The 72,089-nt window shown below is 48.2% G+C and overlaps 1 protein-coding gene across 2 annotated transcripts; it reads right to left on the bottom strand.

The window, feature by feature from the left end:
• Window positions 1-50,935: 50,935 nt before the first annotated feature.
• On the bottom strand, window positions 50,936-57,899 carry LOC141155236 (carbohydrate sulfotransferase 4-like). Of its 2 annotated transcripts, none has more exons than XM_073642033.1 (2): window positions 57,787-57,899; window positions 50,936-57,613 (listed from the first exon to the last, which is right to left on the bottom strand). In XM_073642033.1, exon 2 carries the CDS (start codon window positions 57,530-57,532, stop codon window positions 56,375-56,377), a length of 1,158 nt encoding a protein of 385 aa, XP_073498134.1. In that variant the 5' UTR covers window positions 57,533-57,613; window positions 57,787-57,899; the 3' UTR covers window positions 50,936-56,374. The 2 variants fall into 2 exon arrangements, with proteins under 2 accessions (XP_073498134.1, XP_073498135.1); XM_073642034.1 differs by having other exon boundaries at window positions 50,936-57,411; window positions 57,787-57,856.
• Window positions 57,900-72,089: the final 14,190 nt, after the last annotated feature.

Genomic DNA, 72,089 nt, shown 5'->3' with positions numbered 1-72,089 from the left:
TGCCCCCTCATTACTTCTTCTCTCCTCTCACCTTCGGCCACACTCAGGGCCCTCACTAGGCTTCAACTCGTGCTGTAGGCCTTGGCTCACCTAAGCACTGCAGCCTGCGTGCTGCCTCTTCACTGGTCTAAGTGCCAGCACACTCTCAACTCACAGACTAAACTGAGCTGCCTGGCTCCACCCTCCATCTATATATGTCCCAAACGGGGCTCCCTCTGGTGGTCTGAGGTGGTAGGGTGGAGGTGTGTGAATGTGTGAGGGCCTCTTGTGGAGAAGTCCATCCATGCACCCTACTGGGTTCTGTGGCACCTGTGCACAGCAGGGCGCCACAGAATGATATACACGCATGACACTCATCCAACTTTTCTCAGATGTGAGCAAACCCTTAAAGTGGGTCATGAAACTCTACCGGTAATAACTTTTGGGAGAAATGTATTAAGATTGTCTTGTACTCATAACCAGTTAGTGTAAGGTGCATAAATTTATTAAGAGGCACTCCTCCTCTTCCTTTCAAATGAAATTTGAAATAAAAAAATTAAGCTCCAGAAAAATGAATTTTGTTGAGCTGCAATTGGTCAAATCCTTTTCTGCAATGTCACCAGATTTTGGCACAAATATCAGTTGCACCAATTTTGTAACTTTTTGATAACAGAATACTGGCATAGATGCAATGACGCATTCCTGCGGTCATATTCTGGTGCACAAACAGCCCAAAAGATGTGCCAATATTACCGAGCACCGGACTGCAGCTGGCTAAGGGTAGAGGATTGGCGTATGAAATGACAGTCTTGATAAATTACCTCCATAATGTTCGAGACATACCAAGTAATACTGTTGTGCATGTGACGCGCCCCTTGGGCCGTGGGGTACTCGGTAGCCGGGCCGGTCGGTGCTGGGGGTGTCACAGTGGCAGTGACCCGGTCCGTGACCCAGGGAAGTCAATAAAATGGGATGTTGAGAAAAGGGGAATTAAAGTTTTTGTATATATATAATTCATGATGCCACCTGTGGTATGCGGCTATATGGGGCCGCCGCTGCGGTGCAGATCCTCTGGAGCTGATGATGATGCAGCAGAGTTGGTTCAGCTATCCACAGGTATAGCTTAGCTCCAGGGCAGGAAGTGGTGATGTTATAGATGTTGCTGTGCAGTGTAGTGCAGGGGATGGCGCAGATAATGACCAGTTCACAACTTAATGGTGGTTTCCTCTTATCTTTACTTGCGGTGGTTAGGCAGACCGGGGCACGGCTACTAGCTGGTAGGAGAGGTCCGGGCGGCCTGGAAGCAAGTTGGGAATCCACCTTGCCAGGTGAAGTTGTAGGCCTTCCCTTTGCGCTAATCTTTTTGGCCCTGCTGCTTATAGCTGTGCTGTGGCCCTCATCCCTGAGTAAAACGTCTTTGTGCTCACCCGTATGGCAGACAGCTCGGGCCTTCCTGGAGTGTTGCTCCCACGTGGCGGTGCTGGGCCCTATGTGCTACTGAGCCTCCGGGTGTCTGATGGGGCCAGGAGACCTGCAGTCTCCTATCCTCCAGATTCTGCTGCTGGGCCTTCAGTGCCCCACAACCTCGGACGCTGGGGTCTGGTTCTTCTGCGCTCCTCTCTGGGGTGAACTGCCATGCAGCTCCACTCCCCAGGTCTTTCCTCGTCGCTGTCCTGTCTTCAACTCCTCTCACTAACTCTAACTAACCCCGCCTCCAGATTCCAGTTGCTAAGGGGAGGAGCTCCCCTTGCTGGTCTGGAGCCAGGAAAGTGTTGCATGCTAGTATATCTGATTAGGGGACCCCTGCTTGCTTCCAGGCATGGCACCACCCCTTGTGAGGAAGGCAATGCCACTGTGGCAACCGGACCCCTGGGGTGCCACATTCCCCCCTAGTTAAATTCAGTACTCCCGGACTCAGGATACCTTTTTGAATTAACAATTAACAATAACATTTCACATTACAAATAGTTTACAAAGTCAAAAATTACAAAAACCCAACAAAAATTTATAGCAGTCTGTGCGGCGCTTAGGCTGCGTGTCCACGATGCTTTTTTCATGCGTTTCCGCTGCGGAATTTCCGCAGCGGAAACGCATCAAAAACGCTTGGTAATCCGCACCCCATGGTCCCCAATGGCATTCCGCAATGTCAATGCACATGCTGCGGATTTTTCCGCAGCGTTTCTGCAGCGCTCATAAATCCGCAGCATGTTCATTAATTTTGCGGAAGCGCAGCGGAATTGCCGCCATTGACTTGCATTGAGACGCATATAATCCGTGTCTGTACATTTGTACATGCGGATTATATGCGTTTCAATGTGCAGATGGTACCCAGTTCTGGAGGAGAGAAGACTCTCATCCAGACCTGGGTACCATTGTACCTGTAAAAAAAAGAATAAAATAATAAATAAAGTTATATTCACCTGTCCGGCGGCTACTCTCTGCTTGCCGGCAGCGCTTATCTTCCAGGACCTGAGATGACGTCATGTGACCGCAGGCTGTCTCGTGAGAGCCCGGCAACCAGGAAGAAGCCAGGACGAGCGTGACAGCACACGCGGCGTGGCATCGGAGGTAAGTATAGCGTTATTTTTTTATTTCACACTATATAAATCCATGCCGCTTGCATGGATTTATACAGTGTGACCTAGTTGTCAAGCACTTTCCAAGTGATGCTATCGCCTGGAAAGTGCTTGTCAGTCCACGTGCGGAAACACATGCGTTAACGCATGTGAATCCGCATGTGAATCCGCAAGTATTCTGCAGGAGAAACGCATGCACAATCTGCATGCGTTTTTTCTGGCAAGGGAGATGCAGAAACGCTGCAGAAATTTTCTGCTTCATTTCTGCATCGTGGGCACATAGCCTTAGTCTTTACGCCACAATCCGGGGACTGTCTTTTTCCGGATAACTGAAATTTGGCTGGTGGGAACCGCGTCAACCCACTTTGTGTATCGTCCCTGGGTGTAGCTTCAGGGCACTCAATTGGTGGGCCTGGTTTTCGGCCACGCCTTCGGTTTATTTTCTAGGCCAATTATTAACTATATTCAACATTGTCCTGACCACACCTAGTCCTGTGGTCCAATTGTACATAAGTTTAACAACTATATACTTTACATTTTTATTCTCTTACACTTTAGTTCCTCCAGCGGGCAGGGAGCTGACCTTTAGTACTACGGGTTGATCTATGTAGTACATTTGTTGTCACTGACCTACCCTGGTCCCTAGTGTCTACCGCTGGTGTGGTGGGCTCAGTGTGGACTACACTACGGTTAGTCTGAGGTAATACCGGTAAGCTTGGTAGTCTTCTACGAACTCTTTGACTCACCATGGGTATGACAGGTTCACCGCTAGCAGAGGGTAGATTCTCCTGATCTGCTGCTGATAAAGCATCTATTTCTTGGTCTTCCAAATGTTCTGGAGCCTCTGCAGCTTTCGGTGAGGCCGCTTGGAGAAAGGTCAGGACAGGTACCATAATTGCTTTGTTCACCTGCGTCCAAGACCGGGGAAATGCTCCAAGGACTGTTTGGACCGTTTCTTCCACCTTTTCTGTAGGCTGAGGGCTGTCTTGGTCTTCTTGGTGTTTCAACTGTTCAGGGCATATGTTCAAGTCGTCTCTTGAGACTGCCGCTGAAGTTTCCCCTCCATCTTTACTGATGAGACACACTTTGGTGTTATTGTAATTCGAGGGTAGGATGGTGTATGGCTCAACCTCCCACTGGTCATCTAATTTATGGACTCGTCTCTTCCTCTTAAGTACCTGTTCTCCAGGTGATAAGGGAACTGCAGGTACGTGCTGATTGTAAGTTTTCTCCTGCCTCTGTCTCGCCTGGGACAAACTTTTCTCAACACATTCTTGCACCTTGCGGTATTGTTGCTGCCGCTCTGTATCCCAATTCTCATCTGGTGATGTTGTCTCCGGTGTTAGAACTCCCATGTCTAAGTCGATGGGTAGCTTACCAGGTCTTGCGGGTCTTATCTGGTAAGCGGATGTACAGTTGGTGGAGTTCACCGGGATGTGGTTATATAGGTCCACCAAATCTGGTAACTTCTCTGGCCACAGGCTACGTTCTTCAAGGGGCAACGTCTTCAACAGGTCTATTACCACCTGGTTCATCTTGTCGCACAACCCGTTCTTCTGGGGATGATACAGCCTCGTCCTGATTTTCTTGCAGCCGTACAAGTTACAGAATTCCTGGAACACTTCTTTTTCGAAGGCTGGACCTTGGTCGGTAAGCATTCGTTCAGGGTAACCGTGCGGGAGACAAAAGAGCTGTTGAAACACTTTGGCTGCCGTCTGAGCGGTCTGATCTTTCACTGGCACTACTGCCAAGAACCGGGAGTAGTGGTCTACTATGGTGAGAGCGTAGACATAGCCTGACCAGCTTGGGGCTAGATTCACGTGGTCCAAGGCTACCAGTTCAAGTGGTTGTTTGGTGATTATGGGCTGCAGGGGAGCCCTCTGGCTATTGCGGTCTTTCCGTCTCGGGTTGCGTGGACCACATTCTCGACACCATTTCTCAATTGCTTTCCTCATGCCAACCCAGTAGAATCGCTCACGTAGCAGGACTTCCAACTTCTTCCATCCGAAGTGTCCTGCTCCATTGTGGTACGCTTCTAAGACCATTGGCGCATCCCGCCTCGGGACTACCACCTGCCAGACCAGTTAGTGTGTCCGGGAGTTGATGCTTCTTCGACACAGCTTTCCCTCGTAGATGAACAGCTTGCCCTTCTCCTTCCACAACTGTTGGGTCTCCTGTGGAGCATCTGGATCAGGGTGCGAGTCAGCTTGTGTCAGTAACTCCTTTACCAGGCGGACAGCCGGGTCACTATCTTGCGTCTCTGTCCATCCATGGTGGGGCAATGGGTTGATCGTGGCCTCTCTGTTGGCGGGGCGCTTGTCCCTCATACAGTGGGAGCACTGGGTCACCCCGTGATGATAGAAAGTGGGTGGCTCTATCTCCTCCAGCTCTTCCGGGTCTTCTCCCCCATCTGGCAAGTTGGACATCTTGGACAGCGCATCAGCATTTGTGTTTTTATGCCCTGCCCGATACTTAATGGTAAACTCATCCATCGTTGCTCTAGGGCACCAAGCTTCGCAGTCTCCAGGTGCGTCAGCGGGTTGTTGTCCATGAAGACTGTAAATCTGGAGGAGGCGAGGTAGTGTTTGAAGCGCTCTGTTACAGCCAGACTATGGCTAAAAACTCCAACTTAAAGGAACTATAGTTGCCGGGGTTCCTTTCCGTGGGCCGGAGCTTCCTGCTGGCGTAGGCAATCACTCTCTCCCTGCCCTGCTGTACCTGGGACAGCACCGCTCCCAATCCCACGTTGCTGGCATCTGTATGAGGTATAAAGGGTTGCCTATAGTCGGGGTAGGCCAGGACTTCGTCTCCAGTAACAGCCATTTTCCGTCGAGTGAAAGATTTGTCTTCTGGTTTACCCCATTTGAAAGGAGGTTTCGGGTTCTTGGCCTTCTTGGACTGGCCCACTAAGAGGTCCTGCATGGGTGCCGCTATCTTGGTGAAACCCTTGATAAATCTCCTGTAGTATGCTACCAGCCCGAGGAACTGCCGCAGTTCCTTGATAGTGGAGGGTCTTGGCCAGTCCTTGATCACGGTGACCTTTTCAGGGTCTGGTGCTACACCTTCGGCGCTTACCACATGACCTAGGTACTGCACCTTGGGCTTCAACAGGTGGCACTTGGACGGTTTTACTTTCAGTCCATAACCACATAGGGCTTCGAACACCTCTTTAATAGGCGGATGATCTCCTGTGGGGATATGATGCTGGACCCCTTTTACCTGCCCAAATTCTAGTGGGTGTTTGCTAAAGACTCGCCCATATTCTTGGACCACCAGGTACACTCCATGCTTTTGGTGCAAAGGAGTGGAGTCAGTGCCCACTTGTAGCTTCTGACACCAATCCTCCATCTGCCCCTTGGAGCCATTATCCTCCGCCGGTTTGGATGGAGGCAAGGGTTCCACTGCCTTTATTGCATTGTTACTGACAGTGAACAGATTAGCAAGGGTGGCAGACCGGGGTAAATTGACCTCTTTCTCCCCACAATTCAGGATGCGTATCAGTACTCTCCCCTTGCGGACATCGACTAACCCCCTGGCTGTCAAGATGGTGGGCCTACTATCAGAGTACACGGGTTCTACCAGGGCCTGATAATCTTGACCCCTGAGACCGATTGCTGCCCGACACCATATTAACATTTCACTCCTAGGGGGCATTGCAATGGGGAATGGATCACTCATCCTGACACTGCCGACTTCTCCACCAAACAGCTCTACCTGTTGTCTTTTCATCAGGGCTCTGATTTCCTACTGCAGAACTCGCTGCTGACTGGAACTGGCAGTCTCTGTGACCTGTTGCAACAAAAGAATAATTTCCCCAAGACAATTCTCTATCACATTGGTGCCTATAGTTATCATAGGATGACTTTCTCCACGATCAATATCATCAATAATCATCCTGTTCGTGACGCCAAGTTGACGCACTACCTGGGCCGTGGGGTACTTGGTAGCCGGGCCGGTCGGTGCTGGGGGTATCACAGTGGCGGTGACCCGGTCCGTGACCCAGGGCAGTCAAAAGGGGATGTTGAGAATAGGGGAATTAAAGTTTTTATATATATATCATTCGTGACCCTACCTGTGGTATGCGGCTATATGGGGCCGCCGCTGCGGTGAAGATCCTCTGGAGCTGATGATGACGCAGCAGAGTTGGTTCAGTTATCCACAGGTAGAGCTTAGCTCCAGGGCAGGAAGTGGTGATGTTATAGATGTTGCTGTGCAGTGTAGTGCAGGGGATGGCGCAGATAATGACCAGTCCACAACTTAATGGCGGTTTCCTCTTATCTTTACTTGCGGTGGTTAGGCAGACCGGGGCATGTGTACTAGCTGGTAGTAGAGGTCCGGGCGGCCTGGAAGCAAGTTGGGAATCCACCTTGCCAGGTGAAGTTGTAGGCCTTCCCTTTGCGCTAATCTCTTTGGCCCTGCTGCTTATAGCTTGTGCTGCGGCCCTCGTCCCTGAGTAAAACGTCTTTGTGCTCACCCGTATGGCAGGCAGCTCGGGCCTTCCTGGAGTGTCGCTCCCACGTAGCGGTGCTGGGCCCTATATGCTGCTGAGCCTCCGGGCGTCTGATGGGGCCAGGAGACCTGCAGTCTCCTGCCCTCCGGTTTCTGCTGCTGGGACTTCAGTGCCCAACAACCTCGGACTCCGGGGTCCGGTTCTTCTGCGCTCCTCTCTGGGGTGAACTGCCGTACAGCTCCACTCCCCAGGTCTTTCCTCGTCGCTGTCCGGTCTTCAACTCCTCTCACTAACTCTAACTAACCCTGCCTCCAGATTCCAGTTGCTTAGGGGAGAAGCTCCCCTTTCTGGTCTGGAGCCAGGAAAGTGTTGCATGCTAGTATACCTGACTAGGGGACCCCTGCTTGCTTCCAGGCATGGCATCACCCCTTGTTAGGGAGGCAATGCCACTGTGGCAACCGAACCCCTGGGGTGCCACACATGCGCATAGCAAAAAAAGACAGATACAAATGTTTAGACATGCACAATGCTGTGACAAGGGACATTTGGGAAATTTGACTGTAAGACCCAGCATTTGAAGGCATTATGGGATGATTGTGATACTACGCAGACGTTCAAATTGTCTCTTCAGAGAGGAAGAGAACTAGAACTCTAGTGCCACCTATTGGAAGTATGTGACATGCAGAAGTAGTGCTGTTGCTTTAAAATCATTCAGCTACTATTAGAAGTAACACAAGCACAGGAGACCGGAAGTGTTGTGCTCCAGAAGCATCTGTGGCACCCCAGGGGTCTGGTTTCCACAGTAATGTAATGTTATGTCTGAGAGCAGGTGGGAGGTCCTTTGGTCAGGGATCCTGTGCATGCCACACCTCCTGCCCAATCTTGGGAGGGGAAGAACTTCCCCTATATAAACCCGGGGCTGAAGCAGGGTTAGCAGTCAAGGAGAGTAGAGACAAGAAACAGCAGAAGCAATACTACTACGAGTCAGGGGCTGGCAGCTGCAGAGCTCGCCCTGACTGAGAAGCTTTCTTACCGGACCCGGCGTCCGAGGCTGTGGGGACTAACTCTTACCCAGCAGCAGAAGCCGACCGGCAGGGGATTTCAGGTCCTCAGGCCCAGAAACCCAAAGGCACGGTCACACGCGTGGGACCAGCACCGCCATCGTGGAGCGGAAGCCATTAGAAGGCCCCGAGTCACTGGCCATACGGGTGAGCACCACACGCTACACTCAGGGACATGGGCTACTTATATCCGCTTCTAGCAAGGTAGCCAGAAGAGTACAGTCAGTTTGGGAGGCCTACAACTCCGCCTGGCCAGGGGAGATCCCATCTGCTCAAGGACTGACCAGGCCCCGTTCACTAGCAAGTACTCCGGGAGGGTCTATCGTTGTTACCAGTAAAGACCCTGAATTACACCGCACCGTCTCTGAGTGGTTCCTGCTACCCCCATCATCCACATCTGCTGCCCTGAGGCCATACCCCTCCCGTTGGGGGTTATACCATCTACGCTGCACCATCCATCCACCGGCCTCAGCGGACTGTCCTGCAGCGGCAGCTCCATAGCTGCATTCAACGGGTGGCGTAGTCGTCCTGCATCTACCGCTGTTACATCGCCGCTCAGTTTGACTCCCTGGGCACGGACCGGGTCACCGCCACGGGACTACAACCCTCAAGAGATCCAGCTCCGGGTAAGCTCCCGCGTGCGCAACGCAGCGCGACGCAGGCCCAGGGGCGCGTCAACTTTGGCGTAGTCGGCAGGATTTCGTGCCCGCAACCACCGGGTACTGCGTGCCTGAAAAAGAGACTTTTCAAACTTACCTGTGGTGAAGATTCCCGCCATCCGGCGCCATCTTCAGCCTTCTACCCGCCATCGGTGAAGTTCCCCGCCATCCGGCGCCATCTTCTGCCTTCTTCCCGCCATCCGTGGAGTTTTCCCGCCATTGGACGCCATCTTGAGGACGCCGCGCGGGAAGAAGAGGGGCGTGGACTCCGAAAGCGCGCGAGAACTGAAGCCCCGCCTCACGTCTGGACGTTGCGTAAGGTCCTGGAAGGAGCCCAGCAGACGCCGACGTCACAGGAGCGCGACGGAAGGTCCTCAACCCTGACGATCCACTGCGGAGCCGCGGCCTACGGAAGAGGATCTTCGCAAGGTAGGCCACGGTCCACTAGGGGGGAGGAAGATGTCGGATACGGAGGAGAGCTTCACTGCCTCAACCCCCGCCAGCGCTACCGCTGCTGCAGTTATGCCCTTCACCATGCCCTATATCCCGGGAGCAGCTTGGCTACCCCAGTACTCAGGGGAGTCACATACCCTGCATGACTTTAGAGAAAAGCTGGATAGCCTCTTCCAGGTGTACCCCCTCACAGAAGAGCAAAAAGTGAGCATCCTGGTGGCCCAACTAACCGGGGCAGCCAAAAGGGAAGTAAAATCCTGGCCACCTGGGAGGAAGACTGTCGCAGGGATACTAACCCGGCTGAAGGACACCTTTGATACCCGCACCTCAGCCGAGATTAAGCTTAGATTCTACGGGTGCAAGCAGCGAGCGAATGAGAGTATAAGGGACTATGCACTAAACCTACAAGAGGCCCTGAGGGCCATTAAGCAGACCGACCCTGATGGAGTGGGAAACGAGGACAGGCTGTTGACCGAACAGTTTATAGAGGGACTGTATTGTAATACCCACCGAACCCAGTTGCGGGCAATGGCCTTACAGGATCCCCATCTGGGCTTTGCACAGTTCAAGGACAGAGCCATCCGGGTGCTCCGAGAACCGGCACCGGGTGGCGTTGTGACCCACAAGCGCCCTGCTATCACTTACCACCAGGAGGCGGCGCCCTTGTCGGCAGGGCCTGTGGGAGCTGATGCGCAGGCTTTGGACAATGACCCGGCTCCAGACCTACACCATCAGGTCCAAGAGCTAGCTAAGAGCGTTGCTGCGCTAACCCGAACTGTGCAGTCTTTACAGGCTTCCACCCCAGGGAAGATCCAGCTGGCATCCGGACCGGAGGACATCCCGTGGCGTCGACCAAGGAGGACCCCACCGGCCAGAGGAAGACCCAGTGACCGATACAGCGAGGACGGACGACCCATCTGCCGCCGCTGCAATCAACCTGGACATATGGCAAGGTACTGTTCTTTAAACGGGCACAACCTGGGGTAGAGGGCCAACCCCCAGGAAAAAGATCACCAGGCCCATCGAACTGGCGCGACAGATATGTGGGAGGACGTCCAGTCTTGCCTGTGGTACTGGATGGCATTCCCATGAGTGCCCTACTGGACACCGGGTCACAGGTCACCACCATCCCGTACGTGCTCTTTAAGCAGTACTGGAATGACTCGGATATTACCCGCTACCCTGACGACGACTTGAGTATCATCGCCAGCAATGGCCAGCCCGTGCCACAGATCGGATTTAAAGAGGTGACCATCAAAATCGGTAGAGTCGAACTGGCAGCACAGGGACTGATCATTGTAGATATTGACAAACATGAGAGTCACCCAAAAATAACTCTAGGAACTAATGTAATTGAAAATTGTCTTGCAGAGGTGATTTTCCTTTTACAGCAGGTTGCCAAGAACGCCAGCTCCGGCGAGCAGCGGGTGCTCCAGAAAGAGATCCGGGCACTGATGCGACGGCAACAGGTGGAACTCTCCGGCGGTGAGATTGGTAGCGTAAGAATGTGTGACCCTTTTCCTATTGCCATGCCCCCAAAAAGTGAAATGATGATTTGGTGCCGGGCAGCTATTGGTCTGAGAGGTAGAGATTACCAGGCAATGGTAGAACCAGTTTACTCGGACAGTAGGCCCACCATTTTGACAGCACGGGGGGTGGTTGATGTACGCCATGGGAGGGTGCCCGTTCGCATAATAAATATCGGGGAGAGGGAAGTGTACCTGCCCCGGTATGCCACGCTAGCCAAATTATATACCATTAACCAAAATTCTATACAATCTGTGGAACCCTTGCCTCCATCTCACCCGAAGGAAGGTAACGGCTCTAAGAAAAACATGGAGGACTGGTGTCAGCAACTACATCTGGGTACTGACTCCACTCCCGCACACCAGAAACAAAGAGTCTATCGGGTGGTTCAGGAGTACGAGAGAGTGTTCAGTAAACACCCGTTAGACTTCGGGCGAGTCAAGGGGGTAGAACACCACATCCCCACGGGAGACCATCCTCCTATAAAAGAGAGGTATCGACCCGTACCCCCTGCCCACTACCAACACGCCAAGGGGATGCTTAGAGACATGAAGGAGGCTGGGGTGATCAGGGATAGCTGTAGCCCCTGGGCAGCTCCACTAGTCTTAGTCCGAAAGAAAGACAACACCATGAGGATGTGTGTAGATTACCGGAAAATCAATCGTATCACACACAAGGATGCGTACCCCTTACCAAGGATGGAGGAGTCATTGGCTGCTTTAAGATCTGCTAACTTCTTCTCTACCTTGGATCTCACTAGCGGGTACTGGCAGGTTCCTGTAGCAGAGGCGGACCGGGAGAAGACCGCATTCACCACCCCGATGGGACTTAGCGAGTTCACCTGCATGCCGTTCGGACTCTGCAACGCACCGGGAACCTTCCAACGACTAATGGAGTGTTGTCTGGGCCACAGAAACTTCGAGACGGTCCTGTTGTACCTGGACGATGTCATCGTATATTCCAAGACGTATGAGGACCACCTGAAACACCTGGCGGAAGTGTTCGAAGCTCTGGCAAGTTACGGCCTAAAGGTGAAACCCTCCAAGTGTCACCTCCTGAAACCAAAGGTGCAGTACCTGGGACACGTGGTGAGCGCTGACGGAGTGGCTCCCGACCCTGATAAGATCACCGCAATTAAGGAATGGCCAAGCCCCTCCAGCGTAAAAGAAGTGCGGCAGTTCCTCGGGTTGGTAGGCTACTACCGAAGGTTTATTCCCGGTTTCACCAAAAAGGCAGCACCTATGCAGGACCTCCTGATAGGCCAGTCCCGGAAGGCCAAGAACCAGAAGCCGCCCTTCAAATGGGAGGAGCTGGAAGAAGAGTCCTTCCGCCAGCTGAAGATGGCCCTCACGGGGGACGAAATCCTGGCGTACCCGGATTATAGCCAGCCCTTTATCCTCTACACCGACGCCAGTAACATCGGGCTAGGAGCCGTACTGTCCCAGATCCAGCAGGGGAAGGAACGAGTAATCGCCTACGCCAGCCGAAAACTGCGACCCACCGAAAGGAACCCCGAGAATTACAGCTCATTTAAGCTAGAGTTCCTGGCCGTAGTATGGGCAGTCACCGAGCGCTTTAAGCATTACCTCGCTTCTTCCCGGTTCACCGTGTACACGGATAACAACCCGTTGACACACCTGGACACGGCAAGACTCGGTGCCCTGGAGCAGAGGTGGATGGCCCGTCTGTCCAACTACGAGTTCACAATCAAATACCGGGCAGGACGCTCCAATACCAACGCGGACGCCCTGTCCAGGATGCCCAACCTGCCGGACGGAGGAGAAGATCCGGAGGGACTGGAAGAAGTTGAACTCCCTGCGTTCCACCGTCATGGGACTATCCAGTATTCCCACCGGGTAAGGAGTAAGCAGGCTGCTACGTTGAACCCCTTACCCCACTACAACTGGGCGGAAACGCAAGACAGCGACCCTGCCGTCCGACTGGTGAAGGAGATGCTGACTCGGCCGGAGGCTCGCCTTGAACCAGACGCTCCGGAGGAAGCCAAACAACTATGGGCAGAGAAGAGTCGACTGTTCCTTTACAAAGGGAAGTTGTGCCGCAGAATGGTTAACTCCCGGACGCATGAATTACTCTGGCAAGTAGTGGTGCCACGAAGAGACGCAGCCATGGTGATGGAGGCATACCACGACGGAGCTGAACACTTCGGGTGGAAGAAGCTGGAGTTCCTGCTGCGCGAGCGGTTCCACTGGGTAGGCATGAGGGGAACCATCGAGAAGTGGTGCAGAGACTGTGGCCCGTGCAACCTGATAAGGAAGGACCGTGCCAGCCAGAAGACTCCCCTGCAGTCCATCGTCACCCGGCAACCGTTGGAACTGGTAGCCTTGGATCATGTAAAACTGACCCCAAGCAGAAGTGGCTACGTCTACGCGTTAACCATCGTGGATCATTACTCCCGGTTTCTGGTTGTCGTCCCCGTCAAGGACTTAACGGCTCAAACAGCAGCTAGAGCCTTCCAGCAGCACTTTTGCCGTCCACACGGGTACCCGGACCAAGTGCTGACGGACCAGGGACCTGCCTTTGAAGCGGAGGTCTTCCAGGAATTCTGCAATCTGTATGGCTGCCGGAAGATAAGGACGACACCCTACCATCCGCAAACTAATGGACTTTGTGAGAAAATGAACCAGGTGGTAATGGATCTTCTAAAAACGTTGCCCCTGGAAGAACGCAGTCTGTGGCCTGAGAAGTTGCCCGATCTGGTGGACCTATACAACCACATCCCGGTAGGTTCCACCAACTGTACCCCGGCTTACCTAATGAGGGCAAGACCTGGTAAGTTACCTGTTGACCTGGAAATGGGAGTCCTGACACCCGAGGACACTTCACCAGAAACCGACTGGGACACAGAGAGGCAGCAGCAGTACCGGAGAGTACAGGAGAGCGTGGAGCGAAGTCTCTGTCAGGCTAGGGAAAGACAAGAGAAAACTTACAACCAGTATGCTCCCGCTGTTCCCCTGGTACCCGGAGAGCAGGTCTTGAAGAGGAAGAGACAGCTCCACAAGTTGGACGACCAGTGGGAGAAGGACCCGTACACCGTACTGCCCTCAAGCCACGAGAACCCGAAGGTTTGTACCATCAGTAAAGACGGAGGGGAAACCACAGCCATTGTATCCCGGGACCACCTGAAGAAGTGTCCCGAACAACTGAGGAACCCTGAAGAGGAACAAGAAGACCATCGACCCGTAGAGGAAAGGGAAGATATGGTTAGTACTGTGCTCGGGGACTTCCCTCGGTCTTGGACTCAAGTCAATGGTGCAGTTGTGGTACCCGTACTCACCTTCCTCCAACCAGCATCCCAAGCACCTACGGAGCAACAGGTAGAGCTGGAAGAACAGCCGGTCCAGGAGGCAGAAGACTCCACACAAGCAGAACAGGAGGATCAACCCTCTGCTTATAGTGAGCCTGCCGTACCCCTAGTGAGACAAAGAGCCGGTAGACAGCTGCCCAGTTTACCCTTGACAGCTCCTACACCCTGTAGTTCAGGGCCATACAGTCAGCTCCGTAGGTCCACTAGGGCCACTAGAGGCCAGTTACCCGCACGCTGGAGGATTTGAAGTGTATAAATTGTTTTATTTATGTTTATCTGTGTATTGTTGCTTGTGTATAATTTTGTGTTTCCAGTTATTTTTAGGAATCCTTGGTGGATTTACCGGGAATCCTTGTACATAGTTGGAGCGTAACCCAGGATGGACTAGAGACTGTTAAGGACTCGGGGTAGGACAGACCCCTACCTGGTTACGTCTCCCTGTTTTGGTGAAATGGACACCTTGCTTTCTTCAAAGACTGCACCCGGTTACGGACATGCCGTGACCACCTTTATGTGTTTCTTATTGTATTGTTATTGTTATATCTTGTTATGTTTTTCTAAAATGTGTTTAGTCCCGGAGTACTAAATTTTACTAGGGGGGAATGTGGCACCCCAGGGGTCTGGTTTCCACAGTAATGTAATGTTATGTCTGAGAGCAGGTGGGAGGTCCTTTGGTCAGGGATCCTGTGCATGCCACACCTCCTGCCCAGTCTTGGGAGGGGAAGAACTTCCCCTATATAAACCCGGGGCTGAAGCAGGGTTAGCAGTCAAGGAGAGTAGAGACAAGAAACAGCAGAAGCAATACTACTACGAGTCAGGGGCTGGCAGCTGCAGAGCTCGCCCTGACTGAGAAGCTTTCTTACCGGACCCGGCGTCCGAGGCTGTGGGGACTAACTCTTACCCAGCAGCAGAAGCCGACCGGCAGGGGATTTCAGGTCCTCAGGCCCAGAAACCCGAAGGCACGGTCACACGCGTGGGACCAGCACTGCCTTCGTGGAGCGGAAGCCATTAGAAGGCCCCGAGTCACCGGCCATACGGGTGAGCACCACACGGTACACTCAGGGACGTGGGCTACTTATATCTGCTTCTAGCAAGGTAGCCAGAAGAGTACAGTCAGTTTGGGAGGCCTACAACTCCGCCTGGCCAGGGGAGATCCCATCTGCTCAAGGACTGACCAGGCCCCGTTCACTAGCAAGTACTCCGGGAGGGTCTATCGTTGTTACCAGTAAAGACCCTGAATTACACCGCACCGTCTCTGAGTGGTTCCTGCTACCCCCATCATCCACATCTGCTGCCCTGAGGCCATACCCCTCCCGTTGGGGGTTATACCATCTACGCTGCACCATCCATCCACCGGCCTCAGCGGACTGTCCTGCAGCGGCAGCTCCATAGCTGCATTCAACGGGTGGCGTAGTCGTCCTGCATCTACCGCTGTTACATCGCCGCTCAGTTTGACTTCCTGGGCATGGACCGGGTCACCGCCACGGGACTACAACCCTCAAGAGATCCGGCTCCAGGTAAGCTCCCGCGTGCGCAACGCAGCGCGACGCAGGCCCAGGGGCGCGTCACATCCAGCAACTAGAGAGGTTAACACAGTCACAGGAGGAGAAGAGTGTTTTAGTAGAGCCCCAGGGGGATTGTGGGGAAGTTGTTTACTGTCTGGCCGAAGAGAAAGGTGGTGTGTGATCTGTATCTCACAGAAGGCAAGGGAACAAAATTCAGGTTAGGAGGGAAGCTAAACAAAGGTCAGTTAGACTCCCTGAGCTAACAGTGTGGAGTACTATTGGCCAGAAAGATAAGGACTGGAAGGAAGCCAGTCATAGAGATCATCTCCCTCATCACACCCTTTCCCCCCTCGATCTCCATGCAGGATAAAGAATGCTGTGTATTGCTGAGTCCTTGTGAAGAAAAAGCCTGTGGTTGTGTATGCAATAAAACTGTGCTGTACTGTGCTACCGGATAATAGACTGTGTACTGCTGTGATGCAAAGGAGACTGTACTGTTATTACTGGAGCCTGTTGCTCAAAGAGACATTTGCATTGCACTGGCTGTGCCTCATTAAATGTTACTGCTCTACCTTTTATGAAGACTCTTGTCAGATGTGTCTGGTCAGCAACTGAATTTATCGTGTGCCCGAGAGAAGCTGCAGCCTATGGTCGCCCTGAGTAACGGTTTCCCCAGGATTCCAACGAATTCATGTAACCGGTCTCGCCCCTATCTGAACCTAGGTGGCGTGCGTGTAACAAGTAGCAATCCTAAAAGTCAATATTGACCCTTTAACGAGCCTTGTCACATGACTTAGGATAAAAGCCAAGAACAGAAACTTGATTTTCAGACACTGTGTTTCAGGGTACTGCCCCTTGTCAGTGCAAAGTGTGAGTTCTGGTTTGGCTGGGTGAGAGGCGTCAGACCGGTATCTAAGAAGTAATGTTTCTCCGGTCCCAGAGAATTGAAGCTGGACTCCCATCATCCACAGCTTTCAGGTATCTAAGAAGTAACGTTTCTCCTTGCGGAGAGCGACATGCTAAGCACATCAAAGTGAGGAGACTTTTCGAGCCGAAATGCTCCTCCATGAAATATGCAAATTGTCTCTTCAAAGAGGAAGAGAACCAGAACTGTAGTGCCACCTATTGGAAAGAGCAATCCTAAAAGTCAATATTGACCCTTAAATGAGCCTTGTCACATGACTTAGGATAAAAGCCAAGACCAGAAACTCAATTTGTCTCTCTGAAGAGACAATTTGCATATTTCCCAGAGGAGCATTGCGGCTTGAAAAGTCTCCTCACCTTGATGTGCTTAGCATGTCGCTCTCCACAAGGAGAAACGTTACTTCTTAGATACCTGAAAGCTGTGGATGATGGGAGTCCAGCTTCAATTCTCTGGGACCGGTGATAGCAGGGTCAAAAATGAATTCAGGATTGACATTGCTGATGATAAGAAGTTGCATTTTTCTCTGGGATATTTGGTCAACATGGTGTTTTATGACATCCTGAAGATTCGGAAGTCTGAGATAATATGCCTGTAGGAGTTCAGGAGGGAAGGCAGGTATGTGTTGGTGCTATCTTCTATGGCAGCTTGTCAGAATTTGTTTACTGCCCTGACAAATGGAGTTGCAAATCCTTTGCTGGAAAGTCTTACCTTTAGGCTATGTGCCCACGATGCGGATTTAATGCGTTTCCACGGCGGCATTTCTGCCGCAGAAACGCATTAAAAATGCTTGTTAAGTTGTCTGCCATGTTTCCCAATGATAATCCGCATGTAGGCGGTCGCGTGACATTTCATATGACTAATTGACGTCAGCGCAGGTCCTTTCAGAACACCGCGGGACGCCGAGGACAGAGGACGCCACAGGAGAGGAGACCGGGGGCCGCCGGAGAGGTAACTATAATGTATTTTTTTATTTTTAACATTTTAATTCTTTTTTTTACTATAGATGTTGCATTTACAGCATCATAACTTGGTCACCCAATATAAATCCATGCCAGTTGCATGGATTTATATTGTGTGACCAACTTGTCAAGCACTTTTTCAAGTGATGTTCAAAATCGCTTGGAAAAGCGCTTGAAAAAAACGTGTGCGGAAATGCATGCAAAAACACTTGAAAATCGCTTCACACTGGTAGGAAAAACGCATGCAAAATCTGCATGTACAATCCGCATGTACAATCCGCATGTACAATCCACATGTACAATCCGCATGCGTTTTTTCTGCCAGGGAGATACAGAAACGCTCAGGAAAAAATCTGCATCAATTCTGCATTGTGGGCACATAGCCTTACTGTGCTTTATTCTAAGGTGGATTGTAGTTTTTATGCACAACCCTTTTGTTTGCCTGGATGACATTACTTTATTTTTAAAGAGACACTGTATTTATGTTCAGTACTCCCACAGGGTCCTGAATGGAGAAGAGCTCTGGAACGGGAAGTACAAATTTTTTGTGAGATTTGGGATAGATCCCCAAAGCCCGGGAGGCATCCATTACCCCCCTCTTAATTTTTCAATTGGGAAGAATAGTGTTTTTTTCTTTTTCCCGGATGCCCCGATGTACTGCAGGAGGTGTAAAAATTTCAGGCATACCCAGGATAGTTGCAAGGAGATGACAACTTTCAGGAATTGCAATAGTCATGGTCATATGGCAAAAGACTGCACAAATCCTGTTATGTGCAATGCTTGTGGTCAGGAGGGCCATAAGTATCGGGACTGTAAGGCCAGGACCAGTCCTGGGTCTTATGCTGAAGTCTCAGGTGGGGCAGCTGCGCCCCCTGCTGCTGTTGTTGACATTCCACAGGTTACAGGCCCGGAACTTAATGAGGAACCTGAAATCATGGATGCACATGAAGAGGCCCTGCCCCAAACGGAGTCTCCCAGCCCAGAGGCGGCGAGATTGGAACTTGCTGAAGTTGAGTGTGAGCTCCCTCATCAGTCTGATGTCTGCGGGGAGGTAGAGTTGGACGGTTCTCTTGGTAAGTCCCCCAGTGTATCTTGGATAGCTACTGAGGAGGAGTTAGCCAGTTGTGGAGGTCAAGGTGACTTCACTTTTGCGAGGTCCTCTGTGGACGAGGAGCCTGGAACTTCCGGTAAGAAGCCCAGAACGGATTGGGCAGACGCCGGTGAAGATGTTTTAAGTCCGGTGAGCGAACGTAGCTACCCTCAGAATGTCTTCACACTCCTGACACCAGTGCTTTTTTTGCTTTTTCCCGCAGACGTAAACAGATTAGAGGAGTTGCAGTTCCAGATGGAAGACAAAAACGGTTGAAGAGGAAGTGGCCTGTTTGTTGTCATGTATATAATACCATCATACCAGAATGTCAGGCAAATTAGATCCAATCCAGGAGGGCAATCGTCCTTGATTATATCAAACAGATGAATGCTGATATCTTCTGTCTTCAGGAATGCGGGATTGTGGACTCTCCAAGTGATAAGGACTGGCCTTACAGACAGCATGTATGGTCCGGCTCATGTGTTAATAGGAATGATGGTGTAGGGATATTAATGGGTAACAGGGAGATTAGTTTAGATAGCTACACGGTTGTAGAGGTGGGTAGATGTATAATTGCACATGTTAGCTATAGGGGGTGGCGGGCTAGAATTATTAATGTGTACTGTCCATCAAGAATGGATAAAAGAAAGAGCGGCTGGCTCTTTTGGAAAAATTTGTTTCTTCCGGGCAAAATGCCTACAGTTTTAGTTGGGGACTTTAATTGCAACACAGAAGGGAATTGTGACATAACTGGTAAAAAGTTATCCAATCTTATTTCTGATTTTTCCTTCTAGATGCTGCTGCTCTGAAATTTGGCATCCCATCACCGCCAACACACCATGCTGATAGGGGTGCTATTGTATCCAGAATAGATAAAATGTTATTTTCCAAAAATATGTTGTGTATGGATTTTGAACAAAATGTTGTACCTTTTTCTGATCATGAGTGTTTAAGAGGTGTGTTTAGTGCGATTGATGACCATGTGTACTGGGGTGGGGTATGGAAGTTGAATGTAAGATTGTTAGAAGATGAGGATGTGATGAATGAATTAAAAATAAAGTATAAAGAGTGGGGAGTATGTAAGAGGAATTTTGTGTGTGTACTTGAATGGTGGGACTGGGTTAAGGTATGTTGCAAAAAAGTCTTCAAAAAATGGGGCTGTAAAAAAGCTGCTGTTTAAAAGAGCATATTTAATGATTTAAACAGGTGTTTTGAATGGTTAAGAAAGTGTGGAGAAAGTGGGAAGGATGTGTCTGGTCTGTTTGAGATGAAGAGTGAATTAAAGCGTGCTATGGATGAAAAAGGGAAAGAAATCATTTATCGCACCAAAATAGAACATCTTGAGAAAGATGAAAAGTGCACGAGGTTCTTTTTTAAGAAAATGAATGAGAGAAAGGTTGATATGAATAAAGTCCTGGATTGGAACAGTTTGTGTGTCAGGTGAGAATGTGATAAAGGAGTTGAATAGGTTCTATAGCTAGTTATTTGATAAAAAATGGATTGATTCTGGTCTTGTTTCAGAAGTGGTCAATGGGTTAGAGAATAAGTTGGATAGTGATGAATGTGATATTTTGAATGAGGATGTGATTATGGATGAAGTGAAAAACGTGATGAAGAGTTCTAAAAAGAATAAGGGACTGGGTAAAGATGGATTGCCACTAGTAGAATTTTATGTGAAAGCATGGGATTTTCTGGGTGCTGATTTGATTGAGATATGTAAGTATATGTGGTAGAATGGTAAGTTGTGTGAATCTATGAAAGAGCGTTTGATAGGGTCTCGCATGTGTTGTTGTTTAAAGTTCTGGAGAGAATGGGATTTCCTAAAAAAATTGTGAATGGGATAATGTCTTTGTATGATAGTGTGTCAAGTGAGTTTCTTGTTCATGGGTGGTTGAGTGAGAAAGTGAATATTATGTCTGGTGTAAGGCAGGGGTTTCCCATGTCCCCTGTCTTGTTTGTATGTGTGATTGAACCTTTGTTGTGCTTGGTGAGATGTGATAAAATGGTACGAGGATTATTGGTACCTGGGAGTGGTGGGAAGCATGTGAAAGTTCTTGGATATATGGATGACGTTGTGGCTGTGAGTGAAAGTGTTGCGTTTATGAGTAGGGTTAAGTTGCTTTTGGATTTCTTCAGTGGTGCGTCTGGCTTTAGAGTGAATTGAAATAAATGTAGTTTTAAATGTTTTAGGGATGACAGGGTTAAAATGGAGGGAGTGAAGTGTGAGGAGGGCGCTATCAAAGTGCTGGGAGTATTATTTAATAAGGATTTGGAAGGTAAGGAGAGCTGGGAGGAGTGTGAATTGCACATAGAACGTAAGTTCCATTTTTGGTGACTGGGAGACTTCACCTTGAGTGGTAAGATTTTGATCAGAAAAGCGGTAATTCTTCCGATTTTGATTTTTATTCCAAAAGTTTTTCCACCGTCTTATGGAAAAATCAAAAGAGTGGAGAAGTTAGTTTTTACTTTTTTTTGGAGCACTAAAACAGAAACTTAAGAGAGAAAGTCTCTTCAAGGCTTGTCATCATGGTGGCATGGCCTTTCCAAACATTGAGATTTTTCTGGGGCTTCAGTATATCAAAACAGTAGTTATTTTGTTGACTAAAGAGAATAAGGGAGCGTATATGGCAAGTTATTCAGCTGGTTGGATGTTGTATGGCTTATGTTGGAGAAAGAGGGATGCTTGAGTGTCAAGTGTCCGGTTTGGTATGAGGTGATTGAAAAGTTTGTGAGGAAGCATGATTTACTGAGTGTGCTGATGAATGATTTTAGAATGGCTAAGAATGTGATGAAAATAATATATAAGAATGAGGTGGAGAGGAATATTGTGGGGCTGAGAGGGAATGAAGTTTCAGTTGCATGGAAGAGTTTGCAAACGCATGGGATGTCTAAAAGACAAAGGGATATTGACCTTGAACAATATTTTGCCTGTGCGACAGGTTCAGAAGAGAAGAGGTCTGACCAGAGCGGATGTGTGTCCGAGAGAAGGATGTGGTGGATGTGAGACTGTGTGGCATACTATGTGGGACTGTGATTATGTGTATAGTGTGTGGAAGAGTGTAGGTGGTTTGTGTAAAGAGTTAGCAGGTGTGAGTTTTATTGATTGGCGTGTTGCGATGTTTGGAATTGGTGCGTGTAGTCGTGTGAAAAATACAGTATCATGATTAATTATGGCTTGTGTGATGCAGAGTTTGTGGGATGTGAGGAATTTAGGACTTTTGAAAGAGAAGCATCTATCTGTGAATAAGTGTGTCAGGCTGATCCTTTCTAGGTTATTCTTGATTTATAAATTAGACAGCAAAGGAGGTGGTGGTTATGATGCAGAGGGCGTCTGGAAGTTTAAAAAATGCAGCACCTGATCAAACATCAGTGAGTTTTATTGATGTTTAGCTGAAGGGTCTTTTTTTCCCTAGACAATTTAGGATGTCTTTTCTGTTTATACCTTTGGTTTGTTATACTAGAATAAATATGAGCCATGATGATGAGAGAAGTTGCAAGAATGATGTTTAAGCTGATGAGCTTGAGTTGTTTATAACTAACCTGAATGGTTTTTTTAAAAAAAGAAAGAAACAGTGTCTGCAAATTGAGTTTCTGGTTCTGGCTTTTATCCTAAGTTATATGACAAGGCTCATTAAAGGGTCAATATTGACTTTTAGGATTGCTACTTCCTATAGGTGGCACTAGAGTTCTAGTTCTCTTCCTCTCTGAAGAGACAGCTTGCATATTTCATGGAGGAGTATAGTGGCTCGAAAAGTCTCCTCACCTTGACGTGCTTAACATGTCACTCTCCGCAAGGAGAAACGTTGCTTCTTAGATACGCAGACGTTGGAACTCATCCTTGCACATGCAGGGTTCTTACAGTAATTACTATGTCCCCGTACCTATTAGTGTCACATTTCGCAGAACTTCTCATGAACAGAATCTTTATATTTGCTTTTGTTCTTCATGTATGTTATTATGACTGTGTATAGTGAGTTCTTTTATGTAATACTCTATGTGCTGCATCAGAGGTGCAGACTGGTGCACTGGATGAGTTTTGGGTGTAAAATATTTTAACTATATAACATGTGGACTGGCACGCCTCTGCAATTATACTGTATATAATGACATCTAGCTTCTTACTGTATATGACTCTTTTACCTACTTAAATTTCTATACTTTCTCATTTTCACCTTCAACCAGTGCCAGAGTATTTTCTCTTTTGCAGCTCTGACGTTGATGGCTGTCCTCAGACTTGTGTGGTGTCTTTGGGCTTGTGTGGTATCTTCCAGTTCAGAGAGTATCCTCAGCAACTTGGGGTATCTTTGGGCTCATGTGATGTCTTCAGGCTTATGGGATATTGCCAGGTTCATGTGATGTCCTTGGGCTTATGAGATATCCTCGAACTCATGTGATGTATTCAACCTTGTAGGATGTCCTCAGTCTTGTGTGGTGTCCTCAAGCTCGTAGGGTCGGGCTCATGGGTGACTTCAGACTCATAACATGTCCTCGGACTTGTGTGGTATCCTCAGTTTTATGTGGTGTCATTGATCTTATGGAGAGATATCAGACTTATGGGATGACCTCAAGCTCATGGAGTGAACTCAGACTTGGAGTATGTCCTCATGTTTGTGAGATCTCAGGCTTGTAGGGTGTCCTTGGGCTCATGGAGAGACCTTGGACTTGTTGGGCGACCTCAGACTTATAGAGTGTTCTCGGGCTCATGAAGTGACCTTGGGCTCATTGGGTAACCTCAGACTTATAAGATGTCATTGCGCTTGCGGGATAACTTTAGGCTCATGGTGTGTCCTTGGGCTCTTGGGGTGTCCTCAAGCTCATGGTGTGTCTTTGGGCTCATGGGGCATCTTTGGGTTCATAGTTCTGATGTCACAGTTTCATAAATAACTATAGATGAGGTGATAAAGACCTCAGATAACCTGAATGCAGCATACTCACATGGTACATCCTCATTTTATGGACATATTTAGGGCAATGTATTGAGAATACAGGACGTGTATCTGCAAAGAAATGTACTGATCTGAATTCTTGAATGTAATCTGATAAGGATATAATCTGGGATTTACATAATGCATAAGGGTGGATAAAAATATGTGAAAATCCAGATATTGTAAGAAGTTTAGTTACGCTTTGCCCTTAATACAAATCAAAAAATGTAACCATCGCGGCCTTTGATTATTAATTATTCACGCCTCTTTGGTTTGCCTTTCCTGTTTTTGTGCATTAACACAATGATCATCATGAACTAAACTCCACAGATTCATTGTGATTACCCATATATGTAGTGCAGCTTATGTCGGCCATAGATGGTTTCAGCATAACCTGCCGTACCTAAGAGACCACCACTCAAAATTCGCTGATTAATGCTGAAGTTCAGAGAGGTGAGTAACCCACGGAACATGCAGGATTCAATCTATTACCACCTTAGACCACCAAGAATATTGACATTTTTTCTATCCCAAGGAAATTTTCACCTCCAGACCAACTGGGGCATTAACCTTTTCACTTATGTAGAAGACTCACCCTTTCCCTGCTCTTATCCACCAATGATATTACCACCTTCACCACCCAGGAATGTAATTCTTTCACCACCATAGGCCACCATGAGTATTAGTAATTTTTGCCACTCTAGCCCACCTTGGGAAAGTACTAATTTTATTCGCCACTAATTCGTACAGCTCTTTACATATTCAATAAAGATGATTTCATGCTCCATCCAAGTGGCTGGACTAAAGAAGCATATTTGGCTTTACAGATATCATCATCACTGTCCTCATTGGGGCTCACAATCTACATTCCCTTTCAATATGTCTTTGAAGTGTGGGAGGAAACCGGAGAACCCAGAGGAAACCCACGCAAATGTGGCACCCCGGAGGGTCTGGTTGCCACAGTGGTATTGCTTCCCTCAAAAGAAGTAATGCCATGTCTGGAGGCAAGCAGGGGTTTCCTGGTCAGGAACACAATACATCCAACACTTCCTGGCTCTAGACCAGCAAGGGGAGGACCCTCCCCTTGGCAACTGGATCTGGAGGTGGGGTTAGTTTAGCTTAGTGCAGGGAGTTGAGTTTAGGACACTGAAGAGAGAGGAGCTAGAGACTGGAGCAGAAGATAGCTCGTCCTAGCCAGAATACACAGAGAACCGGACACCGGAGTCCGAGGCTGTGGGACCCTTCAGGCCCAGCAGCAGATACAGCAGGGCAGGAGATTGCAGGTCTCCTGGCCCCATCAGACGCCCTGAGGCTCAGTAGCACAGAGGGACCAGTACCGCCACGGAGGGGCGAAGCATCCACAAGGCCCGCGCTACCAGTCATATGGGTGAGCACCGCACGTTACACTCAGGGACGTGGGCTACAACACAGCTACAAGCAGAATAGCCAAAGAGTATAGTAATAACGGCAGGCCTACAACTCCACCTGGCCAGGAGGACTCTATGCTTGCTCCTAGACTGACCAGACTCCTATCTCTAGCCAGTACTCCAGTCCAGGCCTGTCTAATTGCTACCAGTAAAGACCCTGGGACTGCACTATACGGACTCTGTGGTTATTTCTGCACCGCGACACCCTGCACAACCACCATCATCCACACACACTGCCCTGAAGCTAACTCTTCCTGTAGGGAGTTATACCACCTTTGCTGCTATACCACCAGCTTCAGAGGACTGTTCCGCAGCAGCAGTCTCTATTAACCGAACTCCACAGGTGGCATAGTCGGACATTATATAACCTATGTACATCTACTACCCTTGGATTGACCACCTGGGTCACGGACCGGGCCACCGCCACGGTGACTACAACCCCCAGCATCTACAGGCCCGGCTCCTGGTACCCCACGGCCCAGGGGACGCGTCAAGGTTGGCGTAGTCGGCAGGATTTCGTGCCCTTTGCCACCGGGTACTGTGCGCCTTAAAGAACTGTGTCGCATACCGTGGTGAAGTTTTCCCGCCAATTACCGCTGTTTCCCGCCATTGTCCGCCATTTCCGGGTCGCCGCGCGGGAAGAAGAGGGGCGTAACTGCTGGAAGAGCGCAAAGCCCAAGCCCCGCCTCACGCACTGACGCAGTGCCAGGTCCTGGAAGGAGCCCCAGCAAGCGCTGATGTCAGAAGCGAGCGACGCCAGGTCCTCAAAGGAGACGATCGCCTGCTAAACTGCGGCCTATGGAAGCAAAGTGAAAGAAGGTAGGCCACGGTTCACTAGGGGGGAGGAAGATGCCCAAAATGGAGGGAACTTCAGCTGCAGGTGCGGCCGCTGCCACGGTAATGCCATTCTCCATGCCATATATACCGGGGGCGGCGTGGTTGCCCCAGTACTCAGGAGAGTCGCACACCCTGAGTGACTTTAAAGAAAGGCTGCACAGCTTATTTAAAGTGTACCCCCTGTCTGAGGAGCAGAATGTAAGCATTCTCATAGGCCAGTTGATTGGTGCAGCCCAGAGAGAAGTGAAGTCCTGGTCAGCCAGAGACAAAGGGACTGTGAAAGAGATACTGGCCGCCTAAAGGACACCTTTGACACCCGTACTACAGCTGAGATAAAAATGAAGTTTTATGGGTGCAAACAACGGGCGCAGGACAGTGTACGGGACTATGCTTTAAACCTGCAGGAGGCGCTGAGGGCCATCAAACAGGTAGACCCTGACAGTGTGCATGATGAGACCAGACTGTTAACTGAGCAGTTTATTGAGGGGCTCCTGTCCAGCGTTCACCGGACACAGCTGCGCATAATGGCTCTGCAAAATCCTGATCTGGACTTTGCACAATTTAAAGATAGAGCCATCCGGGTGCTACGAGAACCAACACCAGGTGGCGCCACATCCCACCGGCGCCCAGCTATCACCTACCACCAGGAGGTGGCACCCTTTTCCCCAGAGCCTGTAGGAGCTGATGCACAGACTCTGGACAATGCCCCGTCTACAGACCTGCACCTTCAGGTCCAGGAGCTGACTAAAAGTGTAGCTGCACTAACCAAAACGGTGCAGTCCATGCAGGTGTCCGCCAAAGAAAAGATCCAGCTGGCTTCCAGTCCGGAGGACGTCCCATAGCAACGACAGAGGAGGATTTCACCAACCAGAGGGAGGAACAGCGACCGCTACGACCAGGACGGACAACCCATCTGCCGCCGCTGCCACAAGGCAGGACACTATGCAAGGTACTGTAATTTAAACGAGCAAAACCTGGGGCAGAGGGCCAACCCCCAGGAGTAAGACCACCAGGCCCACAAAGCTGGCGAGACAAGTACGTGGGAGGACGGCCAGTCCTACCTGTCGTGCTTGATGGCATCCCAATGAGCGCGCTGCTGGACACTGGATCCCAGGTGACCACCATCCCCTACATTCTTTATAAGCGATACTGGACTGATTCGGACATTACCCGCCGTCCAGATGAACATTTAAGCATTTATGCCAGCAATGGTCAGCCCGTACCTCAAGTGGGGCTTATAGAAGTGACCATAAAGGTTGGCAAAGTAGAGTTGCCATCACAAGGGATGATAATTGTTGACATTGACCGCCGAAAAAGTCATCCCATGAAAACCTTAGGCACTAATGTCATTGAAAATTGTCTTTCAGAAATTATTGTCTTGTTACAGCAGGTTGCGGAGACCGCCAGTTCCAGTCAGCAGCGGGTTCTGCAGAGAGAAATCAGAGCCCTGATGAGAAGACAACAGGTAGAAATGTCTGGTGGTGAAATTGGCAGTGTCAGGATGAGTGACCCGTTCCCCATTGCCATGCCCCCTAGGAGTGAAATGTTGATATGGTGTCGGGCAGAAATCGGTCTCAGGGGTCGAGATTACCAGGCCCTGGTAGAGCCCGTATACTCTGACAATAGGCCCACCATCTTGACAGCCAGGGGTGTGGTTGATGTCCGCTATGGGAGAGTGCCAGTCCACATCCTAAATATTGGGGAGAAAGAAGTCCATTTGCCCCTTGCCAAATTATTCACTGTCAGCAACAATTCTATAAAAACAGTGGAACCCTTACCTCCATCCAAACCGGCGGAGGATAATGGCTCCAAGGGACAGATGGAGGACTGGTGTCAAAAGCTACACGTGGGCACTGACTCCACCCCTCAGCACCAAAAACATGGAGTATACCGGGTGGTCCAGGAGTATGAAAGGGTCTTCAGCAAACACCTGCTCGACTTCGGGCAGGTAGAAGGGGTTCAACATCATATCCCCACGGGAGACCATCCACCCATTAAAGAGCGGTACCGGCCTGTACCCCCTGCACACTACTAAAATTCCAAAGGGATGTTACGAGAGATGAAGGAGGCTGGGGTGATAAGAGATAGCTGTAGCCCCTGGGCAGCTCCATTAGTTCTCATAAGGAAAAAAGATGGCACGATGAGAATGTGTGTAGACTACAGGCAAATCAACTGCATTACACATAAAGATGCATACCCGCTACCCAGGATAGAGGAGTCACTAGCTGCATTAAGATCTGCTAATTATTTCTCTACTTTGGATCTCACTAGTGGGTATTGGCAGGTTCCTGTAGCAGAGGCGGATAAAGAAAAGACCGCATTCACAACGCCGATGGGCCTCAGCGAGTTCAACTGCATGCCATTCGGGATCTGCAACGCCCCAGGAACCTTCCAGCGGTTATGGAGTGCTGTCTAGGATATAAGAACTTCGAGACAGTCCTGCTGTACCTGGATGACGTCATAGTATACTCCAAGTCCTATGAAGATCACCTGAAGCACCTGGCAGAGGTGTTTGAAGCCCTAGCTGGTTTTGGCCTGAAGGTGAAGCCATCAAAATGCCACCTGTTGAAGCCCAAGGTACAGTACCTAGGTCATGTGGTAAGCGCTGAAGGTGTAGCACCAGACCCTGACAAGGTCACAGTAATCAAGGACTGTCCAAGACCCTCCACTATCAAGGAAGTGCGGCAGTTCCTCGGGTTGGTGGGCTACTACCGAAGATTTATCCAAGGCTTCACCAAGATGGCGGCACCCATGCAGGACCTCCTAGTAGGCCAGTCCAGGAAGGCCAAAAACCCAAAGCCTCCATTCAAATGGGATAAGCCGGAAGACGAATCCTTCAGTAGGCTGAAGATGGCTCTCACAGGAGACGAGATCCTGGCCTACCCTGACTATGGCCAACCCTTCATACTCCATACAGACGCAAGTAACGTGGGGCTAGGAGCGGTGCTGTCCCAGATACAGCAAGGCAGAGAAGCTCCGGCCCACAGAAAGGAATCCCGAAAATTACAGTTCCTTCAAGTTGGAGTTCCTCGCCGTAGTCTGGGCTGTGACAGAGCGCTTCAAGCATTATCTCGCCTCCTCCAAATTCACCGTCTTCACGGATAATAACCCGCTGACGCACCTGGACACTGCGAAACTTGGTGCCCTGGAACAAAGATGGATGGACCGACTGTCTAATTATGAGTTCAACATCAAGTACCGGGCTGGGCGCAAGAATGCAAACGCCGATGCGCTGTCCAGGATGCCTAACTTGCCAGATGGGGGAGAAGACCCGGAAGAGCTGGAGGAGATAGAGATCCCCGCTTTCCACCGTCATGGAGTAACCCAGTGCTCCCATTGTGTGAAGAACAGGTGCTACGCCAACAGAGAGGTCACGTTCAATCCATTGCCCCACCATGGATGGGCAGAGACACAAGATAGTGACCCGGCTGTCCGCCTAGTCAAGGAGTTGCTGACTCGTACCCTGATCCAGATGCTCCAGAGGAGACCAAACAGCTGTGGAAGGAGAAGGGCAAGCTATTCATCTATGAAGGGAAGCTGTGTCGAAGAGCCATCAACTCCCGGACACATGAATTGGTCTGGCAGGTGGTAGTCCCGAGGCGGGATGCGTCAATGGTCTTGGAAGCATACCACGATGGAGCGGGACACTTTGGCTGGAAGAAGTTGGAAGTCCTGCTACCGTGAATGGTTCTACTGGGCTGGCATGAGGAAAGCAATCGAGAGGTGGTGTCGAGAATGCGGACCATGCAACCTGAGGCGAAAAGACCGTGACAGCCAGAGCGCTCCCCTGCAGCCCATCATCACCAAACAGCCACTTGAACTGGTAGCCTTGGACCACGTGAAGCTAGCCTCAAGCAGGTCAGGCTATGTCTACGCTCTCACCATCGTAGACCACTACTCCCGGTTCCTGGTAGTAATGCCAGTAAAGGACCAGACGGCTCAGACAGCAGCCAAAGCATTCCAACAGCCCTTCTGTCGCCCGCACGGTTACCCAGAACGTGTGCTTACTGACCAAGGTCCAGCCTTCGAAGCGGAGGTGTTCCAGGAATTCTGCAACCTGTATGGCTGCAAGAAAATCAGGACAACGCCGTATCACCCCCAAACCAACGGGTTGTGTGAGAAGATGAACCAGGTGGTGATAGACCTGCTGAAGACGTTGCTCCTTGAGGAACGCAGCCTGTGGCCAGAAAAGCTGCCAGATCTGTTGGACCTATACAACCATATACCAGGAAACTCTACCAACTGCACACCTGCTTACCTGATGAGAGCAAGACCTGGTAAGCTGCCCATCGACCTGGACATGGGAGTCCTAACACCAGAGACGGCCTCACAGTACAACAACAATACCGCAAAGTGCAAGAGAGTGTTGAAAGAAGTCTGTCCCAAGCAAGACAAAGAAAAGAGAAGACTTACAATCAACACGCACCTGCTGTTCCATTGTCAACTGGAGAACAGGTCCTTAAGAGAAAGAGGCGACTCCACAAATTGGATGACCAGTGGGAGGTAGAGCCGTACACCATCCTACCCTCGAGTCATGATAACACCAAGGTGTGCCGCATTAGTAAGGATGGAGGAGAAACATCAGCAACAGTTTCAAGAGACCACTTGAAGAAATGTCCTGAGCAATTACAACACACTAAAGAAGACCAGGATAGCCCTCAACCCACACAGGAAGTGGAAGAAATGGTCAAAACAGTACTCGGAGAATTTCCCCGGTCGTGGACACAAGTGAACAATGCAATTGTTGTGTCAGTCCTTACCTTTCTCCAACCAGCCCCTCAGGAAGCTGTAGAAGTCCCAGAAGAGTTGGAAGAACAGTTGGTCCCAGAGGCAGAAGTTTCATCGACAGCAGGCCAGGAGAATCTACTCTCTGCTAATAGTGAACCTGTCGTACCCACGGTGAGCCAAAGAGTTCGTAGGAAACTGCCCAACCTACCAGTACTACCTCATACTACCTGTAGTGCAGTTCACACTGAACCCACCACACTAGGGGTAGACACAAGGGACCAGGGTAGAGCAGTGACAGATAGTGTACTCCGTAGATCCACCAGAAGTACAAGAGGTCAGCTCCCTGCTCGTTGGAGAATTTAAAATGTAAAGTTTAAAGTATAAGAGTATTAAAAAGTATGCTGTATATAGTTACCCGTAAGGGTATTCCAGAGACGTTGCATATTTGAAATGTTTAATGTTTATCCAGTTACCCGAATAGGGTACAAAGACTTTTAGGTTATGGACGATGAATAACCAAAGAACTTTCCCTTGTAAATAGTTGCACTTGCTAAAGTGCCCTTATTGAAAGACCACTGAACAAAAACTCGTTGGAGGTGGCCGAAGACGTGGTCCAGCACTTGGATCATCTATGCCCTGCAGCCACCCCAGGGCCTCCGTGGAGGGTTTTGGACGAGTCCCTCAAATTACACCTTGCGCCATGGAATGGACACCTGGTTGCGGGTTATACTGTAACCTATCAAGGACTGTAATGTTTGTAAATATTCTAATGTGCCTGTTATTGTTAATGTGGCACCCCAGAGAGTCTGGTTGCCACAGTGGTAGTAATACCGTGTCTGGGAGCAAAACAGGGTTTTCCTGGTCAGGGAACACACAACAAGCAACACCTCCTGCTCCAGACCAGAGAGGGGAGGATCCTGCCCTATATAACTGGATCTGGAGGCGGGGTTAGTCAGTCTAGCCGGAGTTTAAGTTGAGTCTAGTCAGTGTCAGGAGTCTGATAGGACTAAGGAGCAAGGAGCTGAGGACTGGAGCTGTGCAGAGCTCGTCCTAGCCGGAGTAGATACAGAGGACCGGACACCGGAGTCCGAGGCTGTGGGACCCTTCAAGCCCAGCAGCAGATACCGCAAGGCAGGAGATTGTAGGTCTCCTGGCCAACAGAAGCCCGGAGGCTCAGCCACACGAAAGGACCAGTACCGCCACAGAGGAGCGAGGAATACACGGGATCCGAGTCGCCAGCCATACGGGTGAGCAGCACGTTACACTCAGGGACGTGGGCTACAACACGACTATAAGCGAGATAGCCAAAAGAGTACAGTCAGAACGGCAGGCCTACAACGCCACCTGGCCAGGGGACTTCTAGGATTGTTCCCAGACTGACCAGGCCCTCATCCCTAGCAAGTCGGGGCCTATATACTTGTCACCAGTAAAGACCCCAGGACTGCACTGCAAAGACTCCGTGTCATTATTACTGATCCAGGCACTATCACCACCATCATCCTTACACGCTGCCCTGAAGCTACACTCCTCCTGTGGGGAGTTACATCACCCTGCTGCGCACACCACCAGCTTCAGTGGACTGCCCCGCAGCGGCGGTTACCAATGACTGCAATCCACAGGTGGCGTAGTCGGACTACCTATAACTGAGACACATAGACTACCCTGGTTTGACCGCCCTGGGTCACGGACCGGGTCGCCGCCACGGTGACTACAACCCCCAGCATCTACAAGGCCCGACTCCGGGTATCCCCACTGCCCAGGGGGCATGTCAACTTTGGCGTAGTTGGCAGGATTACGTGCCCGCTACCACCTGGTACTGCGCGCCTTCACAGACTGTGTCGCATACCGTGGTGAAGTTTTCCAGCCATCTACAGGCTCGGCTCCGGGTACCCCACGGCCCAGGGGGCGCGTCACAAACACGGGGAGAACACACAAACTCCTTGCAGATGTCGTCCTTGGTGAGATTGTACCGAGGACTAGAGATGAGTGAACATGTTCGGAAAACATTCGGTTTTTCAAATTCAGCACGAATGTTTCACATTCGGATTTGTGATTGGACACCCAAGCACTTTTACTGAAAATCGGCCCAATTTGGCTAAAGTGCGGTAAATGATCGCATTTCCACTACTTATTTAGGATTTTTGCTAGGATAGTGGTGCTGTACGATGAGCGGGGGGACTTGTTTGATGAGGGGAGGGGCTGGGGAGCGTTCAGAGTAGCGGTGGGCTGTTAATCTTATTTTTTATTTATTTTTTTTAACTTAAGGTATGCAGATTCTGGCAAGCCAATCAGGGCGCAAGAACCATCCACAATGTTCAGACACAAGGGCTTCTGTCATTGGCTGCTGAAGTCACATGTCCCTCTCCATATAAAGAGCGGACATGTTTTAGCGCCATTTTGTCAGTGTGACAGCGCAGAGAGGCTGCTCCTGACACTGCTCCTGTACCCTGAGAGAGTTGAGATAGTTAGCTAGGTGGTTGCTTCTAAGTTAGATAGTTCACATAGATAGGATCCTGTGTGCCTGGGAAATCGACCTTCCAGCAGATCAATCGCTTTTGCTATTAGTGTGGTCCAGACAGAGACAGCAGGCCACATTTCAGCATAGAACTCTGTTGTGCACTGATTTTATTGTTCTCCATGCAGGAGTACACCTTTGAAACCCTAGTTTTTTATTTTACTAACGTGATACATACAGCAGGCCACATCTCAGCTTGTAATTTTTGTGTGGAGAGATTCAGCAGTATCCAGAGCTCATCCACAGTAAAAAAAATCTAATTTCTTCTGTTACTACCGTGATACATACAGCAGGCCACATCTCAGCTTGTAATATTTTTGCGCTAAGATTCAGCTGTATACAGGTTTCGTCCACAGTAAAAAATCTAATTTCTTCTGTTACTAACGTGACATATTCAGCAGGCCACATCTCAGCTTCTAACTTTTTGGTGCATATATTCTGCTGTATACAGGGGTTCACATGATAAAATCTAAATTTGTAGTCTTACTACCGTGATACATAAAGCAGGCCACATTTCATCTTTTAATTCTTTGGTACTGATATTCTTCTCCATACAGGGGTTCACATAATAAAATCTAAATTTGTTGTCTTACTAATGTAATACATACAGCATGCCACATCTCAGCTTCTATTTTTTTGGCGCATATATTCTGCTGTATACAGGCCTCGTCCACAGTAAAAAATCTATTTTTTTCTGTTACTCACATGATACCTAAAGCAGGCCACATTTCATGTTTTAATTCTTTGGTGCTGCTATTCCTCTCCATACAGGGGTTCACATGTTGAAATCTAAATTTGTTGTCTTACTACCGTGATACATAAAGCAGGTCACATTTTAGTTTTAAATTCTTTGGTGCTGGTATTCTTCTCCATACAGGGATTCACATGATAAAACCTAAATTTGTTGTCTTACTACCATAAAGCAGGCTGCATTTCATCTTTTAATTCTTTGGTGCTGATATTCTTTTCCATGTAGGGGTTCAAATGATAAAATCTAAATTTATTGTCTTACTACTGTGCTACATAAAGCAGGCTACATTTCTTCTTTTAATTCTTAGGTGCTGATATTGTTCTCCATACAGATGTTCACATGATAAATATCGAAATGTGTTTTCTTGCTATCGTGCTACATAAAACAGGCTACATTTCATCTTTTAATTCTTTGGTGCTGATATTCTTCTCCATACAGGGGTTCACATGATAAAATCGAAATGTGTTGTTTTGCTATCGTGCTACATAAAGGAGGCTACATTTCATCTTTTAATTCTTTGGTGCTGATATTCTCCTTCATACAGAGGTTCACATGATAAAATCTAAATATGTTGTTTTACTACCGTTATACATAAAGCAGGCCACATTTTAGCTTTAAATTCTTTGGTGCCCATATTCTTCTCCATAGAGGGGTTCACATGATAAAATCTAAATTTGTTGTCTTATTACCGTGATACATAAAGCAGGCTACATTTCATCTTTTAATTCTATGGTGCAGATATTCTTTTCCATACAGGGGTTCAAATGATAAAATCTAAATTTGTTGTCTTACTACTGTGCTACATAAAGCAGGCTATATTTCATCTTTTAATTCTTAGGTGCTGATATTGTTCTCCATACAGGGGTTCACATAACAAAATCAAAATGTGTTGTCTTGCTATTGTGCTACATAAAGAAGGCTACATTTCATCTTTTAATTCTATGGTGATGATATTCTTCTCCATACAGGGGTTCACATGATAAAATTGAAATGTGTTGTCTTGCTATCGTGCTACATAAAGCAGGCCACATTTCATCTTTTTTTTCTATAACTGTAATTTTTATTAAAATTTTTCACATATTTTAGCAAACATAGAACACAGAAAAGTCATTCACATTTTCATATCAGAGAAAACACTTAGGCCTCCAACAGGCCGGCCCATTAGAGATCACTTTAAAGCTTTCAAATTCAAATATCTGATATGACATGCATTTTAAATAACAGTCCATGAAACACAAAGAAAAAAAAAGACAACACAGAAAGAAGGAAGGGAAAGGAAGAACGATATAGACAAAAGATCAAGAAGCAGTTGATCATTCACTACGCTGCGCCCAATAGTAGTCCCATGAGGCCCATACTGTCTCGAACAGGTCCATCTTTGCATTAAGACTTGCAGTCAAGGACTCCATCCGCCGCACATCACAGACCCTAGCTTAGTACTCTTGTCTAGAGGGTGGTGAGTCCCTTTTCCAGCAAAGAGCAATCATGCATCTCGCTGCTGTCAACAAGTGGAGGAGCAATTTGGAAGAATGTCTACCCATTCCCCCAGGGGTCACATTGAGGAGGAAAACAGAGGGCTCCAGAGAAATCTCTGTAAATAGCACCTCCTGAACCAGTTTTCTTATTGCTTCCGAAAAGGGAACTATTTTGCTGCAGGACCAGAAAACATGTGTCAGAGTGCCGACAGATGATCCACATCTCCAGCATATACTCGGGACCTGCGGGGTCATTTTATTCAGGACATCCGGCATGTGGTACCAATGCATTAAAATTTTATATTGGTTCTCCTTGTATAGGGTACAGATTGATGTCTTAATTGTCTGCCATGTCTGAGGGGAAAGCCTCCTTCTCAAGAATCCCTCCCACTTAGACATATAAGGGTGCTGGAAGATGCGTCCACCCACCGGTGAATTGATTATTTTATATATATCCGAGATCAACCCCTTGGTAAGAGGGACCTCTTCGCAACAGCCTCTCAAACTCCGTGGGGATGGACACTTTATATGAGCCAAACAGGGATCTTGCAAAATACTGAATCTGTATGTACTGATAGAATTCCCGGTTAGTGATGTTAAAACTTTCTTTTAAATAATCAAACTGATGTATTACTAAGGTGTTTCTGTCCACTATATCCGCAAATCTAAACAATCCCGCGTTGATCCAGGGATGAGCCATCGATGATTCTTGGCTCTGAGGGAGCAAAGGCTGAAAGACAAACGATATCATCGGGGAGTGTTTAGAAGAAAGAGGAAATCTCCTCCTACAGGTGTCCCATATGTCTCTAGTGAATTGCATAGGGCCCAGTAAAGTGGTTTGGAGTTTAACAGATTTCTCAGACCACAGTAGTGAATTCGGATGAACTGGGGCCATCCATAATTTTTCAATTTCTGTCCACTTATTATATGCCCAAAGGGATGACCACGAGGGAATCCTTCTCAAGTGAGCCGCCCAATAGTATTTAGCCACATCCGGGACCGATAACCAATCCCTGCTCCCTCCCCGAGATCAGTACCTGCTTGGAGATTCTATGCTTCACATTATTCCATATAAACTTCATTATACAGGATTGGAGAGCCCTCAACTCCCCCATAGGAATCCCAACTGGCAGAGTTTCAAAAGAGTAGTTGAGTTTGGGAATAAGGGACATTTTCACCGCCGATATCCGCCCCAAAAATGAGATATGAAGATTGGCCCACTTGACCATAAGACCCTTCAATTCTTTAAAAAGGGGCGGAAAATTATGAGCAAACAGGGTCACATAGTCTGACGTTATGTTAATCCCCAGATCAGGGGTGGATTAAGAGTAGCAAGGGCCCCGGGCAGTTTAGAAGGCGCGGCCCCCCCCCCCTGATTTATCACGTGACATGTCACATGATCCCCTGTGATAGATCATGTGATAGTTCACGGGAAATTAATTTGGCACAATATTAATTGTGCTGCCTCATCTGAGAGCAGCACAATATTGGGGCAGATAGCGCTCTGTATAGCCCCACCCACACTACTGATTGGCAGCTTTCTGCCCATGCTCAGTTTACACAGAAATCTACTGATCAGTGATGGGGGTGGGGTCCTACAGAACTTACTAGTCATCTAGTGATAATTACCTTCTGACAAATCAATGATTTTATCAAAACAACACTAAGCAGCCCAGTAAGTTACTGGAATCAGTGCCTCTAACCCTACATTATGCTGCTCTCAGATTAAGTGGCAAAAACCTGATGACAGATTCCCTTTAAAGGAGCTGTAAAGACAAAAAAGTTTGTTTTAAAAAAAATACAAGCCATTTGTGAAATTAACTTTTTTTCATTGTTAATTCACATTAGACTGTATCTTCAACACTTTTGTCAGCAGGTCTTATTACAGACTCTGAATAGGGCAGCTCTCTCCCTCTCCCTCAGCAGAAAGTCACAGCATGGTTAAAAAACGGGATCTTTTATGATTTTCTCATAATAAATAAAAAAGGACATGCAAGTCCTCCAAACTATTTTCCGTTTCTCTATAGGGGAAGTCCTAAATCTTTCTTGTTCTTTAGTTGATCACATGTCAAAAAGGCAAAGCATTTACTATGAACTCGCCTAAAAAAATATACACTGGGAGAGTAATATCATCATCTGCATGTAAATATTCCTTGACTCTAAGGGCTCGCTCACACTGTCGTATAACACGGCCGAATGCTATGTGATGTTTTATCGGATAGGACTCGGCCCTATGTTATACTATGGGACAGTGCAGATCTCCGATTATTGGCATTAGAAAATAATCTCATTCGATATTCGGACCATGTGCACCCATACAAGTCTTTGGGTGCACGTAAAACATTAGACTGCTCTCGGATGTCATCCAAGTGCAGTCCGATGAACACTCACAGAGACTATGGAGAAGATGGAGAAAGTAAGTTCTCCATCTTCTCCATATCTGTGCTGCGAGAGAATCGGATCACATTCAGTTGAAGCTCTGACAGAGTTTGAGCCGAGTGTCATTAGCATAATTGGCCCTATTCTCTTGCATGAGAGAATATATGGCTTAGCGAGTGGACCCTAAAACTGAATAGTAGTGACGCACAGGCACCTCACAAGCGGGATCCATGTAGCTCTCAGATGTCATGTAGGTAGGGCTTCATTCCATGGGGTAGGGCTTAATTTCAAGGTATATAAAAAAAATGGACTTCAAATAAAAATTAAATGAACACAAAAAGCACTAATTGAATTATTTTTTTCGTATTTATGTTTGCAGCCCCTTTAAAAACCCTTTGAGGACCAAGGCACATATATGTCCCATAGTTTTAAACTGGAAAAAAATTTGATTGAATAAAATTTAAGGTCCTCGAAGGTTTAAGTAGGTCATAAATTCATATGAATACTTGCTCATACAATTGCACATGCCAAAAGATGAAGAAGAACAGAATCAAAAATATGACATTAAGTGGAGCACTTACAGGTGAAAGAGACCAGCAAAGGCATCGTCTCGAATGACAGTAAATGAGTTAGAATTCAGCAAGCTGAAAATGAAGACAGCAGGTTAGAAGCGAACCAGACTTTATGGTGCTCAGAATTAGTCAAGCAGAATTTATTGACTGCTCTTGCAAAGCACTGAGACTCCCGCTGTGTATAGATGGCGCCGTATAGATGGCTACGTGCGGCCTCCTGCTGAGTATACGTGTATAGATGGCTACGTGCGGCCTTCTGCTGAGTATAGATGCCGCACAGCGCCCCCCCCAGAGACAGCAGGAGGCCGCACAGCACCATCTATACTCAGCGGGAGGCCGCACGTAGCCATCTATACACAGCGGGAGGCCGCACGGCGCCCCCTCCAGAGACAGCAGGAGGCCGCATAGCGCCATCTATACTCAGCGGGAGGCCGCATGTAGCCATCTATACACGGCGGGAGGCCGCACGGTGCCCCCCCCAGAGACAGCAGGAGGCCGCACAGCGCCATCTATACTCAGCGGGAGGCCGCACGTAGCCATCTATACACAGCGGGAGGCCGCACGGCGCCCCCCCCATAGACAGCAGGAGGCCGCACAGCGCCATCTATACTCAGCGGGAGGCCGCACGTAGCCATCTATAAACGGCGGGAGGCCGCACGGCGCCCCCCCCAGAGACAGCAGGAGGCCGCACAGCGCCATCTATACTCAGCAGGAGGCCGCACGTAGCCATCTATACACAGCGGGGAGCCGCACGGCGCCATCTCTACACAGCAGGGGGCCGCACGGCGCCATTAATACACGGCGGGGGGGCGCACGGCGCCATCAATACACAGCGGGGGGCCGCATGTAGCCATCTATACACAGCGGGGGGCCACACGTAGCCATCTATACACAGCGGGGGGCCGCACGTAACCACCTATACACAGCGGGGGGCCGCACGGCGCCCCCCCAGATACAGCAGGAGGCCACACGGCGCCAACTATACTCAGCAGGAGGCCGCACGAAGTCACGCACACACACAAACATATACAGACATATACATACACGCATAAACACATCTGAAACACAAAAATACATATAAACAGACATCACACAATGACATCTGCCCACACACACACACACACACACACACACACACACACACACACACACATCACACAATGACATCTGCCCACACACACACACAGACATCACACAATGACATCTGCCCACACACACACACACAAACAGACACAAACAGACATCACACAATGACATCTGCCCACACACACACACACACACATACACACACAAACAGACATCACACAATGACATCTGCCCACACACACACACAAACAAACATCACACAATGACATCTGCCCACAGACACACACACACAGACACAAACAGACATCACACAATGACATCTGCCCAGGGCCGGCGTCAGCACCTGGCACACACGGGCGAGTGCCGGGGCCCTGAGCAAGCGGGGGGGGGGCCAACCGCTGTCTAGCACTGTGCCGCGCTATGGGACCTGTGAGAGGAGGAGAGCGGTGTCAGCGCCTGCTCCCCCCGCTTGCTCAGGGCCTCAGGGCCCCTACAGCCTGCGGCTCATCACTTACCTCTCCCCGTGCCTCCGCAGCCGCTCCAGTCTCTTCGCGGCTGCTGCACTGTGACGTCTCAGGTCAGAGGGTGCGGTGACGTCTTTTCACCGCGCTCTTTCCTGAGCCGTCACAGTGCAGAGTGGGAAGACACCGGCGACGCTGGAGTCCAGAGCAGCGGCAGCAGGTGAGAAGAAGTAAGGTGAGTATTTGATTATTTTTTTTAATGTATGGAGGCATGGGGCATTATAAGGGAGGGGGGTGTGACATCCTGCATGGGGCATTAAAAGGGGTTGGGAGTGACATCTTGCATGGGGCATTATAAGGAAGGGGGGGGTGACATCCTGCATGGGGCAGTATAAGGTGGGGTGTGACATCCTGCATGGGGAATTAAAAGGGGGGGTGCTGTGACATCCTGCATGGGGCATTATAAGGGGGGTGAGTGACATCCTGCATGGGGCATTATAAGGGAGGGGGCGTGTGACATCCTGCATGGGGCATTATAAGAGGGGGGGAGAGGTGACATCCTGCATGGGGCATTCAAAGGGGGGGAACTGACATCCTGCATGGGGAATTATATGGGGGGAGTGACATACTGCATGGGGCATTATATGGGGGGAAGTGACATCCTGCATAGGGCATTATATGGGGGTGGTGACATAATGTATGGGGCATTATAAGCGAGGGTGACATCCTGCATGGGGCATTATAAGGGGAGTGACATAATGAATGGGGCATTATAAGGGGGGTGACATCCTGCATGGCGCATTATAAGGGGGGGTGACATCCTGCATGGGGTATTATAAGGGGGGAACAGCCTGCGTGGGGCAATATGTGATGGGAACAGCTTGCATGAGGTATTATGTGGTTGGAACAGCCTGCATGGAGCATTATGTGGGGGCACAGCCTAGATGGAGCATTATACGGGGGCACAGCCTGCATGGAGCGTTATATGGGGGCCAGTATTCTGTATGGAGCGTTATATGGGGACCAGTATCCTGTAGGATCGTTATAAGAGGGACAGTATCCTGTATGGAGCGTTATATGGGGGCCAATATCCTGTATGGAGCATTTTATGGGGGCCAGTATTCTGTATGCAGCGATTCGCCGGTTTCGGAGCTATTGTAGAATTTACAATAAATATATCGGTCATGTAATGTAAGAAGTGAAATCTTCTGTATTGTATTATATATATATTTTTCTGCGGCATCTGTGCGTCATGAATCGTGGTATGTGTTAAAGGGGCCCACTGAGACTCTTTCGCCCAGGGCCCACGAAAACCTGGAGCCGGCCCTGCATCTGCCCACACACACACACACGCACACACACAAACAGACATCACACAATGACATCTGCCCACACACACACACACACACACACAAACAGACATCACACAATGACATCTGCCCACACACACACACACACACATACACACACAAACAGACATCACACAATGACATCTGCCTACACACACACACACACACACAAACAGACATCACACAATGACATCTGCCCACACACACACACACACACACACACACACACACATACACACACACACACCATCCCCCGGCTCGGCTCCAGTCCTCAGGCTCTTCAGTGCAGCACTGCAGGCCGCGTGCGCACTGCGTGACGTCACAGCTAGGAGACACGGCCGCGCACAGGGCCGTGTCTCCTAGCAGTGACGCGGCCGGGCCAGCACAGGGAAGTTAACTGCTGCAGTGCTGGCCCGGCCGATGAAGAAGTAGCGGCGGCCGCTGCTGGGGGAGCGGTCCGGGGCCCCCCCTCCCGCCACTGCTACCGGTATGTGCCGTGGCGGCCCGCACATATAATGAGGGCAATCCGGCATTAGACACCCCGCCCGGAGCCGCGGGCCCCCTGCAGGCTCGGGGCCCCGGGCGGTCGCCCGGATTGCCCTCATTATAATCCGCCTATGCCCCAGATATTTGATACTCTCTGACTTCCACCGGAATTTGTAATTCAGCTTAAGATGATCTAATTCTTCATGGGGAAGGTTTAGTGGAAGTGCCTCTGTTTTTTTAGAATTAATCTTATAACCTGAGATCATGCCATATTCCCAAAGTGTCACTTTAAGATTAGGGAGGGTGATATGCAGATTTGTGAGGGTCAGTAGCACATCGTCTGCAAATAGGGAAATTTTAAATACTTTACCCCTTACCTCCACCCCCGATATGTCAGGATTGACTCTTATTGCTGCCGCTAGAGGCTCGATACACATGGCGAACAAGAGTGGGGATAAAGGACAGCCTTGCCTTGTACCATTTGCTATAGAGAAACTGGGTGATACACAATGGGGAAGTTTAATGGACGCCGTGGGAGAAGAATAAAGGGCCTTTAGTGCTGTTAGAAAAGCACCCGATATCCCAAAAGTCTTCACTGTCTCAAACATAAAGGGCCAATTAAGGCGATAAAAAGCCTTTTCCGCATCAAGACTGAGGAGAAGCGCCCGAGACTTATTCCTATTGACCACATCCACCAGGTCCACAGCCCTCCTTGTGTTGTCTCCTCCCTGCCTGAAGGGCACAAACCCCACCTGATCCTTATGAATCATGTGCGGAAGCCAGACATTCAGTCTATTTGCAAGGAGATGGGTAAATATTTTTAAATCCGAGTTCAAGAGGGCTATGGGCCTATAGTTGGCGCAGTCAAGGGGATCTCTACCAGCCTTGTGAATTAACACCAAATATGAATGAGACAGCGAGCTAGGAATCGGGGTTCCCGTCAGGAAGGAGTTAAAAAGGTCAACCATATAGGGGAGTAGTATATCCGCAAAAGTTTTATAATATAGATAGGTCAAACCGTCCGGGCCTGGTGACTTACCCAGGGGCAAATCTTTCAAAATGTCAGTTAATTCCTCAAGAGTGATCTGTTTGTTAAGGGAATCTTGTGCCTCCGTTGAAAGAACTGGCAGACTAATCCTCCGAAAAAAGCTGTCTATCTCTGATCGCCTATATTCTGGATTGCCTGCCAGTGGGTCCTGAAGATTATATAATTTCTTATAAAATTTATAAAAGATATTTGACAATTCCCCCGGGTCATAGTGGGTAGTTCCCTCATCGTCTCTAAGAGCCCGAGGAGCCGCGGCCACAGAGCGATGCTGCAATTGCCTAGCCAACAAGGTATGGGCCTTGTTCCCTTTTTCATAATATCTCTGTTTTGAAAATACAAGCATCTTCTCCACTTTACGGATGGAGAGATCCTTCAATTTGTCCCTAGTGGCCAACAAAGATTTTTGAATACAGGGATCCTTTACCAGAAATTCATTCAGTCGCCAGTGACAGGCTCTGGAGGAACTGAGACCCAACTTTAAATTTAATATTACCGGCGCATGATCCGACCATGTTATGGACCCCACCTCCACATTCTCTAGCATTCTAAGTGTGACAATATTAGCAAAAAAGTAATCGATTCTGGTATGAGTCTGATGCGGATTTGAATAAAAAGTGTAAGCTTTTTCTTTGGGATGATCTGTTCTCCACATATCAAAAAGGGAATTTGCCCGGATCAATTTTCTAAATTCCAATGATAATCGGGATGAACCAGCAGATGGCGGGTTCCCCCTCAAAGCAAGCCTATCATTTATTTCTGAGAACGGGATATTAAAGTCCCCCCCCCACCAACAATGCCCCAGGCTGCAGCCGTCGAAGGCTAGTTAGAACCTTGCAAATAAAGGGTATTTGGCCCCAATTTGGGGCGTAAATGTTGCACAATATTATTGCTTTGCCCTGAAAAAAGCCCTCCAGTATCAAGAATCTACCTGCCGGGTCCTCATGAGATTTAGAGATTTGAATTGGACATAAAGATGATATAAGTATGGCCACTCCACCCTTTTTATTATTATTATAGGCAGAGTAGGCAGAAGGGTAATGATGGGCCACAAATCTAAACGTCCCACTCTGGTCATAATGGGTCTCCTGTAAAAAGGCAATGTCCGCTCTCTGAGCCTTCAACTCCTGCAGTGTGAGCCTTCTTTTTCTAGGGGAATTAAGCCCCTTTACATTCAAAGTGATCAACTTAACCATTGCTAGTGAGAAAAGGTGAACTACTGCTTATAATCATACTCACTGACAATCGTTGCAGCCTCCCACCCCATAATGACCTGCCATGGAGCTTCATGAATGACCCCTGCTCTCTTGATAAGGAAAAGAAAAGGTAAAAAGGAGGGAGGGGAAAGACAGTGGGATGCAGGGGAGACGCAGACTGAAGCAAGCCAACATTAAGAGAAAACATGTACAAATATCAAAACAGATCAGAACAATTTTCCCCAGAGTAACTCTTGGAGAAGGGTTGTTACCGTGGCACAAGGTGAGCCCACTAAGTTTCAAAAATGTACTATGCAGTTAAGGGAAATCACAATGTCCTTGCTGTCCAACAACCCTTTGGAAAAATATATTGGAGGGAGTCCAGAAAAAGGGAAAAAAAAAAACTTCCTGTGAGAAGAGAAACAATAACCAAAATCCTTGTCCCAAAACCCAAGGAACCCCACTGAGCATTTATAAACAGGTTGTCAAAGTGACACTTTAAAATATTCATTCATTTAAGGCATAGAAAAATATCAAACATAGGTATTTCAGAACTTGACGTCGAGTACCGGCTTGTAAGTGAAAAAGAGCGATAAAGACAAAAAGTAAACCCTCAAGCGGGTTTTACAGTCAACCATAGTTATTCTTATGCACTCCAGAGGGCGGGCCCTGCTCCCCAGGCCTGCGAGGTGTCGTTCCCTCTTTACCCCGCCTCCCCACCTTTTGCCATACGGGAGGTGGAGCCTCCGGGGGGAGAAGATAGTCCCATTCTGGAATGTTCGGTGCTGTTAGTTGGAGGTCCCCACAAAACTTGGCCAAATCCCCCATAGAGCGGAGCACTGCTGACACCCCATCCCTGCGAGCTATTAAAGCAAAGGGGAAGCCCCACCTATAGGGAATCTTCTTATCCAGGAGCATGCTGAGCAGAGGTTTAAGATGCTTTCTCTTCTGCAGGGTAATTCTAGACAGGTCTGGGAAGAGCTTGATGTCTGCCCCCCTATACTTTATGGCTTTCTGGGCCCCTGCCTTGGCCATTATCTTTTCTTTCAGCTCAAAGTCACGCAAGCCGCATATTACATCCCTCGGAAATGCTGTAGTACCTTTTGGCTTCAAGGTTCTGTGAGCTCTATCAAATTTGATCGAGGCAGGCTGACTATCACCCTGGATAGAGTTAAAGATCTCCTGAAGTATAGCTCTGAGATCCTCCACCCCCTCCGATTCGGGGAGACCCCTCACCCGTATATTGCTCCTTCTTCCCCTATTATCAAGATCTTCAATGTGGGCATGCATATCCTGCATCACTGATTTTTGCTGGGTGGTCACTTGTTGTAGTTTGGTTACATGAGCTCTAGTAGTATTATGATCATCCTCCAGTATTTCTATACGATTTGCCAAGTGCCTCAGGTCTTGTCTCACACAAGTAATCTCTGACCTGCAGGCATCCTTGACTTCCTTTATAAGGTTTTTGAAGTCTGTCTTGGAGGGTAAATGCTCTAGGTAACTCTGCCATGCAGGGGCACAGGGATGCAGGCTCCCAACCCCCCATTCATCCTCAGTACAGCCAGGGGAAGAGGACAAGTCTCCACCCCCTTTACCATGGACAGTGAAAATATTCCCCTCTCCCTCAGTCTCCGGCTGCCTCTCCGTCTTCTGATGGGGGCTGGGGATGATCAGCAGCACATGCCATTATCTGTGCAATTGTCTGTGGGGAGGAAGGGGAGGGGGGCTCTGATGTGCACCTCGTGTGAGCTGTAACAGTCTTATTTGCAGAGGAGACGACTCTCACAGCTCTGCCTCGGCTTTTTGCTGTTAGGTGCCCCTGCAAATCCACATCAGCAGGGGCTGCAAGCTGAGATTGGTTCCCACTCCCCTCACCTCTGTGCTCTGTCTGAGGCCGCTGCAGCCCGGTCTGTTCCAGCCAAGATGGCTCCGGGACACCATGAGGTGCTGAGTCCTTCTGAAGAAAGGTGTCCAGTGCGGTCGCTATCACTGGCCCTGGAGTGGATGCCGGTGTCCTAGCAGGTCATGGCCCCATGTGTGCTGTAATTGAGGTGAAAATGCCGGCACTCTGCCTCTTCTATGCCTCTATTGTGTTCAGCTCAGCAGGAGCTCCTCACACACACTTCTTCTCACATTGAGGTCCTGGCCACGTCCCCACATTTCATGTTTTAATTCTTTGGTGCTGATATTCTTCTTCATACAGGGGTTCACATGATAAAATCTAAATATGTTGTCTTACTACTGTCATACATAAAGCAGGCCACATTTTAGCTTTAAATTATTTGGTGCTGATATTCTTCTCCACTATAAAATTTAAATTTGCTCTGTTACTACCATGCTACAGAAACTAGGCCACATCTGAGCTTGTAATTGTTTTGCGGTGAGATTCTGCTGTATTCAGGGCTCCACAGTAAAAAATTATTTTTGTGTTACTACCGTGCTACAGAAACTTGGCCGCATCTGAGCGTGTAAAGGTTTCTAAAAATTGTTAATAACATCAGCAGCGCTAGCTAGAACAGGCACAGAAGCCCTGACAAAGGTGTCACAGACGGCAATAACATGAGATCAAATCAGCACACTAAAAACTACGCCATTGCCTAGTTTTCCCAATCTGCTACTGGGGTGCAATGAAATGATCTCGATGGTCCAGATGGATGGAGTGGAGGATGGCTGGTTGATGGACACCCCATGTAAACACGGCTACAGCGCTAACAAGGAGGAGGTGGAGTAATGTTTGGGGCTGGAATCATGGGGAGAGAGATTGTCGGCCCTTTTAGGATCCCTGAAGGGATAAAGATGAACTCCATAATGTATGTTGAGTTTCTCAAACAGCACTTCCTTCCATGGTTCAAGAAGAAGAACTGTGCATTCCGCAGCAAGATCATTTTCATGCATGATAATGCCCCGTCTCATGCTGCACATAACACATCTGCATCTCTGGCTGCTATGGGCATAAAAGGGGACAAACTTATGGTGTGACCCCCATGCTCCCCTGACCTCTACCCCATTCAGAACCTCTGGAGCATCATCAAAAGGAGTGTCTATGATGGCGGGAGGCAGTTCACATCTAAGCAACAGCTCTGGGAGGGTATTTTGTCCTCATGCAAAACAATTAAAGCAGAAACCATCCAAAACCTGACAAATTCAATGGACGAGAGAGTTCAGAAGCTCCTTTCGAACAAGGGGTCCTATGTGCAAATGTAACATCACCTAGAATAAAGTTTTGAGTTGAAAACTGTTTGATTTCAGTTTGTAATAACCTGCTAATGCTTATAATTTCAAAAATGACCATTTTTTTGTTCTTTATTAAAATGAAAAGGTTGAAAACTCTGCTGTGCATAATAATTTGGAACATGCATTTTGAGTGCAGTTTGAGTTTTTTATTTTTTTTTAAATATACTGTTATCATAGGCAGTTTGTACAAAAACCTTTCAATTGTACTCTAATAGTTATTTGACTGGAAAATTACAATGACTGCAATTCATATAGGTAATTTGGGAAAATCTGAGAAAATATTATTTGCATAATAATTTGGAACACAGTGTATATACAGTTTCTGTTGCTCTTTAGTAGCGGTATCCTTGCGCCTCATCCTCTTCAGGCTCATCCACATCCGGGTCCTCCGCATAGCAGGGTTCAGGGTAGCAGTGCTCTTCCACTCTCCGGACGTTAAGAGCGTACCACCCTCGCAGTCCTCGATGTTGGGTGTATGATACCCGATCTCCTGGGAAGAGATCCCGTTTCGGGTTACCCTCGGGCAGACAGCTTTCCACATCCCTTCTATTAACAAAAAGTTCGGTGTCGGTCGTCGGGTCCCGAATAAAACCCCACCCCTTCTCCTGGTGGAATTTGACCACGATCCCGGTTACTGTGGGACCGCGTGCAGCTTGGGGGTCTCGGCGGGTCTGGGTCTTCTCTTCCGCGCTACGGGCCTGCAACTGTTCCTGCCTCTGGCACCGCGCCCGCTTTTCCTTCTCCAGCTGCTCAATTTCGCGGCGGCAGAACTCCCGCCTGCAAGCTGCGTCCGCCTGCGTCTCCTGTGAAAACCCCATTAGGTCCTCTCCGGTATGGTCCCACTCTATCTGGACCTCCTCATCCGGGAGCTGGGGGCTGGTGACTGGCTGCAGAGCGGGCAGGAGCGGAGCAAGCGGGGCTTCGGCCCCTGCGGATAGGTCCCTCCGGTGGCAAGGGTAAACCCATCCGCGTTGCAGGGGGACCGGCTCTCTATGAGGCACGGCGAGCTGGCTGTATAGGTCGGTCCCTAGGGATGGTAGTGCTGGGACCGGGGGCGCTCGCTGTTGGAAGGCGCCTGGGGACATCAGGCCTTGAGACCGGGCCTGGAGCGGGCCGCTCCCGGCCGTACCCGGGATCAAGGGGCACGGCGTGGGACTTGGTTCAGCGGCTTCGCTTGGGGCTTTGGGCCTAGGTGCAGGCAGCGGGAGTGGAGGAGGAGGTGCAGCGGCGTCCGGGGCGATCGGCTCCGCGACGGGGTCCAGGGGCAGGTTGGTGGCGTCCTGGCTGGTATCAGGGGCGTCCCCCTTACCTGCTCCCTCTGCAGCGCTGCTCGCAGCCTCCACTGGTCTCCCTCCATCCTCAGGGGCAGGCACGATGTCGAGTGGTTGCAGCGCCTCTCACTGCCGGGCCGCGACCCGCCGGCCCATCTCTTCTCTCCACCCCGCGATGGCCTCCTGCTGCGCCTGGACCATCCTTCGGTCCAAATCCTCCAGTCCAGCCCGGAGGAATTCAGGGTCCTCTCCGGGGAGCTGGGCCATCAGCTCCGTGAGGCTACACGGAGCCGCTTTGGCCTGCAGTAGGCCACTGGCACGGGTACTGGGGCTGGTGCTGCTCGCCATCTCCGGGTGTGGTCTGCCAAGACTGATCCAAACCACACCCTGCCCCTCGGTTTTCTTGTCCTTCCGCCCCTGTTGGGGGTGGTCCTGGGGCAATCTTCTGACAATCACTCTCAGGGGCAGCCCCCCCACGTTGATGGACATCTCTACAGCCGCACTCATGGCTGTTGGGGGTGGGCTCCGTCTTTGGCACCATTCTGGGACCTGACCCACGATGGGAGGTGGCTTCTTGTTGTCTTTTGGCGCGCATATCATGGCGTCTGTTCTTCTGGGGCGGGCGCCATATTCAATACAGTGAAACAGTCTCTTAGGCACGCAATACCCGATGATAAGGGGTTGGGTTCGATCCTGCCAACTACGCCAAAGTTGACGCGCCCCCTGGGCCGTGTGGGTGAGGGAATATACGGAGCCGGGTCTCTGTTTGATGCTGGGGGTTGTAGTCTCCGTGGCGGCGACCCGGTCCGTGTCCAGGGCGGTCAAACCAAAGGGATAGTCTATATGTTGAATGTCCGACTACGCCACCCGTGGATTGCGGTCACTGGGAACCGCCGCTGCGGGGCAGACCGCTGAGGCTGGTGTTGTGTGCGCAGCAGAGGGTAGTATAACTCCCCACGGGAGGAGTATAGCCTCAGGGCAGTGAGTGCAGATGATGGGGGTGATGGTGCGCAGGAGCAACAGTAATGACTCAGAGTCCAGTGATGCAGCCCAGGGTCTTTACTCACAGTTTTACACTCCAAGCCACTTCTGCGCAGGTAATGGCTGCCCACGTCGTACTGTGCTCACCAGGTGAGGGGCTCGGCCAACTCCCAGGTATCTTTGGAATGCTTTTCAGGACCCCCTTCGTGTGTCCTTTCTCTGGCCTGTTGTACCCTACAAGTGACCACGTTTCTGTCCAGCTGCCTCGGGCCTTGGCGGGCAAACGTATGTTCCGTTTACCTGGGTCCTATATGGTGCCTTCCTAACGGGTGTAGTGAGGGGCCGTGCAAGTACAATGCCTCCGGTTACTAGCTGAGGGTAGTTGCTCTCCTCCACTAGTTGAGGGATCCGGTTCCCTTTCTTGGCCTGACCCCCCTACTCTGGTAGCGGCGGGCGTACGGTGGCGACTGGCCGGTCCGCACCCCTGGGGTCCCTTCACTCCACTCCTGGAGCCTTTCCTGCTCTCCTTCTTCTCCTCCAGGCTCAGGCCTCCTTACTAGGCCCGCCTCTGGAGCAGAGCTCAAGCAGAGCCCCTGCTCCCTGTCACTTCTCCTCAGACTGACCACCGAACCTAAGATGGCTCCTCCCTTTTATATGCTCCTACTCAGTGCACCCAGGATCTACTCTCCCCACCCACACACTACCGGGTTCCCCCTTTCTAGGTGTTCCCTCCCCCCACTCCAGCCAGAGATCAGGGACAGTTGTGCTCACTCTTGGGAGCATTGTCGCCCTGTCCCCCGGAAATGTGGTGTAATGCATGTGGGTGTTAGGGTCCTGAGCCACACTCCATCCTTACCTGGAAGTGAGATATCGCACCTCTGGGTGAGATGCAGTACCTCTGTAGCGACCGAACCCTCGGGGCGCTACATTATCGTAGAGAAGGAGTGCTTGGCCATCAAATGGGCAATTGAGACACTAAGATATTATCTGGTTGGCCAAAAGTTCAGGCTAGTATCAGATCATGCGCTCCTGAGATGGATGAAGGAAAGGAAGGGGAAGAATGCCTGGGTGACTGGGTGGTTCCTAGCGCTCCAGGACTTTAAAGAAGTTGTCCAATACTATTTAATATTCCCCCAAGGTATTTAAACTGGGAAGAGAAGTTTTTTTGGTATTACCTTGTGTGTTCTTTATTGCCTGTGAGCGGCTCTATCGCTGACCGCTCACGGGCATCACGTGACCCCCGGCTGCAGCCATCTCTTGCATCCGCTGCAAGATGTACAGATGTACAAATGTACATTTTAGGATCTAGCACATTTCGGACACTATCCCCTCATTCATTATTTATATATTTATTTTATATAAAGAAAAGAGATGGGCTGCAAACCACTCATAAAATACCAACAGAGTGATTCCTACCTGTCTAAGAGAAAATGGTAGTCCAACTAGAGGTGATAGACACGTGCCGGAGTCTCTATGTGAGTGTCTATCACCTCTAGTTGCAGTTGTGACTTCTTCAAAGGACCCCTGGAAGCCGCACGCGTATATCTTCATTTGAACTACCATTTTCTCTTAGACAGGTAGGAATCACTCTCTTGGTATTTTATGAGTGGTTTGCAGCGCATCTCTTTTCTTCTTTTTATCATTTCATTATTATTTGCACCAGGGCATACGGTGCTTTGAGATTGCGGCTCTTTGCCTATCTGATCGTACTATAGCAGCAGCGCTGCTGCAGTTTTTTACATTTTATTTTATATAAGATATGAAAAATGCATATACTGTACATGTATATCAATGTATTTTTACCACACATCTGCACAGTAGCACTTTGTAATTGTATTGTATCATATTTTTTGTTTTGTTTTTATATCTGCTATATTGCATTTTATTTTGCTTATGTTTTCACCATTAGCACATTTTGCACTTTTTATATATATTTTTCACCAAACATCATTCAATTTTCATTTTGCATATTACATTCGCATAATACATTTATGCATATTGCTCTTGTTTTTCTAGGACATCACACACGCTGGTAATTATTATTTCATTTACACACTGCCATCTTGTGGTCATTTGGAGGAACCTTATGTTATTCAATACCATTGCACATTATGAACATCCACTAGTGTTATTGCGGATGGTAGTACGCATGCATGCACTGCACTTTGCTTGCCTCCACATCTGGTGTCCTCCGTTTCTCTGGCATCACAGGTCACAAGACACAGATGTTGTGACGCACGCTGAGCCTCCTGTGTGTGCACACGTCACACCCTCCGCGGCCTCTCCTATTGGATGTAATACACATACTAGATGCATCCACCCTCTGACGAAGGCATACCGAAACGCGCGTAGGGGTGGGCGCATGTCACCACAACCCGCATCATCTGTATACTACGGTAAATACATGATACATCATTCCAACTATAGCTTTGTTATTTGTTAGATTCATTCACTAATCAATCTATAAAACCATATACTCACTGTTCTTCCCTTTCAATATGATCTATTTCATTCCTTGACATGCGCCTTTCTTCAGCATCATTCCACAACCACTGCACATTTGTAATTTTAATAATAAATTTGTAACATTATTGTTGACTAATATCTTGGTTTGCTTTCTTTTTTTTCTAGGTACCAACCATGCAGGGTGCCCAAACTTTTGCATCAGACAATTTTCCTTTTTGTAATTTTTAAAATGTAAAAGTTGAAAAAAAAAAAATTTTTTTTGCCGAAAATACAAAGTAAATGTATCAGCTTTAACTTTAGCCCTTTTAGAGATTATTTCATTTTCAACTTGCTTAACTGTTCACAATAACAGTAATTTTGACCAGGGGTGCCCAAACTTTTACATGCCACTGTAGTATTTATATTCTTGTACATAGGGAGCAGTATTATAGTAGTTATATTCTTGTACATAGGAGCAGTATTATAGTAGTTATATTCTTGTACATAGGGGCAGTATTATAGTAGTTATATTCTTGTACATAGAGCAGTATTATAGTAGTTATATTCTTGTACATACAGCAGTATTATAGTAGTTATATTCTTGTACATAGGGAGCAGTATTATAGTAGTTATATTCTTGTACATAGGAGCAGTATTATAGTAGTTATATTCTTGTACATAGGAGCAGTATTATAGTAGTTATATTCTTGTACATAGGGGGCAGTATTATAGTAGTTATATTCTTGTACATAGGGGCAGTATTATAGTAGTTATATTCTTGTACATAGAGCAGTATTATAGTAGTTATATTCTTGTACATAGAGCAGTATTATAGTAGTTATATTCTTGTACATAGAGCAGTATTATAGTAGTTATATTCTTGTACATAGGGAGCAGTATTATAGTAGTTATATTCTTGTACATAGGGGCAGTATTATAATAGTTATATTCTTGTACATAGGGGCAGTATTATAGTAGTTATATTCTTGTACATAGGGGCAGTATTATAGTAGTTATTTTCTTGTACATAGGAGCAGTATTATAGTAGTTATATTATTGTACATAGTGGCAGTATTATAATAGTTATATTATTGTACATAGAGGCAGTATTATAGTAGTTATATTCTTGTACATAGGGGCAGTATTATAGTAGTTATTTTCTTGTACATAGGGGCAGTATTATAGTAGTTATATTATTGTACATAGTGGCAGTATTATACTAGTAATATTCCTGTACATTGGGGGCAGTATTATAGTAGTTATATTCTTGTACATAGGGGCAGTATTATAGTAGTTATTTTCTTGTACATAGGGGCAGTATTATAGTAGTTATTTTCTTGTACATAGGGGCAGTATTATAGTAGTTATATTCTTGTACATAGAGGCAGTATTATACTAGTTTTATTCTTGTACATAGGGGCAGTATTATAGTAGTTATATTCTTGTACATAGGGAGCAGTATTATAGTAGTTATATTCTTGTACATAGGGGCAGTATTATAGTAGTTATATTCTTGTACATAGGGGCAGTATTATAGTAGTTATATTCTTGTACACAAGAGGCAGTATTATAGCAGTTATATTCTTGTACATAGGGGGTAGTATTATAGTAGTTATATTCCTGTACATAGGGGGCAGTATTATAGCAGTTATATTCTTGTACATAGGGGGTAGTATTATAGTAGATATATTCTTGTACATAGGGGTCAGTATTATAGTAGTTATATTCTTGTATATAGGAGGCAGTATTATAGTAGTTATATTCTTGTACATAGGGGCAGTATTATAGTAGTTATATTCTTGTACATAGGAGCAGTATTATAGTAGTTATATTCTTGTACATAGGGGGCAGTATTATAGTAGTTATATTCTTGTACATAGGGGCGGTATTATAGTAGTTATATTCTTATACATAGGGGTAGTATTATAGTAGTTATATTCTTGTACACAGCAGGCAGTAGTTTTATGCAGGGTAGAGCAGCAATAGACACGTGCAACTCTCTTGTTCTGACGATCAGTTTGGGTCCCAGGGTCTCTGTGCATGTCGTAACTTGTATTAGCTGCCATACACCTTTAATTGTGGCTGTAACTTATTAATATATGTGTTAATTAGTAATATGTTACTGTACTGTTTTGTCCTAAGTTTGTCCAGGAGAACGTTTCTGTTTTTACCTTTTCATTTTATTTGACATTATGAGCTGTTAATGAGGATGATGAATCAGACGTGTCTGTAATCCTCCTTAATAATTGGATCTTTCTCAGCCCGGCAGCTATTATTACCTTCTCACTCACTGATGTGTCACTTACATTCCATACGAATAAGTTTACACTACATTGACGAAAAGTGGGAAAATCTTGGGACATTATTCAATTATGCCTATTTCATTATGTTTTATGCAAATTTATCTTCTTTATTTCTTTTAAATTATTGTGTTAGGAAGACAGAAACTTCCCATATGTCACACATCCTAAATGCAAAGTAGGCAACTTTCTTGATAGTCTTCATTAAAAATGTCTCAAATTTGGCTAATGATAATGTACTTAAAGGGGTGGTCCAAACCACATTCATTTTCATCCTAAATCTCTATTTAATGCCATAATGTAATATATTTACTTTAATTAAAAAGTCCCCATCATTCCTTCACTGCACAATGTAACTGTTTTAATTTTTTTTTTTTACTACTTCCTTTTTGATGAGACTTCCTTTGAGAATCCCCAGTGCTTGGATACGCAAACAAAGCGTCATCATGGAACAGAGGCTGCAGTCACTGCCTCAGTCTCTGCTCCCTCCCTGAAACACAGCATCACTAGTGACCTCATTTTCAGGGGCTGGGCAGCATGCACAGTGACAGTGCACTCTCTCGCCGACTCTGATTAAAAGTGACAATTCAGCAAGTAGCGCACTGTCAGTGTGCATTGTAAGAATACCCGGCATGCAGAGACCAGTTCTGCCCCAAAAATGACATCACAATTCTCATGATTGTCAACTCTTTGTGTCCTCCCTGTCCACCCTATCAGTATAAAACTGGCCATGTACACTCAATAGATGACGGCCGAACTCTCATTCGGTTTTCAGCTGTCTCCTGACCTCCCCATACACAAAAATGTTCAGCTTGGCAGAACATTCCTGTGTTTTCAAGGTGGAAAGTGGAGAAAGCCTCTGTTATATTGCACAGGCAGTGGCTTATTTACTGAATAAATCAAACTACCTGACCCTTATGTTCCCCAAAAACATCTTTTGGAGAGACTCATTGATCCTAGCAATATCAACATGTTTGGCCAACTTTGATCTAATCTCTATGGGGGCCTTCAGACATAGCAACAGTGAATAGTAGTAGGACACAAATGGCAGATCAAAGAATGGGCAGGGGGGAAAAGCATCCAAATTTTCTGAGAGGGCACATCACAGCATATACTCTATCAGAGTAGATGGGGAGGAAAGCACACACAAGGCAGTGGATGAAGGTGAATTACACTAGCATTGTAGAATGTAGAGATAGGAGAAAGTCCAAGGAGGACTTTACAGAGAGAGGGTGGAAGATTCAAGATATTACACCCTCTTTAGAATCTGCGTTTGTCACCATGGGAAATAGTACAGGAATGAAGTAGTAAGAAGTGCTAGTACACGGGGACTAGTGAAGGCAGGTTGTGCGAAGTGACCAGTCTAACAGTCTACCAGCGAGATTATCTGGCTACTATAGTATTACTGTGTTATATAGACAATGTACTATTTCTGTACAATTCATGAATTTTGGCAGGAGACTTAGCCGTACCTATGGCCACAGCCCCACTATCAATATTTGGTCAGTAGTCGGTCAGTATTTTTTCTCAGGAGTGGGAGACAAAACCAGGAGTGGGTGATAAATGCAGAATTGGTGACTTGTTTCTATTATACCTTTTCTCTGATTGTTCCTCACCTGGTTTTGTCTCCCACTCCTGAGAAAAAATACTGACCGAATGCTGACCAAATACTGATAGTGGGGCCGTGGCCTATGACTGGAGATTCACTTTATCAACTTCTCAAAGATGTGAAAAAACTAGAGAATAGCAACTTCACTAGACACTAGACATTTTTCTAAACATTTCTTTCGTCTGTGTAACTGATTTCTTGTTTTTTCTATAGGACGTTCTATAAGGAAAGTTATGGTGAACAGCGACAGTTCTTTGATGCCACTGTGGAGAACATTAAAGAAAGCCACTAAGTTAATAATCAACATTGATCTCTAAACTGACACAATATAGGGGCAATTACTAAAATAAATTACAATACAGTACATTTTTTGTTTTTTTTGGATGGAAAAATAGAAACTGCAATGTCATTATATTACATAAATGGCAATTTTTCAATTGTATTTAGAAGTATTCTCCAAAATCTTCCAGAGATAAGCATCCGGCAGTCATTTTTCTACATATTACCTTAGAAATATCATGCTCCTTTGGCTGAGTTGACTTGCGGGAATTTGAGCTTGGGGCCATATTGTGTGTAAATGATGGACTACAGCAGGAATCATCTTATGGTAAGATAGTGACAGCTTCATTAAAGAAGGGTTCTTCAGGATACAAAGCAAGCAGTCACCTCTACTTGGTATGTACAAAAAACTTGTTGACACTATGTTAATATCATATAAATATCATAATTTACTTATTAAGAGTATTTTTTATAATAATATAGACATTCTTTTATTAATTTTTCAGTATTCTTTCTACTGGGTAAATTTTGTCGAAGACCAATCATTCTCTAATACGTCCAGATCTAAATTTTTCTGGTCCTCCTTTGATCTTACTGGCAAATAACCAAACACTCTCATAGATCCCTTACACATTAATTGAACTTGGTGGACAAAATTGAAATCAGCAGCAGTTCTCCATTTCTCGATAACCTTCGAGGACACTCTGGAAAAGGGCATGAATCGTTGAGTTCCTCGAATCTCTTCATGGGTGATGTTATACATCCATTGTTCCATGTCTTTAGTTATTTGAAGCTCAGCAAAATCAAACATTTGTCTCATGCTTTCGACCGGGTATCTGGCCAAATCCTCATGACGCATGACCATATAGCGACCATTCATGAACTTGGAGGATCTGGCCAGCGCATTAATATCAGTCTGAGCTTTACAAATCTTTGCCATGACTCCACTCATTGTATCATTCTTGTTCTTAGAAACAACTTCATTTTTAAGTAAAATTTGGTTCTCGATGTTAAGGACAAAGCTGTTCCTTGATAAGGCAACTGCTCGTGGGTCCCTCACGAGATGAATAATTCTTAGATTCAGATTGGGGTCCCGCAAAAGTGGAAGAAGGACGGAAAGATCCAGGATCCTAACTGTTTTCATAACCACATGAGAATACATCTGACAGACATTCGATATTTTTTCCATGGAAGAGTTCACACATCGGAGAAAACAGTTTTGCCTGCTATAGCCTTCAGCTGGGATATAGGCAGTGCAAGCTGGAGGGGTGCAAAGAGCTCGACTTTCTGCAAAGAATCCAATCTCTGAAATGTATTTTCCTCCCTTTGGAAGGTAATGATGGAGGGGGGAGAAATCACATGTGAAGAAAGAATGGAGGAGATCCCTCACTGCATAATGCAGAAGCTCTGAACTTTCTTTCTGAAATTTCATCCAGACAGCATGACCAGGCTCGAAAAGGTAGAAGACATCCTCGTGGTGGTTGAAGATCTGTCCAAGGAATGAAGAGCCGGATCTCCAAGAAGAAATTATGAGGACGTGCACAGGCTTAGCTTTGGAAAAAGAGAAGGAAGAAGAACAAGAGGATTTGCTGAAGAGGAATTGTGAAATGTACAAGAGTGAAAAGGACATAAAAAGTAATAAAAACACAAAATGAAAGCGTAGAGGCATCATGTGGAAGTTTCTTGGGATCACGGAAACCGAGGCATGAGAAGCTGAAGAAACTTCTCCCAAGAATGTATTGACAAAGAATCACTGAAAAGGAGCAAGGGAATGGAGAAGAAGACACAATTTAAAAAAATGGGGAAAAAACAAACAAACAAAAACAAAGATTTAGTAACGAAAATCCCCAAAATATTAACTAAAATTAGAAATGTAAAATCATAATTCTGCAATTAGCGACTTTCTATGAAGATTCATGCCCATACCTTTTGGAGACTTTACGACGGCAGCTGCATGTCTAAACTGACCGGACCATAAATGAGGACTGCAGTTTTTCATTAACAAGAGAGATAGCCGAATGGTCCATAAAACTTTCATTTACGTCAGACTACGACTCTTATCACATGTTGTGTTCTTTGGACCTCCTTTTTTTTCCTTATTTGTTACTTAGAGAAATGAGTTAGGTGATAAGTTTCCGGGATGGTTTTACCAGACCTCACCGAGCAAAGTTGTTGTGTACTTTTTATTAGAAATGGTTATAAATGATTATTATTATATGGTTTCACAATGTAACGAGATATTGAAGGGATTCAGTTTTTGTATTTTTTTTTATAAAAATAAAAAGAGAATTTAAATTTACAGATTTGTCTTCCAATGGCTCTAATGTACGGGTGAAGGATGCAGGGATGTTACTTCCTGATGGTTTTTTGCCTAGTAAAAAAAAAATTGTATAAAAATTCATTAAAAAGTTGTATGTAGCAATAAAAAACTACAATTTATCGCTCCAAAACATTCAACTCCATCAACTATTATAATACATAATGCAACATTATAATTATATAATGGAATGTGGCGATGTAAGAACAATTTAAAAAAAGTGTTTTCTTGTGTAAAAAAATATTAATTTAGTATGAACATATCGGTATTGTGCAGAGCAATAAAGTTGTGTCAAAACAAAAATCCCCGAAAATTGTTGAATGTTTTTTTCCCCTATACAATCCCACTAAGATTTTTTTCCAGTGCAGGACTAATTTTTTTAAAAATTGTGGACGCTCCCTGGGCTAAATGTAAGGTTATATTTTTGGTGTAATTAGAAGCTGTAAGAAATAGAACTATGTTGTTTTGTGTACACATGACTTAAAGGCTGTGTTCACATATCATGGTTTATTCAGCATTTTTTTTCTGCAGCAAAACCTGATCTCTTGCCAGGAGATTGTTCAGGATTTTTCTTGCTTTTTTGCCTGTTTTTTTGTGCGTTTTTTTCACTGTCCTTTTGTCTCTTTTATGCATCTACATAAAGTTCAGTGAAAAAAAAAATCTCATTCTGGTTTTGGCATTACAGTGGGGGAGATGAATTGTTCAGGGACACTGGCAGTGCATTGAGTTTGTATGACACTATTTACTTTCACACTATGGGGTCTGCCATTCAGTTGCACAGGCATTGTTCAATTTCACAACTCCCTGGGCCACAGGTATTGTTTAATCTCACACATAGCTCAACCAATGTTTACACTGAACACATCACTAATTTAATTAAACTCTCATAATACAAACTACCACCTCAGTGACCAAGACAAGATGCTAAAGTCACAAAAATAAATGTGTCTCACATACTGTTGTACTTGCTTATTTTCACTAAAAACGCAGCAAAACCTGATAGCTATGTTCACACATAGGGAGGGGCCTTGCACCCTGAGATCATGTTGTAGTGAGGCAATGGGTACCCTAATTGGGGATGGTCAGAGGCATTTAAGGGGTTAAACAGCAGTGATTGGAGCTAGCAATGGTTGCTGCTAACAGTAGCAGATGCTGGCTTTATCACACAGCTCCTGAGCCCAAAGGGGTTAAAAGGACAGAACAGAATATACCATAAATGTGTTATGGATGTTGATCCTACCACAGCGATGTGCAGCTATTTGACAGTGTGTGATGGGGGCCCTAGTCTCAAGATTGGACCAGCTGCTATCTGACTCAGACATTTACTGATAATTCTGTAGATACTTCATGAATGCCTCAGATAGAACAATCCCTTTAAATATGTGGTTTATAAACCAAACAGCTCCATTCATTATCAGAATTCTTACCAGGAAGGCTGAATTTCCACTGTAACTGGGGCTAATATACTAGCCCCAGTTACAGGTGTAAAAGGATTAAAAAAAAAACAGTATTTAAACATAAAAATATCCCCAAAGGTCTTTTCTGACCTTATGCGGGTGGGGGAGGGGGGCAATATATAATATAACTGAAAACTAAATGAATAAAAAAAATAAAAGAATTAAATAAATAAAAAAATAGACAAAAAATAAATCAAAATCCCCACCCACCCAGAAAAGAGAAAACATATCCAATATATAAAAAATTGTTACAGAGAAGGGAAAAAAATGAAAATGTAATTTAGTGGCTTTTTTGGTCATTATTAATAAAATCTATGTAAAACAGACACATTTTTCCTTTATTTCCCGATTGATATCATGCGATATCTCCAAAAAGGTAAAAATAGAGAGAAGATAACATAAAAATTAGGACCCATGTATCAAAAAAAAGGTGCAAAAATTATTTGAATATTCAAATGAGAAAAAAAATGTCCTTTATACTATTTGTACAAAGAAAAAAACTAAACTGTGCAAGGTTAGGAATGAAAGTATATGCCCCGGTCCAAGTGAGGCATAAGAATGACTATTAATGACTTAACCCTAAAATTACAATCTGTTCCATTTTTAGGAACCTCCATGGGTTAAATAAGAGGTGAACCTTGGTTCATGGGTAGAGAATGCAGTTGGGCGGGTTTCCTCCTTTGGAGCTTCCTTTATGATCCTTTCTCAGATAAAAACAGGGGTGTATTGGGTCACCGGCACCAAGGGTAAGGCAATTGTTTTGTGCCCCTCTAACCCATGGACCGTTATCACTCCCAGAGTCCCTTCCACCAGTCCAGTATTGAAACCCTCATCTCCCGGGCACTTGTGCTATATTTTAAGAAAATAATGATGTACCATAATTATACTTTGCTCTTTGGACCTCAACTTTTTTATATTTTTTACTAAAATGCAACATGAAATTTTAAAAATAAAAAGTTATATTTTTTATTTTTTTTATCTATTTTATTATCCTAGCCCTAAAGGAGAAAAGTTTTCCGCCCCATAGAATTTGGCAACCACCCATGCGCCCTTGTCCCCCACAATGTGCCAGCTCAGCAGTTGATTATTGTCCTCTCCTCGGTGGACAAAACCCAAACGTCTTCAATGGAATCATTCATTCCAAAAGTATTCCAAATCGTAAAGTTAAGAAACATCCAAACTTTTTTTTTTTTTTTTTTTTTAGGAAAGCATAAAACACTACTCCAAATCCAGGAATAAGAGATTCATCCAAGCAACAAGTGTCTCTAATCTTGGCATATAAACCTGAAGGATGTGGGGCCAAGAGGTGCCGAATCGTGAAGCTGAATTGCAACTGTTAAAGGGGTTGTTCACTACTGGATAACCCCTTCTCAGGGCCGGGTCCAGGTTTTTGTGGGCCCCAGGCGAAAGAGTCTCTGTGGGCCCCTTTAACACATACCACGCTTCATGATGCACATGTGGCACCCTGCTGTTCACAGGTACCACAGGACCCAGGGTGCATGGAAGGACTTCTCCACAAGAGGCCCTCACTACATACAAACACCTCCACCCTTCCACCTCATACCACCAGAGGGAGCCCGTTAGGGATATATATATGGAGGGTGGAGCCAGGAAGTTCAGTTAGTCAGACAGAGTCGGAGAGTCTGAGAGCGTGCTGATGCTGAGTTCTGAGGGCCCTGAGTGTGGTCGACGGCTAGGAGGAGAGGAGAGAGGAGTTGAGGGGGCAGAGGAGCATCATAGGCTTACCCCGAATATACAAACCGGACACCAGGTCCGCGCCTACAGAGTCCTTTATACCCAGTAGGGATCAATGGCATACCAGGAGGACTACATGTCCCAGGCCGACCTGAAGCTAAACCCTTAACAGGACCAGGAACCACGAAGGCCCTAGCGTTACCAGGGATAGTGGTTGCCAGCAGAAGGTCCTACTACCAAGCGACAGGTGAAGGAACAGCACGACACATAAGCTAGGCCCAGTTGCAGGCTGGCCAGGAGCATACAGAGAGGCAGACACGGACCAGGAGGCCTTATACCCGCTCACTGGGGAGAAGTCCTGAAGTGCACCCATCCTACTGAGTACCCTGGACCGTACCTGACATTCGTACCAGTAAAGGTATTGAAGCGAATCCCCTGTCTCTGTCAGTTACTCCTGCTGCGCCATCCCGCCTGCACTACAAGCCCCAGTGTGACACCCCAGGGGTCTGGTTGCCACAGTAATAGAGATATTATGTTTGAGAGCAAGTGGGAGGTTTCTCTGGTCAGGAGCCCTAAACATGCAACACGGCCCACCCAGACCTGGGAGGGGAGGAATCTGCCCTTATAAACTGGGTCTGGGGCGGGATTAGGAGTGAAGCTGCAGACAGAGTCAGAGTCTGGAGAGGGAAAGTGAGATCAGGAGCTCTGGAGGAGCAGTAGCTGAAGTCCAGGGGCTGGAGCTGAGCAGAGCTCGCCCTGGACGAAGACACTAAAACCGGACACAGGAGTCCGAGGCTGTGGGGACTGATATACACCCAGCAGCAGAAACCAGCCGGCAGGGGATTCCAGGTCCTCTGGCCATAGAAGCCCGGAGGCTCAGTCACAAAGAAGGGACCAGCGCCGCCATCCAGGAGCGGAGGCTAACAGAAGGCCCCAAGTCACCAGCCATACGGGTGAGCACCACACGGTATACTCAGGGACGTGGGCTACTTGTAACCGCTGACAGCAAGGTAGCCAGGAAGAGTGCAGATAAACGGGGAGGCCTACAACTCCACCTGGCCAGGGGAACTCCTGCTTGCTCGCAGACTGACCAGGCCCCTTATACTAGCCAGTACTCCCGGGAGGGTCTGCCTTGTACCATCAGTAAAGACCCTGAACTGCACCACACGTCTCTGTGATTCCTTGCCGCACCAGCACCATTAGTACTGGGACGCTCACACCATCACTCCCATCATCTCTCACATTAGCTGCCCTGAGGCAATACTCCTCCCGTGGGGAGTTATCCCATACTCGGCTGCGCAACCAACATCAGCCTCAGCGGTCGGCAGCCCAGCGGCGGTCCCCACTGACCGCAATCCACGGGTGGCGTAGTCGGACACTTATTACAACATTTAGACTGCCACTGGTTTGACCACCCTGGGCACGGACCGGGTCACCGCCATGGAGAACTACAACCCCCAGCGATCCGGATCCGGGTATTCCCCCTGCACAGCAGCAGCAGCACAGGCCCAGGGGGCGCGTCAACTTTGGCGTAGTCGGCAGGATTTCGTGCCCGCAACCACCGGGTACTGCGTGCCTGAAAAAGACTTTTGAACTTACCTATGGTGAAGTTTCCCGCCGTCCGGAGTCGTTTCCCGCCGTCCGGAGCCGTTTCCCGCCATTAGAAGCCATCTTGGACCGTTTCCCGCCGTCTTCTGCCTTCTTCCCGCCATCCGCAGCTGCTTCCCGCCATCGGACGCCATCTTCGGGACGCCGAGCAGGAAGAAGAGGGGCGTGGACGCCGAAAGCCCGCGGGATCCGAAGCTCCGCCCCACACAGTGACGCTGCGCAAGGTCCTGGAAGGGAGGAAGAGCGACGCTGACGTCATCGGAGCGCGACGCCAGGTCCTCAACCCCGACGATCGACTGCGGAGCCGCGGCCTACGGAAGAAGAGCATCGCAAGGTAGGCCACGGTCCACTAGGAGGGAGGAGGATGCCGGACACCGAGGGGAGCTCCACTGCCACAGCCACCGCCAGCGCAACCGCTGCAACAGTCATGCCATTCACCATGCCCTATATCCCGGGGGCAGCCTGGCTACCCCAGTACTCAGGGGAGTCACATACCCTAAATGACTTTAGAGAAAGACTGGATAGCCTCTTCCAGGTGTACCCCCTCACAGAAGAGCAAAAAGTGAGCATCCTGGTGGCCCAATTAATCGGGGCAGCCCAAAGGGAGGTAAAGTCCTGCCCACCTGGGAGGAAGAGGACTGTCAGAGACATACTAACCCGGCTGAAAGACACATTTGACACCCGCACCTCAGCCGAAATAAAACTAAGATTTTATGGGTGCAAACAACGGGCACATGAGAGTATAAGAGACTATGCGCTAAACCTACAAGAGGCCCTGAGAGCCATTAAGCAGGCAGACCCTGACAGCGTGGGAAATGAAGTTAAGCTGTTGACTGAACAATTTATTGAGGGTCTACTGTGCAATGCCCACCGAACCCAGTTGCGGGCGATGGCCTTACAGGACCCTGACCTGGACTTTGCACAGTTCAAGGACAGAGCCATCCGGGTGCTCCGAGAACCGGCACCAGGTGGCGCTGTGACCCACAGGCGCCCTGCTATCACTTACCACCAGGAGACGGCGCCCTTGTCTGCAGGGCCTGTGGGAGCTGATGCGCAGGCTTTAAACAGTGACCCGGCTACAGACCTGCACCATCAGGTCCAAGAGCTGACTAAGAGCGTTGCCGCGCTAACCAGAACTGTGCAGTCTTTACAGGTCTCTTCTCCAGGAAAGATCCAGCTGGCATCCGGACCGGAGGACGTCCCGTGGCGCCGACTGAGGAGGACCCCACCGGCCAGAGGAAGACCCAGCGACAGATACAACGAAGACGGACGACCCATCTGCCGCCGCTGCAATCAACCTGGACATGTAGCAAGGTACTGTCATTTAAACGGGCACAACCTGGGGTAGAGGGCCAACCCCCAGACACAAGACCATCAGGCCCATCAAACTGGCGTGATAAATACGTAGGGGGACGTCCAATCTTGCCTGTGGTACTGGATGGCATTCCTATGAGTGCCCTACTAGACACCGGGTCACAGGTCACCACCATCCCGTACGTGCTCTTTAAGCAGTACTGGAATGACTCGGACATAACCCGCTACCCAGATGACGACCTGAGTATCATCGCCAGCAATGGTCAGCCCGTGCCGCACGTGGGATTCAAAGAGGTGACCATTAAGATCGGTAAAGTCGAACTGGCGGCACAAGGACTGATTATAGTGGACATAGACCGTCATGAGAGTCACCCTAGAATAACCTTGGGAACTAATGTGATTGAAAATTGTCTTGCAGAGGTGATTCTCATTTTACAGCAGGTTGCCAAGAACACCAGTTCCGGCCAGCAGCGTGTGCTCCAAAAAGAGATCCGGGCACTGATGAAGCGGAACTATCTGGTGGTGAGATAGGTAGCGTGAGAATGTGTGACCCGTTCCCTATTGCCATGCCCCCAAAAAGTGAGATGATGATTTGGTGCCGGGCAGCTATTGGTCTAAGAGGTAGAGACTACCAAGCAATGGTAGAACCCGTCTACTCAGACAGTAGGCCCACCATTTTGACAGCACGGGGGGTGGTCGATGTACGCCATGGGAGGGTGCCCGTTCGCATCATAAATATCGGGGAGAGAGAAGTATACCTGCCCCGGTATGCCACGCTAGCCAAATTGTTCACCATAAACCAGAATTCTGTACAGGCCGTGGAACCCTTGCCTCCATCTCAACCAGAGGAAGGTAATGGCTCTAAGAAACCAATGGAGGACTGGTGTCAGCAACTGCATTTGGGTACTGACTCCACTCCCTCACACCAGAAACAGGGAGTCTATCGGGTGGTTCGAGAGTACGAGAGAGTGTTTAGCAAACACCCGCTAGACTTTGGGCGAGTAAAGGGGGTAGAACATCACATCCCAACGGGAGACCATCCTCCCGTAAAGGAGAGATACCGGCCCGTACCCCCTGCACACTACCAACACGCCAAGGGGATGCTTAGAGACATGAAGGAGGCTGGGGTAATCAGGGACAGCTGTAGCCCCTGGGCAGCTCCACTAGTCTTAGTGAAAAAGAAAGACAACACCATGAGAATGTGTGTAGACTACAGGAAGGTCAACCGTATCACACACAAAGATGCGTACCCGTTACCAAGGATAGAAGAGTCCTTAGCTGCATTAAAATCTGCTAACTTCTTCTCTACTTTGGATCTCACTAGCGGGTACTGGCAGGTTCCTGTAGCAGAGGCGGACCGGGAGAAGACCGCATTCACCACCCCGATGGGTCTCAGTGAATTTAACTGCATGCCGTTCGGGCTCTGCAACGCACCAGGAACCTTCCAACGGTTGATGGAATGCTGTCTGGGACACCGGAACTTCGAGACGGTCCTGTTATACCTGGACGATGTCATCGTCTATTCCAAGACCTACGAGGACCACCTGAAACACCTGGCAGAAGTGTTTGAAGCTCTGGCAAACTACGGCCTAAAGGTGAAACCCTCCAAGTGTCACCTCCTGAAACCAAAGGTGCAGTACCTGGGACACGTGGTGAGTGCTGACGGAGTGGCTCCCGACCCTGATAAGATCACCGTAATTAAGGACTGGCCAAGACCCTCCAGCATAAAGGAAGTGCGGCAGTTCCTCGGGTTGGTAGGCTACTACCGAAGATTCATTCCCGGTTTCACCAAAATGGCAGCCCCTATGCAGGACCTCCTGATAGGTCAATCTCGGAAAGCCAAAAACCAGAAGCCGCCCTTCAGGTGGGAAAAGCTGGAAGAGGAGTCCTTTTGCCAGCTGAAGATGGCCCTCACGGGGGATGAAATCCTGACATATCCAGACTACAGCCAGCCCTTTATCCTCCACACGGACGCAAGCAACATCGGGCTAGGAGCCGTACTGTCCCAGATCCAGCAAGGGAAAGAACGGGTAATCGCTTATGCCAGCCGAAAGCTACGGCCCACGGAGAGGAACCCTGAGAATTATAGCTCATTCAAGCTGGAGTTCCTGGCAGTAGTGTGGGCAGTGACCGAACGTTTCAAGCATTACCTTGCCTCCTCCAAATGCACCGTGTACACGGATAACAACCCGTTGACACACCTGGACACTGCAAGGCTCGGTGCCCTGGAACAGAGATGGATGGCCCGCCTGTCCAATTTTGAATTCACCATCAAATACCGGGCAGGACGCTCAAATGCCAACGCGGATGCCCTGTCTAGAATGCCGAACTTACCGGACGTAGGGGAAGATCCAGAAGTTGTGGAAGAAGTTGAGCTCCCTGCATTCCACCGTCATGGGATTACCCTGTATTCCCACCGTGTGAAGGACAGGCGCTCCGTGACGTTTAATCCCTTGCCCCACTACAACTGGGCGGAGACGCAAGACAGTGATCCCGCAGTCCGTTTGGTGAAGGAAATGCTGACCCAGGCCGATGCCAGTCTTGACCCAGACGCTCCGGAGGAGACCAAGCAACTGTGGAAGGAGAAAAGTAAGCTGTTCCTCTACAGGGAGAAGCTGTGCCGGAGAATGGTTAACTCTCGAACACATGAGTTGACCTGGCAAGTAGTGGTCCCAAGACGAGACGCGGCTATGGTTCTGGAGGCATACCACAACGGAGCAGGACACTTCGGATGGAAGAAGCTGGAGTTCTTGTTGCGTGAACGGTTCTACTGGGTAGGCATGAGAGGAGCCATCGAGAGGTGGTGCAGAGACTGTGGCCCGTGCCACCTGAGAAGAAAAGACCGAGCCAGCCAGAAGACTCCCCTGCAGCCCATCATCACCAGACAGCCACTGTAACTGGTAGCCCTGGACCATGTGAAACTGGCTCCAAGCAGATCTGGGTATGTCTACGCCCTCACAATCGTAGATCATTACTCCCGGTTCCTGGTGGTGGTCCCTGTCAAGGACTTAACGGCTCAAACAGCGGCTAGAGCCTTCCAGCAGCACTTCTGCCGTCCACACGGGTACCCGGACCAAGTGTTGACAGACCAAGGACCAGCCTTCGAAGCGGAGGTCTTCCAGGAGTTCTGCAACCTGTATGGCTGCAAGAAGATAAGAACAACGCCCTATCACCCTCAAACCAATGGACTCTGCGAGAAGATGAACCGGGTGGTGATAGATCTGCTAAAAACATTGCCCCTGGAAGAACGCAGTCTGTGGCCTGAGAAACTGCCCGATCTGGTGGACCTGTATAACCACATCCCTGTAGGTTCCACCAACTGTACCCCGGCTTACCTAATGAGAGCAAGACCTGGTAAGCTGCCTATTGACCTGGATATGGGAGTCCTGATGCCTGAGGACACCTCGCCAGAGGCAGACTGGGATACAGAATGGCAGCAGCAGTATCGGAAAGTACAGGAGAGCGTCGAGCGAAGTCTGTCTCAAGCTAGAGAAAGGCAAGAGAAGGCTTATAACCAGTATGCTCCCGCTGTTCCCCTGGTACCTGGAGAGCAGGTCTTGAAGAGGAAGAGGCGGCTCCACAAGTTGGACGACCAGTGGGAGAAGGACCCGTACACCGTACTGCCATCAAGCCATGAGAACCCAAAAATCTGCGTAATCAGTAAGGATGGAGGAGAAACCACAGCCATTGTCTCCAGAGACCACCTGAAGAAGTGTCCGGAGCAGCTGCAAAGCCCTGAAGAAGATCAAGAAAACCCTCAACCCGCAGAGGAAAGGGAAGAAATGATCAGTACCGTACTCGGAGACTTCCCCCGGTCTTGGACACAAGTAAACGGCGCTGTCGTGGTACCCGTCCTCACCTTTCTCCAGCCAGCCCCGCAAGTGCCTACAGAGGAACCAGTAGAGCTGGAAGAGCAGCCGGCCCAAGAGGCAGAAGAGTCCACACCAGCAGTACAGGAGGATCAACCCTCTGCTAGTAGTGAGCCTGCCGTGCCCCTAGTGAGCCAAAGAGTGCGCAGACAGCTGCCCAGCTTACCCATAACACCTCCTACACCCTGTAGTGCAGAACCAGTTAGTGAGCTCCGTAGGTCCACTAGAGTCACTAGAGGTCAGATGCCCGCTCGCTGGAAAATCTAAACTAATGCACTGTGAATTTATCTGTTAACTGTTTATGGTTTATGTGTGTTGCCTGTTACTAATTATGTTTCTCAGTTACCCTGCAGATTTCTTTGGACTAACAGGTTATGGACACTGGATAACCGGAACAATGCTTGTAGATAGTTGCACCTTGGTGCCTCTTGCGAAGACGGTCGCAGAAGAGAAAACCTGTCTGGCGTGGCCTACTTGCGGCCCAAAGTAGCTAGCTCTACCCTTGCAGCCACGCCCAAGGACAACGCAAGGGGTTTGCTTTGGACAGGTCCCCTATTCTGTGCCAAGACTTCGCCTTGTTGGGTGACATGGACACCCTCTTGTTTCAAAAACTTCACCTTGGGTGATATGGACACCCGGTTGCGGACACGCCGTGACCTTTAAAGAACTAAAGCTTCTTGTAAAAATGTTATCGTATTATTGTTTATACCCTGTTATTATGTTTTAAAAATGTGTTTAGTCCCGGAGTACTAAAATTTACTAGGGGGGAATGTGACACCCCAGGGGTCTGGTTGCCACAGTAATAGAGATATTATGTTTGAGAGCAAGTGGGAGGTTTCTCTGGTCAGGAGCCCTAAGCATGCAACACGGCCCACCCAGACCTGGGAGGGGAGGAATCTGCCCTTATAAACTGGGTCTGGGGCGGGATTAGGAGTGAAGCTGCAGACAGAGTCAGAGTCTGGAGAGGGAAAGTGAGATCAGGAGCTCTGGAGGAGCAGTAGCTGAAGTCCAGGGGCTGGAGCTGAGCAGAGCTCGCCCTGGACGAAGACACTAAAACCGGACACAGGAGTCCGAGGCTGTGGGGACTGATATACACCCAGCAGCAGAAACCAGCCGGCAGGGGATTCCAGGTCCTCTGGCCATAGAAGCCCGGAGGCTCAGTCACAAAGAAGGGACCAGCGCCGCCATCCAGGAGCGGAGGCTAACAGAAGGCCCCAAGTCACCAGCCATACGGGTGAGCACCACACGGTATACTCAGGGACGTGGGCTACTTGTAACCGCTGACAGCAAGGTAGCCAGGAAGAGTGCAGATAAACGGGGAGGCCTACAACTCCACCTGGCCAGGGGAACTCCTGCTTGCTCGCAGACTGACCAGGCCCCTTATACTAGCCAGTACTCCCGGGAGGGTCTGCCTTGTACCATCAGTAAAGACCCTGAACTGCACCACACGTCTCTGTGATTCCTTGCCGCACCAGCACCATTAGTACTGGGACGCTTACACCATCACTCCCATCATCTCTCACATTAGCTGCCCTGAGGCAATACTCCTCCCGTGGGGAGTTATCCCATACTCGGCTGCGCAACCAACATCAGCCTCAGCGGTTGGCAGCGCAGCGGCGGTCCCCACTGACCGCAATCCACGGGTGGCGTAGTCGGACACTTATTACAACATTTAGACTGCCACTGGTTTGACCACCCTGGGCACGGACCGGGTCACCGCCACGGAGAACTACAACCCCCAGCGATCCGGATCCGGGTATTCCCCCTGCACAGCAGCAGCAGCACAGGCCCAGGGGGCGCGTCACCAGCATCACCACCCACCATCAAACTCCACACTGCCCCGGGGGCCCGCTCCTCCTGTGGGGAGCAGAAACATCCCAGTTGCCATCCCATCACCCCCCGGAGGTCTGCAGCAGCGCTGGTAATCCTTACCAGGTACCACAGGTGGCGTCACGATCTATTTACTTTATTTTTAATTTCTATCCAAGTTACAATCCCCTTTTTGGTTGACCGCCCTGGGCCACGGACCGGGCCAGCCACTGTGACATATCCCCCCAGCATCCATAGGCCCGGCTGCCGAGTACCCCATTGCCCCGGGGGCGCGTCACACAGATACAGCTACAGCAGAGAAATATATATATAATACAAGGCCAAAGATTTCACTTCTTACATTACATGACCGATATCTATTATAAATTCCACAACATCTCAGAAACCGGTGAATCGCTCCATACAGAATAATGGCCCCCATAAAATGCTCCATACAGGATACTGGCCCCCATATTACGCTCTGTACAGGATACTGGCCCCCTTATAATGCTCCATACAGAATACTGGCCCCCAAATAATGCTCCATGCAGGATACTGACCCCCATATTACGCTCTGTACAAAATACTGGCCCCCTTATAATGCTCCATACAGAATACTGGCCCCCAAATAATTCTCCATGCAGGATACTGGCCCCCATATTAGGCTCTGCACAGGATACTGGCCCCCTTATAATGCTTCATACAGAATACTGGCCCCAAAATAATGCCCCATGCAGGCTGTTCCCCCCACATAATGCCCCATGCAGTCTGTTTCCCCACATAATTCCCCATGCAGGCTGTTCCCCCCACATAATGCCCCATGCAGGATGTCACTTCTCCCCTCCCTTATAATGCCCCATGCAGGATGTCACCCCCTTATAATTCCCCATGCAGGATGTTACCCCCCTTATAATGCCCCATGCAGGCTGTTCCCCCCACATAATGCCCCATGCAGGATGTCACCCTCTCTTATAATGCCCCATGCAGAATGTCACCCCCCCCTTATAATGCCCCATGCAGGATGTCACCCCCCCTTATAATGCCCCATGCAGCCTGTTTCCCCCACATAATGCCCCATGCAGGATGTCACCCCCCCTTATAATTCCCCATGCAGGATGTCACCCCCCCTTATAATGCCTCATGCAGGATGTTGTCCCTCATTTAATGTCCTATGCAGGATGTCGCCCCTCATATAATGCCCCATGCAGGATGTCACTCCTCATATAATGCCCCATGCAGGATGTCACCTCTCCCCCTATATAATGCCCCATGCAGGATGTCATCTCTCCTCCCCTTATAATGCCCCACGCCTCCATATATTAAAAAATAAAAAAACAAATACTCACCTCACTTCTCACCTGCTGCCGCTGCTCCGGACCCCTCACCCGCGCCGGAGTCTTTCCGCTCTGCGCTGCCTGTGACGGCTCAGGAGAGAGCGCGGTGTAAAGACGTCACCGCGCCCTCTGACCTGAGAGGTCACTGTGCAGCAGCCGTGGAAGAGACCGGAGCTGCTGCGGAGGCACGGGGAAAGTATTGTAGTATTGTGCCGGGGCCCTGAGCAAGTGGGGGGGAGCGGGCACTGGCACCGCACCGCTCATAGCGCACAGGGGTCCCCGACAGTGAGTGGGCCCCCCAGCCTGCTCAGGGCCCCTGCACTTGCCCGGGTGCACCAGGTGCTGACGCCGGCCCTGCCCCTTCTTACATAGAAAAGTGCCCTATAAAAAACGCATCCTCACCTCCTGGACCGCTGTCGTTCCAGCCATTCTTTTTGTTGTATGTTGCGCTTTGTGGCAGTTAAGAAGGATTTTCAAATAGTGGACAAACACTTTAAGCATTGTACCACTATGACAAATTGTTACCTTTGTTCAACACAGAAGCTAAGTATATTATACTTACACTTTTCTATCTGATTGTTACAGCAAACAAGGCTTTATTCTCCTGTCATTCTGCATCACAAGAATCCCATTATTCAAAGCCGAATAGTCACCCAGGTAGCAGTACAAACAGAAAATGTTCTTCACTCTCAGGACAATGTTGTTGTTCCTGTTTTGTTGTGCGGTTACATGTCTCGGACAATGAGTTCCTTGCACACCTACAAGACATCCAGGACCAACCTTCACTGATCCCCTTCTTACATCCATAGACATTAAAATGGAGATG

This window comes from Phyllobates terribilis, unplaced genomic scaffold, assembly GCF_046119375.1.
Source record: "Phyllobates terribilis strain yellow unplaced genomic scaffold, ASM4611937v1 Scaffold_7__3_contigs__length_470593459, whole genome shotgun sequence".
NCBI lineage: Eukaryota > Metazoa > Chordata > Amphibia > Anura > Dendrobatidae > Phyllobates > Phyllobates terribilis.
The sequence above is the reverse complement of the archived record's forward strand: the minus strand, read 5'-3'. Positions and strand labels throughout refer to the sequence as shown.

Bases quoted from the DNA above. Each gene is read 5' to 3' on its own strand.
- LOC141155236 (XM_073642033.1), bottom strand. From the start codon at position 57,532: ATGATGCCTCTACGCTTTCATTTTGTGTTTTTATTACTTTTTATGTCC.